The sequence below is a fragment of the Periplaneta americana genome, chromosome 1 (genome assembly GCF_040183065.1).
Source record: "Periplaneta americana isolate PAMFEO1 chromosome 1, P.americana_PAMFEO1_priV1, whole genome shotgun sequence".
Lineage (NCBI taxonomy): Eukaryota > Metazoa > Arthropoda > Insecta > Blattodea > Blattidae > Periplaneta > Periplaneta americana.
This window is the reverse complement of record NC_091117.1, coordinates 182,315,528-182,387,616: the sequence shown is the minus strand read 5'-3', so window position 1 is coordinate 182,387,616 and position 72,089 is coordinate 182,315,528. Positions and strand designations below refer to the sequence as shown.

The 72,089-nt window shown below is 36.5% G+C and overlaps 1 protein-coding gene across 1 annotated transcript; it reads left to right on the top strand.

Moving 5' to 3' along the window:
• The first annotated feature begins 19,218 nt into the window (after positions 1-19,218).
• On the top strand, positions 19,219-58,845 carry RecQ4 (RecQ4 helicase). Its single transcript, XM_069833505.1, has 12 exons — positions 19,219-19,424; positions 23,983-25,585; positions 28,113-28,355; positions 32,626-32,855; positions 37,756-38,025; positions 39,336-39,635; positions 44,233-44,350; positions 46,665-47,284; positions 48,863-49,022; positions 53,172-53,358; positions 55,355-55,481; positions 58,337-58,845. Exons 1-12 carry the CDS (start codon positions 19,314-19,316, stop codon positions 58,565-58,567), a joined length of 4,200 nt encoding a protein of 1,399 aa, XP_069689606.1. The 5' UTR covers positions 19,219-19,313; the 3' UTR covers positions 58,568-58,845.
• The last annotated feature ends 13,244 nt before the right edge of the window (positions 58,846-72,089 follow it).

Genomic DNA, 72,089 nt, shown 5'->3' with positions numbered 1-72,089 from the left:
AATGGGCACAATTTAACTGAGACATGGACAACTACTAGCGTGTAACACATACGAAGGATTTCAAACAACTGCTAACAGCCAAGCGATGAATCAACAATGCACAGAATTTGTTATAAGTTACTTGTGATTGGCTACAAGAAATATAATTACAAAAGTATTATAATTAATTAATTCTATTTTAAAATATAAGTATACTGATATTAAAATATTCTACAAAAACGATAAATTTGCTTTCGAAGGAAACAAAAGTAAGGTGGTCCGCGGAACTTTCCTGACTTAAAAAAGGGGTCCCCATTTCAAAAAAGTTCGAGAAACGCTGCCTTAGACTGAACAAAATAGCATGCTCGTTGCCGATTAAAGTGTTTTTACCACTCAATCAAGTACTTCTTCTGCAGTTCTTATATGAAGTTAATTCATATTTATAACTCCAATGCACTATCAACGGGAGCAGTGTTCATAAATGATGACGAAGATACGGACGGCTCAGCATTCCATACCTCCTCTTTATTGATTTCCTGACTATGGAATGCAATCGTTAGCAATAATGGATCTAATATGGGTGAAGAAATTCAATAATATGCAAGGTGTATCAAAGGCAACTAACTACACATACTCATGGTGGCTTGACTTCTAGCTCTAGTGAAAAAAGAAGTAAAATTACAAACTTTTCTTTCGATGATTTTCTCAAATTAAGCCATGATTCTCCACACTACATGATTACCATGTAAATATATGCTAAACCTACCTCCAAATTTATAAAACCAAAAAAACTGAAAATCTTGTATTTAAAAACCATTCTCCTCCGCTCTGTCTCAGCCTACAAAACCAAAGAATTTGGTTGAAGATTTTTCTTCCCCGTCCGAGACTATAGGCTGTCTTAACCGGTGGTCTTGCGCCATATTGGATATACGAGTATAATAAGGGCGTCTGCCTCCTTGTTTAAGTTCATTGTAGGTTCATAATCCTCACAATAAATGTGTCAATTACTCTTTATTAACAGTTTTTTTCTGTTAAACTTCTAATGAAAAGGAAAGTTTGACTTAGGGTCTTTTTAATCGGTTCCTTAACATTGCTGTATCAACTGTGAGGATACCTAGCATCGATGGAATTGCGTTAACTAGATGGTTTCTGGCTAGATCAGTCCAAAGATTCGCCACTAGACTACCTGATGCTCGCCTTACAGTTGGGGAAAACCTCGAAAAATACCGAACCAGATAATCAGCCAAAGAGGGATTCGAACCCACGTACGATCACAGCATCGAATCTGTACGCAAATGTGCTACCGATTGGGTTTTGCCGGTGTCTACGTAAGATATTAGGTGATGCCAAATTCAGATGACCAGTCAGATAAAAACGTTTCTGAGCAATGCTCTGTATCACGTACCAGTGCTTCCTTATAACACGGGAAACATTTTCAAGACCAGTCGCAGATGCCCAAATGACGAGATGAGCTGGTACACGGGAATAGTCACTTAAATCTGGTAACTGTTCCGAGGCCCGTCAGCCAAGAACGTAGTATATTAGAGCAAAGTTCACTAGATTGATCGCAGTTCAAAGCATTTCCGCCCGCCACCTCCGTAGATAAATAAAATTATGCTCCGTCCCAGGAAACTGTGGAGTAACTTCACGCATATGGGGGCGGAGTCTATCTGTGCCGGAGTGTATTGCGGGCAGCATCAGCTCGAGGCTGCTAACAAGCAAACATTCTGATGGGGCAGATAAAGAGTTAAATTTCTTTCTTTCACCATGTTAATAATGTCAAAAGAAGTGCTTATACAAATTTTAACCACTCGACCGCAATTACGAGGGCCGTAAAATATTAAATTCACCAGAGACCGTAAACAGAAAAAAAAAAACACAATTTCATTGGAAAAATTTATTGGAACAGACACAGCAATTGTTGAGCTATTTTTCAACATATTTTCTATCGGAATTGAGACATTTCTCACATCATGGGATCGACAGAGAGTGGTGTAAACGCTGTCAAACGCTGGTTCCGATTTCAGGCGGCTGACTTCTACGACACAAAAATTGATCCCATGGTATGACAAATGTCTCAATTCCAGTGGGGGATATGTTGACAAATACAGCAACAAGTGCGGTATTTGTTTCAACAAATATTTCCCTGCAATTACGCTTTGTTTCTGTAAACGGCCCCAAGGAAAATCACTTTCTGGACGGCCTCGTAATTACGGTCGAGTGGCCAAAATTTGTATAAGCTCTTCTTTTGACATTATTAACATGGTGGAAGAAGAAAATTTAACTTTTTAACGTTTGTTTGTAAGGGGTAAGATCTCGTGGTAGAAGGTAGAGTAGAATTCAGATAGAAATGATTCAATCCCTGCTAGCTTCGTTCAACCAACACCTCGCCCCAGAGCGATCATTGGCCCCACATACCACTTGCGCAGAGGTCTTGTTTCTTCTTTCTACTCTACAGATTCCAAGGACGGGCCATAGTGTCACGAAGATGACACATACTTTCTCATTATTATGCGTTTCATGTACAGTGAGGGACATAATTGTTGAGCGAGCGATATGTTTCAAGATCTGTAGCACATTTCATAAGAGCCTATAGCTTCAATTCCTTCCCAAAGTAGGCATGTAATATTTAAACAGAAAAGCGAAGCGAATATCCCACATAATATGAACCAAAACTTTCGGCTCGAAGCATGAGCAATGTAGCATTCTTTGTCATAGAAAGTACTCGAATCCCTCAACTTTTACGTCTCTCATTGTAAAACTTTAGACAAAAAATGACCGAACTCTTTTAGCGTGAATTATTTCAAGCTCTTTTTGGGTTACTACTGGTATGAAAAATAATTTCGTTACCATAGTTTATACTGAACTAAAAGGCGAAGGACTGTTTCATTTGAAATGCGTATTTGCTCCTTAAAATTTACAAAAATTCTCACTAGTTTGAAATATAGCCTAACTCAACTGAAATAAAATATGAAAAAGGAAACAGAAGAAACGCTGGGATTTGAACACCGAACGCTGTCACTTTAAACCACGATCTTACCCCTAGATTATCAACACGAACCAACAGCGTAGCTTAAATCAAAACATCCCCACTTATAAAGTTGAATATTTTACAAGTATTTCGTCTGCAGACGCCATCAAGCCAAAAGTTTCACAAACCAAGATAGCATACCTGATAAAAGACAAGACAGTGTAGCTAAAATTTTAGCTCAAATAGTGAAACTGTTTATTTACATGCTTCAGAACTATACAAATAAGGTTGGTGAAGATAAAAAAAAGACTGTTAATAAGCGTACCTGTACAAAATATGTCTAAAAATTTTTAGTCTTAACTTCTCGAAGAACTCCAACTAGTTGAACGAGTCAACTGCAGTCATAGGAATAGCGCAAGTTGACAGCTTTTGTTAATATATCAGTATTAATAGGAGCACTACAACACAGTTTTTATTTGTAAACAGTTCCCCCAAACAGGACATGTTAATTCTGTTGTAGTCATCCTATAAGATATAAAGAAGAGGAATAGAATTAATTAATGCACTCAACTCCATGTATAAATGATAAAACATGGCGTGAACGAAGAGGTGATGGAAACATGTAAAAGTCTCCTGGTCTGTTCGTGTGTTCGAGGAGGAAATCCACGTAGAAATTAAATGGAATTATACACCACTGAGACTGCATGACGATATACCAGAGCTTATGTGAGTCAGAACAAACGTACGTACATCGACTGCACTCGCCACACCTTCCAGTTCAAGCCACAACAGGAAGTTCTCATAATTCATAAAACATCCTAAAAGCCGCTGTACCTCAAAACTGTTACAAGAACTAAGCTCATAGTAAAAAATATATAGATATCTCCTTCAAAACTGATCTCTGAATAACAGGATTTAGGAAAATAATATTCTAACTTAACAATAACTATAAAATTAGAAAATATGAGTTCGAAATGAGGCAGTACAGCAAGTGGACAGCTTCAAATACACGGGGTGTACTAAGTAACATGAACTGCTGCCAAGAAGTCAAAAAGATAGCAATAGCAAAGACAGCTTTTAATAGAAAAAGGAGCATCTTCTGTTAACCTCTGAAAGAGACTAGTGAAGTGATTTTGTATGGAATGTGGCATTGCATGGGACAGGAACATGGACATTACGACGAAGTGAAGAGAAACGACTGGAAGCTTTTTAAATGTGGATATGGAGAAGGATGGAGCGTGTGAAATGGACAAAGCAAGGAATGAAGCTACTCTACAAAGAATAAGCGAAGAAAGAATAATGCTAAAACTGATCAGAAAGATAAGAAGGAATTGGCGGGTCACTGGCTGAGAAGAAACTACCTACTGAAGGATGCACTGGAAAGAATGGTGAACGGGAGAAAAGTTCGGTGCAGAAGAAGATGTCAGACGATAGACGATAATAAGATATATGGATCATATACGGAGACTAAAAGGAAGACAGAAAATAGGAAAGATTGGAGGATGCTAGGTTTGCAGTGAAAAACCTGCCCTTGAGCAGAAAACTGTGAATTAATTAATTGCTACTGAACACAGTCAAGAATTCTAAACCACTTGACGGTATATTATTCAGAATTTCTAGGCACTTAAATATTCAAACAGGAAGGCAAAAGTGTGTTAAAATATCTAAAAAAAAAAAAAATAATAATAATAATAATAAAGTCAATGTAACACGAAACACTTGCTTTGAAAAACGTTTTTCATAATAAATTAAAGGTTGTATTCCAGCTCATGCGTTCTAAAGAAATTACATAACACGCAAATTATAACTGGTATAGTTCTTAAAACGCAGGTATATCTAAAAGAATAGGCCTATAGCCTATAGGCTATACTGGTATAAGATAAAGGAAGGAAATATCAACTTAGGTGTCAACAGTACTTCAAAGCCAGGCATTTAACCATTAGGATCGGTAATTTCTTTTCGGAAGTGTAGACCTATACTGAACGATATTCACAGAAACTTCCTAACAAGAGAATATTATTAACTCATGCCAAAACCTCTCCTGAAACTGCCCATACGTCATCATCGTGCGATGCTGTGCAGTTCGCCTCCCATAATGCACGAGGGTAACGACTACGGCGGCAAATAAACTACAGCTTCGGTGCGTCCCTCTCGTAGGTTGAGGACGCTTGAGTGAATAGACGCAAAGTCAAATACTTACCATTGGATTAAAAAAAACTTATTTCAAGATTGTGAAAATTTACTTGGAATGTTGCATTACGAAAATACGTTTGTTGATCAGTGTGCTGCACAGTGCACTGAACTCTGATGTTATGTCGTCAGCAGTGATGCTCCACAATAGTCTTCAGCAATACGTGACTCATCTACATACACACAAACTGATGAGACTCGCCCATATCTTCACCGCTCTAGCATAAGACGCAACACGGTGACGACGGAATATTAGTACTGGTTAATGTTTTGCCAGTTAGAAAACGGAAAGAGTTACCAGTCGTTTTTGTGACCATAGAAATTATTTTTGGACTTTGAAACACGTTCCCATTTTTTTCATTTTTGCACGCCGCAATGATTCTCCTGGTGTTGATATATTTTACTTTTAGGCCTATCTGTATTTGTGTTTAATGTTTTTAGTAGGTTATTTTACGACGCTTTATCAACATCTTAGGTTATTTAGCGTCTGAATGAGATGAAGCTAATAATGCCGGTGAAATGAGTCCGGGATCCAGCACCGAATGTTACTCAACATTTGCTCACATTGGGTTGAGGGAAAACTCCAGAAAAAAACCTCAACCAGGTAACTTGCCCCAAACGAGAATCGAACCAGCCACCAGCGTGGCTCAGTCGGTTAAGGCGCTTGCCGGTCTGAAGTTGCGCTCGGGCGCGGGTTCGATCCCCGCTTGGACTGATTACCTGGTTGGGTTTTTTCCGAGGTTTTCCCCAACTGTAAGATGAATGCCAGGTAATCTATGGTGAATTATCGGCCTCATCTAGCCAAATACCATCTCGTTATCAGCAATTTCATGGACGCTAAATAACCTCGTAGTTGATACAGCGTCGTTAAATAACCAACAATAAAAAAAAAAGAATCGAACCCGGGCCACCTGGTTTCGCGGCCAGACGCGCTGTTACTCCACAGGTGTGCACTGTTTGATGTTCAGGAAGGCGTATGACTTCAATGTTGTCTGCATTGGAATGTCAGCCTTTCTTTGTCAAGTAATCTGCAGTATAATTGCCCACAATATCAACATGAGAGAGGTCCACCGCTGTGGAGTAACGGTTAGCATACCTGACCGTCAAACGAGTGGGTCCGGGTTCAAATCCAGGTTCGGACAAGTTCCCTGGTTGAGGTTTTTTTCTGGAACTTTCCCTCAACCCAATAAGAGCAAATGTTGGGTATCTTTCGGCTTTGGATCCCGGACTCATTTCGCTGGCATTATCACCATCTCATTCAGGCGCTATATAATCACAGCAGTTGAAAAGCGTCGTAAAATAACCAATTAAAAAACACGAGAGGGGATCCACTGGATGACAACCATTTTTTTAATAAAGCTCAGAAATAATTTCATAGCAGGTAAGAGTCTTCACATTTTCTGGCCAACAATTAGCGTAATATTTAGCAATGAAGATAAAATCTACCTTCAAGAATTTTAATGGGTCCTTTAACACTAAACTTGACTCATTCGACAGAGAAACAGAACATTGACATTATTTAGTTATGTTTTAACCGCAAATTTTTTTCAGTGTGGAAGAGATAGCAGTATCATGACGATTTGAGAGAAAATTGAATCGGGCAATATGGAAACATAACCGCAATATCGTTCTCTTTATGAATGCAAAATAAAATAATTACAAAGATACTTCAATAATTTATTATACATACGTTGATACGCAATCCTCAATGATTCCTTTTAGTGAGTAATAAAAGAGAAACGTAAGATATTCACTGAAGCCACTCAATTTATGAGCTACGTACGGTTATAATGATGTCGCCTGTGGTCAGCGATAAGCACGCTTAGGCCCGCATGAACCCTGGCTGCTACTGATTACGGCGTTATTCACTTTGCAAATCCCTCTGTGCTGTGGGTCATCTCAAACTCTATAGAGTTAGCACGCACGATATAAACTATAAAAGTATAAACCTTTGAATCCAACATGAATATTAGGAAAGTTTACAAATGCAATAGACTGTAAAAGTAATTAATTAATATTCAAAAAGATTAAAGACTGCACCTATTGAAATCCCTTTTCACTCAGGGGTGAAATTACTTTTTGCTTGGAGATGCATAGTATCGTGGTCAAAATAAATTAAAAAACGAGTTGATAGACAATATATAGGCCTATTACACGTAGGGGAGAAGTGGGTACAGTGAGACAGGGAGAACAGTGAGACATTTTTTATTAGATGGTAAATTTTGATGTTGAAATGTTTGTAACAGTGGAGTTGTATGTTTCATGAGTAAAGTAACAGTATTTTCATACTCGATTTTATTCTAGTTATAAAGGTGAGTGATGAAAAAATAATTCGTAATTTTTCACTCTAGAAGTAAAATTCTGGCTTGTGTTTAATGAAGGTTATATTGGATATACGAATGAAATAGAAATATGAATGTTTTGTTACCTAATACTATGGTATTTGACGTTATGTTTGGCAAAGTTTCGTCTTTCTTGTTCTGATTTTGAAGTGATGGCGCCATTTTTAAACGAACTATGTCTAAAGGGAACAGTGAGATATTCCATTGAAGGGTACACTGAGACGTCTCCCTGTCCACATTTACCAATGATTTGCAAAAATTAACTGTAATTATATTACATTTAGCGGTAACTAACATTAAAAATGAACATACTAGTAACCAATTTAGGAACTATAGCTTAAAATAATGGATACATTACATTTTAGTGGTTTCTTCAATAAAAAAATTATTCACAAAATTTAAAAATATATTAAAAAATAATAAAGAATTAAATTAAATTCTTATAATTATAAGATTTGTTGTCACAAAAATTCATTTTATCTTTTCGCAAAAGTTTGAAAAGTCATGGAAAATTCACTTTTCCAAATGTTCCAGATGTTTCAATGGTTTCGAAGTCAGACATCAAAATGATTCTAAATAAGGCTACAGAACTTGGCAAGATAAAGAGACAGCAAGCTTTCTTTTCTTTTGAAATAAATGTAAATCATTTCAATGTCCGTTAATAGACACTGTGATGTCTCACTGTACCCTCCTGGATGGGAATAGTGAGACATTTGCATTTTTTTGACAAACACGCATTGTATATTACGTCCTTTATCTATTAACATTTCTGTTTATGTATTATTGTACTCCATGTTTTAATGTATATTTCTATTGCACTTGATTTTAAAAATACTTGAAATTTCACTTGCATACATATGTCTTAATATTTTGTGTCTCACTGTACCCCACTACTCCCCTAATGTTCAGCACTTTAATGTAACTAAATGTACGTGCGTGCGTGATATACGAGTTTTATAAGAGACAATGAGTTTAAGTTTCTATGTTTTAATAAGAGGATATGTGGATCTTGAAGCTATTCCGAAGTATTTCTTCTTCTTCTTCTTCTTCTTCTTCTTCTTCTTCTACTATGGCGTTACATCCCGCATTGTGTCTTCACCTCCTTCATGCTTCACTTCTAGAAATCTCTGTCCTTTGCTTTGGTTTTCAATGCCCTGACTTTTAGTAGGCTTTCAGCATCCTCTCTCACAGCGTCTTCCCATATGGCTTTCGGTTTTCCTATTCTCCTTTTGCCATACACTATACAATGTTTGCTGAAAAGCCTTCTTTGAGATACAATTCTCGTCCATTCTAATCACATGACGCCCATTGCAACCTTTGTTGTAAAAATTATGGTTTATTTAACAACGCTCGCAACTGGCGAGGTTATATCAGCGTCGCCAGTGTGCCGGAATTTTGTCCCGCAGGAGTTCTTTTAATAATAATAATAATAATAATAATAATAATCCGTGGCGCTACAGCCCGTGAAGGGCCCAGACCAACCAGCCGGCTGCTGGCCTCACGTCCACATGCCGAAGCAGAGGTGGACGATCATCCAACCAGAATGAAGGTATTGTGTGGTTAGCACGATGATCCTCCCAGCCGTTATAGCTGACTTTCGCAATCGAATTTCGCTACCTATCGTAGCTCCCCAAGTGCATCACGATGCCGGGTGGGCACCGGTCCCATACACTGGCCGAAATTTCATGAGAAAATTTCTTCTCCCATGAGGACTCGAACCAGCGCGCATTCCGTAACGCGAGTCCTAGGCAGGATGCCTTAGACCACGATGCCACGGCGCGGGACAGGAGTTCTTTTACATGCCACTAAATGTAGTGACATGAACCTGTCACATTTAAGCACACACTTAAATGCCATCGACCTGGGCCGGGATTCAACTCGCAACCTCGGACACAGAAGGCCAGCGCTATAGCAACTGCGCCACTCTTTATACATATAAATTTCATTATATCTGTTGCTTCATCTATCACCATCTAATTTTGTCCCAAAAACCCTACTTAAGATCTTTCTTTCAAACTTATCCAACATATCCATTTCTTTATTTGTCAGCTTCCATGTTTCCGAACCATAACAAAGAATTGGCCTCAGAATTATTTTACAAATCCTAATCTTATTTTATTCTATGAATGGCTCTGGCTTTAAAGATATGTATCATGGAATAATATAGTCTGTTAGCTAAGATTTATTTTATTGGGTTATTTTACGACGCTGTATCAACATCTAGGTTATTTAGCGTCTGAATGATATGAAGGTGATAATGCCGGTGAAATGAGTCCGAGGTCCAGCACCGAAAGTTACCCAGCATTTGCTCGTATTGGGTTGAGGAAACCCCCAGAAAAAAAAACCTCAACCAGGTAACTTGCTCCGACCGGGATTCGAACCCGGGCCACCTGGTTTCGCGGCCAGACGCGCCGACCGTTACTCCACAGGTGTGGACGTTAGCTAAGAATATTCTTCTCATGACCTTCACCATTTCATCATTATCTTTATTTAATATGGATCCCAAAATGATAAAATTATCTACCTTCTCACTATCTGTATCACTGAATTGGAAAGTTGGTTCTTTGGTTTGTAATCTGTATCAAAACTTTTTTTTATCTATATTAATTTCTAACCCCATCAATTCAGCTTGCCTTTCCAATTCTATATATACTTCATTGATGACTTCATTTGTTCTACCTCCAATATATATACCTGCATAACCAATACGCTGACATCATTTATAAAACAGCGTAGAATTAGTATTTACTGGCAATTTTCTAACAACATATTCCAGTACCAGGTTAAAGAGAGTTGGGACCAGCCCGTCTCCTTGTTTCCAACCACATTTTACCTAAAAGATTTCCGACTGAATTCCAAGCTGTGCTTTTGTATTGGTCATTGTGGTCTTTATAAGTCTTATCAATATACGAAATAGTACATATAAATGGCTAGCCGCAAAGACTACAATGCGAAACTTTAGTTCTGCCGGAAGGCAATGTCGTGGGTTCGAATCTTGCGTTAAGGCACGTAATGTCCTTGGTTGTTTTTAGTGGAAGGCTGGTATCGTGCTGACCTCCAGTCACGTGTCTCGTCATGTGTATGTCTGGGCAGGTACACTGTAAACATGGGCATGAAAGGCTCTAGTTTATATAAAAATAAATCTAAATAATCCAATTTTAAATATTTTATTCACAGATCAGCAAGCAATTTTTGTGAATCTGTAGCCAAGTCTCCAACAGTTTACAAATTTGAGAAAGCAAAAGAAAGCAAGCAACATGTATTAAAACATTTCGCTCTATCATAGTGTTCTGTCCAAGTGCAGGTCTTTTACTGTAAACAAAGCATTCTTCAGTCTTTCATGTCTCCAAATATGATCCATATATCTTATTGTTGTCTATTATCTGATGTCTTCTTCTGCTCCAAACTTTTCTTCAGTTTACCATTCCTTCCAGTGCATCTTTCAGTAGGCAGTTTCTTTTTAGCCAGTAGCCTAGCCGATTCCTTTTTCTCTTCCTGATCAGTTTCAGCATTATTCTTTCCCCATCCACTCTTTCCAACACAGCTTCATTTCTTATTCTGTTTGTTAATTTCACATGCTCCATTCTTCTCCATATCCACATTTCAAATGCTTCTAATCGCTTCTCTTCGCCGTAATGTCCATATTTCTGCTTCATACAATTCCACACTCCACACAAAGGACTTCAACGTGATTGAGAAATGATCGAGAAATGTTGCTTGAAGTCCTCTTTTTGAGGGATATGATTATTTTACGTGCAGTAAATATCCTCTCAGTTTTACTTTCCTCCCAGAGAACGATCGTTCAGATATTACTTGCCTATAAGATCCATCGCTCACGGTCGGGTTTGAACCAGTGTAACTCAGATCCAATTGCTAGTAAGATTGGCCTAACCACTAGGCAATCGAAAACAACGTGATGATGAAGTTGGCTGCGATTATTATTATTATTATTATTATTATTATTATTATTATTATTATATCCGTTGTTTAATGTACGATAGTTTATTATAAACAGATACTGTTCAGAAAAAATTGAACATGGCGATAATGGAGTAATAAGTTACTCGTAGTTGAATGTACTCAGAGAAAAAACATTTTTTACAACAGACTTGTCCATCACATATCTATCAGGATATCAACAACCTGCCTTGTTTTCTAAGTGATTCTCACCAGTTATTAAGAATAATACAGAATGGAATTACGGTAAGCATCGTACAAAGCTCTTTTATTGTTAGAACGCAAAACAACCTTAAATGTCAATGCTGTACAACACCACACTTGCGGATACATGTCAAGATTATTAATTACATGTCATCTTACAGCATGTTCCACAGTAAAGTCTATATTCTTACAATGAAGGCTATATGCCAGCGATGTCATCCCATTCTATTATGTGCTGCGCTCCAATTTCGTTCCAGCAACAGCACGCGTTCAAACCTTACTTCTCCTGCTGCCCCTCTCCTGACCTTCAGTCTTACGCTCGACGTGATAGGGGAGTACAGATGTAATATAGTCCATCACTCAACCCCATACTAAGAAGTAAACAGCACTTAAGTCATCAATATCTTCAATTACTTCAATTTTTACTTTTTTTTTTTTTAAATAACAGAATATAAATTTCTTCCAGAAATAATATCGATGTTCAGCACTACGTATAAATGTTAACAGCTTTCTTTTTCATGAAACTTAACAAATCTAGGTCGAGGAGTCGACTGATACACAATCATTTAACTTATGTTCAGTTTTAAGGATTATGCCCTCATAACGTGAGTTAAAGGTTAAACGACAACATACGACAACACGCGCAGAGGAAGAGAGCTTGTTGCGGGTAGTTGAACATTACATTAATGTTTACTATAGGTTTACTATTGTCAATTTTGAACCTTTAAGTTGCACACCTCAAAAGGAATAATGATAAGGGCCCATTCACAAAGAAAAATAAACGCAAAGGCGACGTGAACATTACGCAAGGGCACACTCGTTACAGTAACAGCAGCAGTTAAAAAGTTATTCACAATGAAAAGTTGACGTTACCACAAAGCCATAAAATCAGTATAACCGTAAAAAGAGGACTGCAAAGTGCAATCAACAATCACTGACGTTACCGCAAATGAAAAGCTTGAAGTTTGCAAGCTTCTGCGTTCACGTTTACGAAAATAATAAAATTGCGAATGGTTACGTTAAATATCCTGATCGCAAGTTTTGGCGTTCACGTCGCTCTTACGTTTACTTTTCATTCTAAATGACCTTAACACTTACCACATAAAACTGAACACATCTCTATATAACTATGCCTTATAGGAAACTGTAGTTTCTTAGTTTATTACGATACACGGCTGGGAAGTGATTTTACAAAATCGAGGAAAAGTTTCAAAAACGAGCAGAGTGAGTGTATCAATTTCCGAGATTTCCTAATGCACTTCACAAATGTGTATTGTACAACATTTTTCGCACGATCATATTTTTAAACTTGCATTCAAAATTTACAGCAACATTATTCCAGAGCTTTCGCAAAACTATACTGTAATGGTATCTATTAAGTAACAATAAGTGCACTGTACTCTCTAGGAATAGCTAGCCTAGTGAGTGCCGGCACCCGCTTTAGTGAGTGCTCGTAAAGCTACCCCACCTACCGGTGGGAGGCCTTAGCCCTCAAGGGATGTTATAGGCTAAATTCAAATTCAAATGGATCTATTTCTGTATAATTTTGTTATGAAGAATGGTTTCCCTAGCAACAAGATGCTGTGTAGGAATTCTAACTTTAGAAGCCTAACAACAATAGCCGTAAAAAAAAAAAAAAAAAAAAAAACACGATCGTGCAAAAAATTATTTTGTGCGAGATCGTGCGTATTTGCTTGTTTCCGCACAGAACCAATACGCGGTAAGTGTGAAATACCACATTCAGTATTCCCAACGCAACACACATAACAATTTCCCTCTTCTTACTGCTTATGCGCGACATTCATTTTACTGCTTTAGGCTTTTAACATATTATTTTTAGTGACGTTTAACATAGTAATAATTATAAACTGGAAACTTACCACTGCAATTTCACCTAAATTGCAATGTTAATTATTGTTTCTAAATATTTGAAAAAATTAAGTAAAGTCTACTACTCCACGAAACTTATTGCATTCCTGATACAAGTAACATTAAGGAAGCCGTGAAAAAATCAACAAGATTCCAGATGCCGATGTTATTACTGCAATATGTTATATAAATAATATTGTTAAAATATTAAAATTAAAAATAAATCATTACATAACCTTACCGTTTGTTTTAAGTTCGCATTTATAGACTGGGGGGAAAAAAAGACAGACGTATATCACGGCCTGCTGGAGTATAGTAAACACAGAAAACATTTTATAGCAACAATGTTGAAGAAAGATATTTTGGTTTACCGAAGTTGCCGTCATTAAACAGAAACCAACATGGAGATTTCATTGCAACTAATTAGAAATTCGTCTTTCAGGTATGTAATAAACGATCTTCGCACAAAATAATGTACGATACACGAGCGGTATGTTTGTTTTCATGTTCTCGGAAATTAAAAAAGCTCAACTATGTTTCGCTTTTTCAATCTTTTCCTCGACCATGAAAACGTCAACATACCGCTCTTGTAACGTAGGCCTATATTACTATTACTTATTCTGCATAGCCTAATGAGAAAGTATGTGTCAATCAGTAACAATTTTTATCCTAGTATTCCTCATGACTGGTCCACACTGGCGTGTTTTTGTAAACCCAGTTCATCAACATTGTTCATCAACTTCAATGTGGACTCACCTTTCCGTGGTCCCCGATTTACAATACATTTTACTAACAAGAATCTTTGCTTTAATGCCTAATAGTTTTGTGTGTCTGTAAATACGTCATCACTCATCATTGTTCTAAAGTATTTATGACATAGATTTATCGCACCAGATTTCTGCCTTATTCAGCTACATACAACAGTATCCCGCAGAAGCACGAAACCTTTTACAACCACATGAAGCAGTGAATCACGTAGCCTAGAGGAGTTTCCCAAGTTCCTCCTCCTACTCTCAGTTATCAGCGCGAAGTTAGACAGCTCGTAAGCTTACCGCTTACCGCAACCTGATAAAACGTGGCAGCTGATTTTGGTATACTTTTTTTTTAAAACCTGACAAACAGCACACCCAGAAGAAAACTGACATGCCTCGAAAGCAGCGCCTTTATTATACAGCACTGCACACAAGGCCAATCCTGATTTCCAAGGTTTCATACATTACGGTTGCAGTATAATCACAGTCTACTATATACAGTCGCGAAGCTTGAGGTGATTTTTTGCAAATCTCGTGATAAAGCGCTCCAAGCGGTTAGCAACTAGAAACAATAGACTGTCCACGGTCGACTTTGGACTGTGTCGTATTTCCATCGAGTGCTAGCTCGTTACGTATTTCACATTGATGCTTTTGAAATGTTCGTTATTGGTTGTAATGAAAATGTTAATGGCTAAAATACAATAATTGGAATAATAATATTTTACTAGAGGCGTAGAAAAATTAAGTTTGTTTTAACGAAATTTATTGATTACGTTTTATTTTCAATTCTGGTGGGATTATTATTGTTTAGCCCTACTTTTTTTTTTTCAAAGGATATGTTTTTAATTATAGCTGTTACTTTTGTTGTTATTTTTATTTGTTACTTTACTAGAGACGTAGAAAAAGTCTGTTACAATAAAATTTATTGATCACGTTTTATTTCCAATTCTGGTGTGATTATTATTGCTTAACCTCATCCCACTTTGTTAACTACGTAAGCCTACACTACAAGTACCGGTACACGTAAGTTACTCCATTAATTCATATTTCCATTATTATTGTTGTAAAGGGAAATGCAAATTAATATTTATTGGTTTCATAGTTAATTATCGCTATAATCTTGAATGAGTGAAGCGATTATACTAAATTTCAGTTCGTTTTGCACAAACAAAAATAATATTAACCTATTTCTTGCAGGTATCTTCGAGTTTATGATGGAATTTAATGTACTTCATTAAAATAATAAATTAACTTTATGCATTTAATATTTCAATAATGGAAGGAAGGTGTTAATTTTTCCAAAAGAACACAACGAAAGTGTAACATATTTTGTCGTCTACTAGGAGAGAGAGATCTGCGATGATGAGGCGATAGTAGCGATCCTAGTGGTGGGCAACTACCCATGTTTGCATTTTTAGTACATATTGAGCTTCGCGACTGTATATAGTAGACTGTGGTATAATGTTCTACAATAAGCCTGTTACGTACTTTCTGCGTTACGTGCCATGATATTTCAGCTATTAACTCAATTACAATTATTGACACAACAGCCGGATTTTATCATTTCACGTTTGCTGAAAATAACTTCAACATCTATTCGGTAAATATTACGCAATGCCGTGTTCAATTCAAACAATTACAAATATAATTTTTCTCTATGATAAAGTTTCAAAAATTTTAAAGACTACTTTGAATTCATCTTTAATTCTGCGGATCAATATATCGATGGCCCAGAACCAGGCTGTTCCAAGTCCATTTTACTATTTTTTTTTTCAGGAGAGCTATTTTAAGCTCCTAACATTCAAAGTTTCATGAAACAATTTGGAAAAGCTTCATAGTAACCTTATGGAAAGAAATACAATTTGTTCGATTCATATAGGCCTATGCAGACAAAAACTGGAATAAAATGAAACACATATTTCTTTCTTATAAAAAAAGTCTGGTTCTCAGCCATCGATATAATGAAACTGATGTACCAAGCTTCTGTAAATCAGTTTTCCATACACTAAATGCTTTCTATTATTTTATTAACAAATGACATATAAGCTTATTAGAACCTTATTTTTAAAATGTATTGTATGACCTGCGAAGATATTAAAAAAAATGTTACATTACTGAGAGAAAACCCTTACCGGATTTCGTAACTGACAATGTTTTCATATTTTAATACAAATATCTGCACTGTAACGTACTGTTATTAAATTTTGCTAGCACGTTGATCTGAATTACTGTACCATTGGTATTAACAGTAGAATGAGCAGTACGATCATCTCATTTTTGTCAATATTCCGGTTATTAACAGAAGACAGTCTCAATGTATTTCCAAATCCAACAATAGTAGGCTACAAAACGTCCTAATGAAAAGTTTTCTCACAAGAAATTAGATTATTTATCGTAAATAATTAGCCTATTAATAACAGGCAGTGTCGTAAAATCTCAGCAGTGAGTAAAATGTTTTTACTAAGTACCGGTTAAGGTTTTATAATTATTCAGAGTTCCATTTGCATGTAGAGGACCACTAACAGACTGCACTTTGATTAATGCTTTAGACATATATGGAGAAGCGCACATGCAATATTTTCAAGGTCTGATTCTATTTTTCAAATACAACTGTTTTTCGGTAATTGCTGTCTTATTTCTTTTAATTTAAGTATAAGTTCAATTTCGCTATGGTACAAAACAGAAATACTAGTGTTTACTGTGTAGAATCTCACGGTATTTCGAAATTATTTTGCATTTTTTTTCATTGTATAACTTGTTAACCAACACTTCGTTTAAGTTTAAAATGTCTCACGAAATGTATAATTTTGTTTTTATTTTCCATTTTTATCTCTCTCTCTTTGTGAACTAAGCATTATAAAAGACACTTTATAAATCCATATAAAACGTACGTTAATACGCAATAATAATAATAATAATAATAATAATAATAATAATAATAATAATAATAATAATAATAATATTTTTCTGGCGGAACGCGGCACCTTTTTATTATTTTTTCATCATGGAACCGAGAAATGTGCTAATAATTAGGTTTTAACATAATTATTCTTTGAACTTCGCTTAGGCCTTGAAAGACATTAAAATTGAACAAAAAGAAAAGTTAAAAACGACAAAATTCCCGTGCACTGAATAGTAATCATCTCCCCGTAGGCTATAGGCTATAGCTTATGTTCTACACAGAGTTCCACCACCTTTTTCTCCAGGAGAAAAACACTAATAATGATGATGATGATAATAATAATATTAATAATATTTAAGTTTAACAGGCTATATTCACAAAAAAAAAAAAAACTATTTTAACCTAACTTAAATGATCTCGCTACCGCTTTAATTTAAAATTTTTATCTATAATTTAAGAACTTGAAAACATTCCTTGCAATACACTTCGCAATTCATACACAGTCCAAGTAATCATCCTTCATTATCCAACTGCAACATATTATGATCATGTAGGCTGTATCCCTCATATTAGTCAATCCGAATAATGTTGAAATACTACATAAACACCGAGCTTAACCACGCATTCACTGTTTTAGGTGCAACTCAAATTTTTTACGAGACATGGCAAAATGGAGCATGCATGCATTCTGTGGGGGAGTGGCAAATATAGCATACAAGTGAACCACGCATGCACCTAGCATTGAACGAAGTTCGTGTTTAAATTAATATGTACAATAGATATTTGGACTCTGCTATGAAATGACCCTAACCGGCCTGTTATTTTTCTTCACATTGTATAATGTGGCGGGTGGCAAGCACCGTTGACGTTTAGTTTAAGGCCTTGAAGATATTCTTGACAATTGATCTCATCAACAACTTAACATAATATTTTCCCCTGTAGGCCGTGAATCGAACGATATGCCATTGAAAGCATTATGTTTTTCGAATCTGCACTTGACAGAAGGCCATTTTAATAGGAAACAACTATACATTCTTCATCAATTAGTTTGTGCCAAATCAATCTACAGAAACGATGTAATATGAATAAAATATATACCTTAAATTGTAATAAAATATAGAAAATATACCTAATTTCTTAATTACTTAAATAGTATCTTCTTTACAGCACAATGTCGATAAATTATTGATTAATAATGCAGATGATTATCGTTATTCACTATGATGAATTCGTCAAGACAGAAACACTGTTGCTTACCTTCTGATAATTCCAAATCCAATTCTGCTAATTTGTCCCTCACGTCCTCCGGAAGCTTAGATATGTCGATGTTAAATTCAGCCATGGTCAATCCATTCAATAACACACATAAATTAAACAGATAATCACTTCACACACACAGAACATCAACATCGTTGGCCGATGGCCATCTTGAATTTACCAAGTATGACTACACAGGTTGTCTTCAGATGTCACTACAAGTCAGCAATGACGCATAACATCGACCTTCCTTCGGTTTATTGCAATCGACTGTCTCGTCTGCGAGTAATTGCGAGTTCAATTACGATTTCAGCTTTGTACCGCTTAGTCCGCTTATGCTTAAAATTTACGTAAATTTTTAGGATCTTCATGATCACCTGTTCTGATGTTCTTCAATTTTGAAATAAAAATATATGCGTAGCAGCACTCTTGTAGAATAGTGTTTGACATATATAAAACTTCGACATCATTAAATAATAACAAAATATAAACAAAGTTTAGTTTTGTTATAAATCAAACCAAATAAGTTATGAATATTACGATAGCATTTTATAATAACATCGGGTGAAAGATAAGTCGTACAAAATTAAAACGCATATATTTAGAAATAGCTACCGGTTTAGTAAACATTTCTGACTGTTATATCTGTAAATGGATTTTTTTTATCACTTTATCGGTATACTATACTTTTCACGTAAGATCTCCTACAGGATTTTAAAATGGGACAGGCCACAACAAAAGTGGCCTAAAGAAAATAAACTCTCATTCTCAACCGTTCAGTCCGTTCTATAAGCGCGGGAACTCCATAACCTCAATCCTGTATTGTGTTTGGTGATGTGCTGTAGTGATAGTGTTTTTAAGAAAAGAGCTTATTAATAATAAAATTGACTATGGATTTATTGGAGGATCCTTCTTTTAAACTGAAATATCAGAAATCAAAGCTGAGAGTTAAGCTATGGGAAAGTGAATTTACGAAAATTAACGGACGAAATCCTTCTAAGGTAACACTAGTTGTATGCATGAAAATAATTGGGAGTTAAATCCAGTATACATTCTTACGAATTTATATTGTATTTATTTTGTGAACAGCTCCAGATTGCAGCGGTAGGGCATCATTGCACATTCCGAGAAAGCACCTAAGTTAATGTAATAAATCCACCCCAAAGAAAAAAAAAAAGTGGAATTCAATTTACAGAATAAATGTTCAGGGGTCATTGTGCGCCCATTTACATGTAGAATACAAAAACAAACCTAATCTAACACAATTGCCGTAGCAATTATAAACGATTTTTTTTTCTATCTTACATTAATATAGCCTATATAGGCCTACAAAGCCTACTGTAGGCTATAGGCTATGTTTATTGTGCTACTGGTACTTACTGATGGTAAGTAAGGCATTCTAGTTCTTCAGATGCTGAAGTAGACGTATATGATACAGATTTTTCCGATTACTCTTCTTTATAATAGTAAAGTGAAATCCGTATTTCGGATGGCCCATATTTCTCCAGAAGAACTACACCAGAGGAGGCATATTTCTCTTATCCCTTCCTATTAATCATCAACATAACACGTGAGAGGTCCAGAACAAATTACGGATAAAATGGTCCGTCTGCTTAGTATTGGGTCCTGGACATTTCGTGTGTTATGTTGCTAACAAGTATGAGGCGAAAAGAGATGCTCCTCCTTAGGTGTAGCTAATTTTTATCGACATTAAATGATTTTAGGGTTAAGAAGCGGAAGGTAAATAATACCATAATAAGAAACTATAGTAGAAATATTGGGAGAATCGCAAGTATGGATGTGACGAATGCACGTTACTGAGTTAGTCTTTAATTCATTTCATGATGTTCTCGAGAGGGTGGCCGGTCGCTACGCGTAAGTGGGTAACGAGTAGCAGTAGTGGCGAGAGTGGGGAAAGGGCTCGGTAGGGAAAGTAGCACCAGCAACAGCTATCGCGTATGTACCGAAATATTACTGAAAATAACCTACGAACTGGACTTCAAATGGAATCCATTCCTTGAACTAAATGGCTTACTAATAAAAAATGTGCAACCTTCATACATATTCTGAAACATCACACGGATATCTTTCTGCCTTCCTCTTAATCTCCGCGTATGATTCATATATCGTCTGTTAATGTCGTTTATCATCTGATACCTTCTTCTGCACCGAACTCTTCTCTCGTTCACCATTCCAATGCACCCTTCACTAGGCAGTTTCTTCTCAATCGGTGAGCCAATTCGTAATGTCTGAAAATTTGAAAAAGATAGGCCCTCAGCAGAAGGGACAGGTAACTTAAGACAACTGTCAAATGTGGTGAAAGACTTCGATTTTTTAATTCCCGTAGAAGACATTGAGGTGTGCCGAAATTGATTTTATCCCACTTATAAAAGATACAAAACTACATAGGCTATATTAATAGATTATAAAACAGGCCAAAAAAGCTAATTATACACCATTTGTTGTTCATGGGATTACGTATTTGATGATGACGTCATAGCTTGAGATGTATAGAGAAAATAGTTTTTGTACTTTTCTTTTTATATCTCTTCTACTTTCTCGTATTTGCTTTTATGCACTAAATTACTATTACCGCTCGTCATAATTTAATTTATATTACGCACCTTAAATTCTCTTGAAATTACCGGGATTCGATCTGTAAACCTTTAGCATACCACTTCACGACGCTATCCATTACGCCACGATTTTAAGTTGGAAAGTGGTAGTCTTAAAATGAAATGATAAAGTCAAAAAATCCACATACATACTCAAGTGTGGAGGGGGGGGGGGGAGTTACTTCTCCAGAAGAATTACACTAAAGGAAGCACTTCTTCCTTCCCCCATTATTGTCAACGTAATATGCGAGAGGTCCAGGACGAAGTAATAAGGAAATGCTCTGTTTCCATTGTACTGCAAAACATTTGATATGGTTTAAGATGAAATTAGCCTATATACAAAATTACAAAACTATGGAGTAACATGGTTTATTTGGAATTGATTTAAATCGTGTATGAATAATAGTCGGAAACAAATTGTTGAAATAGGAGAAAGAAGATCGGAAAAGGGATAGCTCTCCTATAACCAGGGTACCATTTGGTTACAGCCACGTAATTAACAACAGTAAGAATATTTTACAAGACTATTAGGCCTACTCGGAGACATAAAATCAAATATGGATTATCACAATATATACAGTAGTTTCTTTGGAAGGAATGTCCATACTTCAATACTTCCTCGCCTTATAATGTTCAACTGGCTTTTGTACTGCAAAGTAACCTACATGTTTTATTTTACTTTAGAAAAAGGTAAGATGTTTGGCGAAATACCCACATTGAAGGAAAGGTTTAGGAACTTTTAAATAAACCCGAATAGGATTAGAATTCCATTGACTTTACAAAGATGACAGTAATTATTCCTTCTTATTAGCTACCAGTACTGGTCAGAAACAAATATTTTCTCTTCATAAACCTAGTAACTTACCATGTATTGTTTGAAGAAAATAATTTTAGCAGGTAATAGCCAACACAAAATGTCAACTAGAGAGAGGGACAAACTTGCAGCCCCTTTTAGATCCATCTTATGTTAACAATTTTGTAGATGATACAAATATTGTAATTAAAGACAACTGTATAAATTATGTAAGTGGTAAAATTGAGAAATTGTTTAGCCCAACGAAAGTAAATTGGCTTTAAATACAAATTAAATCTGCAGCGATTTTTGTTTTGTCATAAACGAAATGAGCAAGATAGAAATATTAATAGGCCTATAAAGTTGTAGGAATTAGAAATTCTTCTCGTATTCCAGCCATTCCAGTTCTCGTGGATGTTACATTTTTATTATTTTCGAACTGTATATTTTGAAAATAAAATGACTTTTGTCAACTTTTATTATTAGAAACAGTTTAGAAGATCAGTAGGGCCTATCATTTTACAGAAAAAAGTTGTTTGAATAAAATATTACTATTGCAGAAAATAAAAGGTTATGCCACGTATGTTACAAGATTTGTGAACCCACTTCACACCTTATTAACAAAAAGTGTAAAACACAGGTCTCTGCCTCAAGCGAAAAGAGATTCATTCCCATAATGTCCATGTGAAAGCTATACAAATCTCAAAGCCTCCAATTAGTTCACAAAAACATAATCGGTAAATATTTTATAGCTGTTTTTTCCATGTCATGGATATTGCACACATTTTGTCACAGAAGAGTTAATATCTTTCATTTTTCCAGTTTCGAAACAACTGTAACATTTCTAATTCAAAATATTCACTTGAACTGTAAGATTGCTAATTGTTATTAACCCAAACTACTTAAAATAAATGGCAGAAACAATATAGTGTACCGTAAACTGGGGTAAAGAGGATCACATGTGGTAAAGTGGATCATATGTGTATTGTTAGATAAATCAGTGCCACATAGTTCACACATGCAAAGAAAACTATTTTTAGTGGCACTTATAGAAGAAAGGTTTTCTTTTCATGTGTGATCCATGTGGCACTGCCTTATCTAGGCAATACACATATGATCCACTTTACCACATGTGATCCTCTTTACCCCAGTTTACGGTACAGAATAAAAAGTTCCTTGATCCTGGAGTTCTGGAATTGACAGTGCAGGTTCTCAAAATATTTCTTCAACAATAGCTCCTTAAAAAGAACATACATTAACAGCTGATCTCTCTATGAGTAAGTACTGTGTGGCCTCCATGGTCCCATAACCTTGCACACACTAACTATTATCTCTGGTGCATACTGAAGGAAAGAATATCATTGCTGCACCTTCAAAATCCGCTATGTGTTTTTTAAAAGATTTTGCAGGAGAAGTAAGAAAACATTGTCACTTTTAATTTCCTTGATTTTCAATGCTAGTTTCGCTATAATTTCAATTATTACAAGAAAAATGACGAAATTATACCGAAAATAGCTTTGAAAATCAAGGTAATTAAAATTGGTAATGTTTTTTCTCTCAATTGCACAATCTTTTTAAAAACACACAGCGAATTTTGGAGGCACAATGATGATATGCAAAACACACAACTTAGATGAACTGAAAAACAATATCTAATGGTAAATAGCCTCAATAAGAAAATGAATTGCAATGAGTGATGGAGAATTTCTTAAGCCAGTGTCAAAAATGTATAGGAGAACAAGAAAGACAATTTTGAACATCTTCTTGGATAAATTAAGTGAATTAAACACTTTATAACACTCTATCACCATGAATAGCTGAGATGGATGGTATTTATGTATTTGACCAGTGGCGAGTAATGGAGAAATGTTGAAATTATGGCATAGGAAACGAGAGTACTACGCAAAAACCTGCAAAAAAAAAAATACCTGCTTTGTCCTTTATAAATTCCACCACTTGTCTTGCCAAAATTAAAAGCCAGATCTCTAATATGATAAACCAATATTCTAGCTATTCAACTAAGAGTATGCCAAACTTCAAAGAGATATAAAAAAATTCCCTGTGTATTTGACTTGATGTGAATTAAACTACATTAAAACAACAAACAACAGCCTTATTTCTTATTATTTATGGCATTATTTTTTATTTCAGGTGGATATCCGAGCCGCACCTCACAAAGTGAGAGAAGCATACAAAATGTATTACCATTTGAAAACTCTTGTTCTTCAGGATTCTCTGATGGACATTGCTTTCACAGATGATAGAGAGAATAATGCATCTGTGGAGAATGTAGAAAGTAAATTTAATTTTGTACCAGCAGATTCCGATAAACTTGCAGATGAGAGTGATAAAACTAAACAACACAGGATAGCTCTTGCAGATATACAAAATGGACATGAAATAGATAATGATACACATGAGAGGAAGATAATGCATTTGGAAGAGAATAGCAAGGATCAGACACAAGAAAATTGTTCTAATAACCTGAAGGAAGTTTGGGGCTCACATTTAAATAAAAGCATTAACAATGATGATAAAGTGTCAAAAGAAGAAGTGAAAAGTCTTAATCGACGCTCCACTTCATTTCATTTTTCTGAAAAACTTTTCGTAGGATCAAAATTTAGTAAGAAGAATCCAAGACGATCACGTTCCTTTTCAAAACCAAGCAAGACTAATGACTGTGATGGTTTCCCCATTCCGCTTTCCTCTGAAGACATTGCATCAGCGAATCCTGAGTCACAAGATCTACAACAGCAGGTTTTGTTACCATCTGTTGATGACAAAATGAGTTTGCAACCTATCATAAGCACATACTCTGAATTTCCTAGCAAAGGTGCTCTGGAAGAAACCTTCAAAGTCATTACAAACTCTACTCCGGTAACCAATCAAGCTGTCAGTGCTATTCACAAAGTTTTGATGACAAGTTTTGAGTCAACTGAGAAGAAATTTACTCCATCTAGGAAGATCAACAGGGGTTGGCTTGATAGATGTACCAGATCAAACAGTTTGGAATATCAAACAACATCCTTGAACGATTCAGGTATTGAATCAATGGAATCTAGTGAAGTTACTGGTCAATCTCCCACCATAGACGACACACCAAAATTACCACTTTCTAAACTGGAGACAGCATCAAAGCAGCTGCAATCAAATCTGAATATTTCAAATGTTACTGAGAGTGAGAACAGAATGTCAAGAATTGATCAGTCTGATGAAAGTGATGAAGATATCATCTGTAACAGCGAGGAGTCAGAAAATGAAGATGTAAGTACAGGAAAAAGGAAGAGATTAATATGCACTAACAAACGAAAGCTTTGTCCTAGTAGCACAGTCTCACCAGAAGTGGCAGCCAAAAAACTGAAGTCTGAATCAAACACTGTGCCACAAGAAAGACTCATAGAGATCCCATCAATGGCGGAAATTAACAAGATAGCTGAAGCTATTGTAGCTGATAAAGTTGTTCCAACGAAGAAACAGACTGCCCCAAGTAAGTTATCTAAAAAAGAAATACTAGAGAAAAAAGTGGCTTCTGGAGAAGCAAACAACAATTTTGTTCGTATTAATATAAAGAAGAAGGTATATGTAAGAGGAAAGAAACACAACAATTACTCAAAATATAAGAAAGCTGAATGGAAGAAAAAGAAAAAGATGGGAAGATCATCTGTTGGTGATGAAGCTGGCGACAGCGGATTGTTGAAGTGTTTTAAGTGTGGTGATGTGGGTCATTTTGCTCGCAATTGCTTAAGATTACAAGGTTAGTACTTTTTGAAGAAAGCTAATAGAAGTAGTTTAGAATTTCTGACTTTCTTTTTTATTTATTTCTTACTTATTACTTTTATTTGTTAACTCGTACCCTTCTGAACTCTGCTAGCCTGGTGATGTTAATTCAGTTTCTAATATGGGTCACCTTGAATCATATAATTCTTTATCACTCTCATAGGACAACATACAAGGTGGTGATTACCATAGTTTAGTTTGATATGTATGTGTATGATTTATTCACACTGCAAATGGGTATATACCCGGTGGCAGTGGTAACTAATTACACTCAATAATGATAATTAATAATAAACACAACTAATAAAAAAAAACAATAATTAATAATAATAAAAAGGAGCATCCTAAATTAAATGAAGCATGGTCACTTAAAATAACATTTAAAGTAAATCTAATTTGTAACTTAACCCAAAGTTCGAACTAAGACCCACGAGTGTGACTGGTTCATACCTGCACAAGTACCTTTCAGCACTACACTTATTTCGCTGTCAACTCACTCACTGCACTGATTCTATCCTGATTTCAGTAACACTCCTAACCATTTCACTGTTCAAATACTTTGCACAGCCACTTCACTGACACCAACACACTTCACTTACACAATAGACTTCACTGACACAACACACTTCCTCACTGATAGAACACTTCAAATAACAAGATATCAATTACACCCTTTAAATAGTGTGTATAATATACTACCGTCTATTAGTAAACTCCTTAAGCCTATTTTTAAATACATTTTTGGTTATTGGTATATGGGTTAAAAACTTCTGAGAAACTTTGAAAAATGTTCTATTTTCCATAAATTTATTGCATGAGACCCCCAGCTTTTCTTTTCTTTCAGAGTAATAGTGCAAGAAGTTTTATTGGTTAGGTTTGAACCCGCAAACATTAAGGACAAAGCTGTTTTATTTATTGTAATCTAAATGAGGTCGAAAGCAATGAGGAGGAGTAAACTGGACTTTTTCCTTTCCTGGTGCTGTTTGTAATGATAGCAATGAATAGGAAGTCCTCACTCCATTTTCTTTGATCATCTCAAGACAAATATGGAGTCAATCTTTGAAACCTTGTGATTTCCTTTTTCATCATCATCACCAATGGAGAAACCCCAACCTACACATCGTTCTTATTACATACAAAATTATTGAATTCAAAATAATTTCATATGCAACAGTATTATATTATTTCAGTTTCAAATTTAATTATTTAGTGAAGTTGAATATGTAACATAATAATCCACATGTCTATTTATTTTTATTACGTGATGAATTGATACTGACTGGTACATAGCTGCGTGTATTTAGAACTGTTTTACAATTACAACTTCAGTCTATTATGTTTTCCCTATTCAATACTTAACTTTTTAAAAACTATCTTTTATTGTGAGGGAATTGATTATTTTTATGTTCTGTATATTTGAACTTCAAAAGAGCAAGCTTACCCTACTTCGATATAAATTATACCTCTGAGTTTCAAAGTGGTAGGCTGTGGCAATGAATGGCGCGAAGTTCATGTTTGCTGTACCATATAATTGACCAAGTTCGCACTGCTATCTTGCTAAGGCTTACCACTGGCTGTTACATACAATCCAACCATTTTCGTCTACTTCATATATTCCTAAATTATACTCTGCTGATCTTTCTACATTTGAAAAAAAAGTTCTCCGTGCTCTTTTGAAAAAAAAATTATGGTTTATTTAACGACACTCGCAACTGCAGAGGTTATATCAGCGTCGCTGTGTGCCAGAATTTTGTCCCGCAGGAGTTCTTTTACATGCCAGTAAATCTATTGACATGAGCCTGTCACATTTAAACACACTTAAATGCCATCGACCTCGGCTGGGATCGAACCCGCAACCTCGGGCATAGAAGGCCAGTGCTATACCAACTATGCTACCGAGGGCGACAATACTCTTTTGAGAACCATTGCTTGTTTCCATTTTAATATAGTACTGGGTAATGTTCGGTACCGAATTTTGTGTTGTATGCTCATTAGTGATGTCATGTAGTATTGAAAAGATAGTGAAGAGTTGTATTGATTGATAAAGAAATAAATAGGGCTCTAAAATTTACGAATACTATTAATGTGAAAACAATATTGTTTTCCCTATTGGCATTCTTTCAGTGAAGTTTCAGAATTGCAATTTTCCAAGCAATCACTGCCACTACCTGTTACAAATAACTGTGCTGTATATTACATTTGAAACAACCCTGTTCCTCCTCCAGTATTCATTTTCTAGCATATTCACCTCAGCAAAATCTAGTAAATCTTTTCTTGCAAGCACTAGAAAATCAGTATTTTATATTGTTTACTGCAATCTATCCAAAAACCAGTAATTGAAAGATATGTAATAAAAATTATAAATTGAAAATGATAAGCAATCTATTTTCCCGCCAATTACACTGAATACCCTTGCCTCACTCAGAAATATACACTTCCCCCCCTCCCAATCTCAGACGTCTTTGCTATACATATGTAAAATCAGTGTTCATTTCATCATACAGGAGATAAATTGCTTCCACAAGATGAATTGGAAGAAGATGATAGTCCATTTCCAACTCTGGAAGAAGTGGAAGCAATGGCTGCAGAGCCAGTTTATGCCAGTAAGAGAAAAGTGACGCTTTCACAGCTGATCGCACCTGATGGAGAGAATAATCAAAACACAGATACTTTTGATAGCTTAGATCCATTTGTTGGTAATTCAATACAGCCGTTGTATATGCTGAAAGAAGATGGAAGTGTAATTGGTAAGTCTTTATAAGCTACATCTTATTTTAGAATTGAATTTTTCATGCAGTATTCATTCAAATGATTCGCAAGATACATTGAAACTGCTGATTATTCTGTAACAAATTATTCTTGCAAAGTAGTTTAATCTTTAATTTACTGAATTGTTGATTTAGCAGATATTTGAGAATTACTAAATGCGTTATTTAAATTAACAATATAGTGTACAGTACTGTAAATTGCATCATCCGAAGAATGTGTGTCTCAGCATAGATGTGAGATTAATTTATGCATGTTCTTGGTTAAATTGGGTTACTCAATGTGCCACATGATTGATTGGTGTACTGTTGCTGTGCGTACAAAAGCCGCTGTGTGGGCAAACCACATTAGACTGAGCCCTTCTTATATGACTTGCATCATATTGGATACCTGTTTTCCTTTAAACATCACAGTTTTTAATTGTGTATTACTTTAAAATTAATTTCTCACATATTTTATTTAGTTAGTGTTTTGATTGCTGTAATTCCTCTCCATTTTATACATACTGTATGTTTTTCTTGGTATTGCCATAAGAAATCTATATATAAAAACAATGAAGAAATAACTTAATCAAAATATGAACTGTTCCTCGTGCCTCATGAGTGGGACCTGATGGAATCCCATCTATGACGCAGTCTGAAAGGTCCCATTCTCTAATGAGATTTGGAAAAATCAGCATTTAGTTTTATTACTCTGATTATTCAGAGTGTCTGGGATTAATACTACCGTTAAGAAAGATTTATAATTCAACAACCAACAAATTTATCCAAATGTCGTTTGCTGCAAAAGAAAGAGAAACTCGCCAAGTTTTTATGGTGATCAATAAATTTCCACATGTGCACCTCGTGTGGTTCAGCAGATGCATCAACGCAGAAAAGTCAGCAACAATAAATGAAATAATAGTGTCACTAACATAAAACTTAACAACAATTGAAGCCACTAGCGTAGCTCAGTCAGCTGAGGTGCTTACCTGCCAATCCGGAGTTGTGCTCAGAGCAGGAGCTTGAGCTGATTGGGTTTTTTCCGAAGTTTTCTCCAACTGTAAGGGAATGTCTCGCCCTTATCTCGCCAAATACCATCTCACTATTACCAATTCCATCAATGCTAAATAACCTAGTATAGTGGGACCATCGGATCTGTGCCCCAGTAAGATATGCGAACTGAACCCTAATTCCTCCTCAGCCTCTGTAATTCATTTCCCTCCTTGCATTCCTATCTCTCTCTTTTCTATCTCCCTCCCTTTCTCTCCCCCACTATTCACAATTTTGAACCTTCTTCAGTTTATTTGCACTTGCAGTCCAGTGTTGTCAACTCAACATCTATACTGTAGCACGGAGTGGTGAAAAAAATATTATTAAGCAAGTAATAGCATTTTTCGAGCATTTTTCGATGAAGAGAAACAAACAGGTCACTATCTGTTTCCTCTAAATCAGGCAACGAAAAGAGCAGCTGCGATCACAGATGAGGCTTATTTTATTTCAATTGATTACGTATTAAAATTACTTACTTAACTAATACTGATATAATACAACATTTTTATGTAATTTATAAAGGCGGGTCAGAGCGCCTAATAAAGAAAATCAGGTGAGAGGGAGTCTGTGCAGGAGATGAAAAGCTAGAATCACCAGGGAGGAAAAGACCAAGGGAATCTTTAATTCTTGTAGATGATATGGAGCAATGTATTTTAAGAAGAAAGATACAAGAATTTTATACCATGCAGAAAGAAGTTCCGACTTTGAAGAAATTATTGAAGGTTGCGAGGAAAGCAATAAATTTCTAAGGTGGGAAAGAAACGTTACAGATTAATAGAAGAGGAAGTAGCTAGATTTGTTATCAACTTGGGTGAAGACAGCAGCAGCAGCAATAGTAGTGACTCAGATTCAGATATGTCCGGGATATGCCCTCTGTAATTTCATGCATAATACAAGTCTTGGTCTTTTGTAAATATGTAAATTATTTTCATAAGAATAAATTAGAACTCCTGCACATTATCAGTATGTTATGTTTTATAAGATCGTAGTATGTATTAACTTAGCCCGGATGAGAAAGAAAGAGGGTACATGACTGTGTGTTCATTCATTCCTACAATTTTATAATTTTATTAGGCCTTCAAGATCACGTTCCAAACCTAACAAAATAAGATAATAAGGTGAAGAAAAAGTATTTATGACGAAAACATTTCTTTTTAGAAACGAAATAGATTCCCTTCACGTAAATTCCATTTAACCAACAAATATCCACTGTAATCATATAATTATCTCCAATTAATCGCAGAAGTCAGTCAGTGTCATTAGACCTACTTAAATTAAATTATGAATAAGTAATAATTAACCTCACATTACTAATAAGCAATATTCAAGAGACATGACATTGGTTGGCAGACGTTTGATGTGGTGGGAGGAAAGCTGGTGGAATGGAGTGAGTAGAGGCGTTAACTTTTCCAAGAACGACGACAGCGCTGAAGGGGCAGAGATCCGATGATCCGACAATATTTGATACAGCATCATTAAATAACTAACTAAAAATACAACAATTGAACATCTAGTGGAAATCATGAGGAATGAAATTTTGGTATTGCCACCATCAAAAACTTGACAAGCTCCTCTGTCCTCTGCAGCAAACAGCATTTAGATAAATTTCTTAGTTACCGAGTTATAAAATTTCCTTATTGATAGTGTTCATCTCAGACACCGTGAATAATGGGTGTCGAAGATATGGGCAAAGAGAAAATGCGGTACTGCATGACTCATGCATAAAAACAAGATTTCATTCCCATACGCATTATTATGAATTAGTAACAAGTCAACAAGTTGACTTCTGCTACTTGTTAAAAGCAATATATTAATTATTCTTCTGTCACATGTGAATTTAGTATATTATGCATAAAAAAAATGAGACGTTATTACACTGTACAATCTATATACTATATGGCGAAGTGCATCAACATTGATTAAAAACGCAGTAATAATAGATTACGAAACGATGGTTAAACAGTAGCCGTGGTTAAAATGTAATTTATGTGCACCATTCATAATCACCGATTACTAAAACATGGCTAGCTGACACCTCATTTAACCAGAGTAAAGTCTATGATGGTACATTGTTTCTACAAAATGACTAAAGGAAAGCATCCATACCGCTGCAAAGATAATAGTCAACGTCTAAAAACGACTGCGCTCACTATGTTCTACATCGAAATGAACGTATCCTACATTTTCGCGTTGCATTTGTTTGCCTTTGGGTGCTGTTATATTTGTGAGTTCCATTTCTTTGTTTTTCAGTACTTTTAGGTTAAAATCGTACAAAATGGAAAATTGAATCCAAAAATGATTATATACCAATGTTAGGTTGAAGTATCGATAGACTTAATTACTAGATTTAAATGTAGGCCTATTATATAAAAAAGATGGAATATCCATAAAGGAAAAGGATGCAGAAAATTGGTAGGAATGTGTATACGATCTTGGACTACACCAGGGAATTGTGCATTATCCTAAGATCCATCCATAACCTCTCTTTGTTCAGCCAGTGACATAGAGAAAGAGATACTGGTATTCGAGTATTCCCTCTTAAAATACAGAAAATAATAGTTACATAGAATCGTAATATAAGCAGCCGATCCGTAGGAGAAATATGATTGTTCTTGTGTTATTTCAATTGATCCATTTGTAGATTTTGATAAACGAAATCCCTCCTGAAATTTTCTGTCACCTAATTGCTCGCAAGAATTCTCTCTTTCCACTAAATAACCTTCACGCTCATGCTCTATCCAAGTAATTCAAGTACTGCACAATAATAATCTTCTTCGAAATAATCACCTGTGGTTATGGCCGCCATTTTGCTTTACTTGCTCTACTAATCGCTGGTTATCTCCTTTAACCGCTCATATTTGGCCGGTTAGAGATTACTGTGGTTAACTTCCTATTTAAGTCGTAACCGAGGTCGATCCACCGTAAAAATGCTTAATCGGGGATTAGGTCACAATTTTAACCGATGGTTACACTAACCGACGTTGATGCACGTGGGCAATAATGTTTTATTACATTCTATGTTAATGATTTTATTAGGTTAAAATTATTTTATATTCCTTGCTGCCTTCCTCCTTACATTTTGTCTAAGGTCTTGCAAGGTTTAGAGCCATCCCTGATTGTAATGGAGTGACACAATAACATAATTATGCGTAGTTACTCAAATTATCTTGTCTAAAAGTTGTACAGAGTGTCTTTGTTAATGTGCATTTTTATTCTCAAGATACTCCTCCTGAAGTATATGAGGCTTTGAAGAATTTTGGCCATGAAGCATTCCGGCCAGGCCAGGAAGAGGCTGTAATGCGCATCCTATCAGGGCTATCGACTCTTGTTACCCTATCCACCGGGGCGGGCAAGAGTCTCTGTTATCAGCTTCCAGCTTACATGTTTGCTAAGCAGACCAACTGCATCACTCTCGTTGTCTCTCCTCTAGTGTCACTGATGGAAGATCAGGTTTGTTCATTTCGCGTTACACTTGATGAAAATTCTGTAGTCATTTTAAACATATTTTTACATTGTTTAGTTTTCAGTTAAATACTATTTTGTTTTTCAGATTTCTTTGTTACTTATCTAAACATTTCTTTCTCATGCATGTAATTAGAGGGATTTTTATTAGTACTGAATGTTACAAAAACTGTTCAAGCAGATTTATAGGCTTCCCATTTCTGAGTTTACTTGACTATTATTTTGTTTTATTCGTTACTTAAATCAATATCTCGTATAAAGTGGAGCTCTGATTAGCGTCAAAATTCTACTTGTATTTTGGCCTTTTAATAGGCCGGTTAATGTCCTTGTTTGAACTCTATTTAAAGATAGTTTATTCTGTTTGTTCATGACTGACCTATCTATCATATTGTGGATTTCTGTTATGTCTTTCCAGAGTTGCCTGTGTTCGGCAGTTAACCACTTCTTCCTTTCCATTTTGGCACTGTACAATGAATTCCAAAAAAAAAAAAAAAGGTTCTCTTACATTCTATTAGTAACCTAGATGTTTTAACTACTATGAGCTACAGGTATGTCTGGTTGTCGGAACAGATACAGATACTGTTTGATGCTGGCATAGGCTGAATTTCGTTTGCAGAGGTTAAGATTGCCTAGATTTCAACCCAAAAACTGTAGCATATTTGCCCAGGGAATCAATAGGATTCTTTCCTGAAGCTTATCCATAGAAATCAGCCCCTGTTCCCTCCCGTATTCTGGACTTGCTTGTGTACCAGATGAACAATAGGTCGACATCCTTGGCATACCCTCCACCGTCAAATGCAATGACAGAGAATATGTCAGTGCTTCAAGGACACTGAGAGGGATGATGCATATGATCCCAGTAATTCCTAGACAAAATAGTCTTTGAATTATTGAGAATCCTTTTGGTTTTCTATTTTAACTTGCTTATACTCTTGGCTCCATAAATAAAGAACCCTGACCCTTACCACTTCTACACAGATGACAGTGATTGACAGACCAGTTAGGGGAAGTTGTCGTGCTAAAACTTTCAGCTGTTGCCACGTTTGCTCCTGGCTGGACTCTTTCAGTGTATTTTCTTTTACAACCGATTGGCTGGTTGTGGCTGTGGAGGCACTTGACTATTATTATAGTTTATCCACAGCCAAAAGAAATTAAACATCGTAAATTCACTATCTTACTGCTGACAACCACAACACGCTGTTACTAAGACACACTGAAACCGTAATGCAGTGGCAGGAATATTCTTTCGAAAATGGAAAATTCACAACACAGCATTCTCAGTGGCATCCTGGCGGTATCTTTGTTCACAGTTTCACTAATTGGGGAAGCATGTCAGTCAGATTTATGGCTTTCTGAACCCAACCCTGCAACGAAGGTTCTTTACTTGTGAAACCAAAAGTACCAGCTCAGTCTATGATCCAGTTTAACTCCTAGATACTTAACCGAACTAGAACATGCTGTTTTTCCTATAAAGATTTGGCTTAAGAAAACCTGTCAGGATTGTACAAAAATGGAAACGTAATTCTTCGAATACACTTTCAAACTATCTGAAAATATAAAGGGCCTATAATGTATTTGATTGAAGAAATAATACTGAAAATGAACTTACAGAACATTCCCTTAGTTTTGTTGCTTCAAATTTTATTTTGTTGTTTTAAGCCGCCCATTAAACATCTTGTCCACCATTAATATCACTCCTGTCAATGCTTTAGATCAAACCTGAGTCCTCGGAATGATAAGGCCGAGTTCGTGGAATGACCTGGCAGAGGGGCAAAAAGACTAATTTTTCTTACTGCTAAGTAAATACAGTGTCACATACAAGAAAGGAGAGAGATTTCATCATAAATACTTTTCATTCCAAGTTTACTGGTAAGCACAGTTTCATTTAATGTTGTAAATTACATATACAGTACCTGCGGTGCCAACTTCAGTTGCTCCGTGTGCAGAATACAGCTTCAGCCAATTGCCACCAGTTGAGTTTCACAACAGTTGACCAACTCACATTACTAACTAGTTGAGCCGTGTGTGGATGGCCTAACTTGTGCCTGTTCACTAGAGGTCTGCTGGGCCGAAATTCATAGGCCCGCCCAGTCTGACTCAAGCTGAAACAGACTCAAACCCAACCTGCAACCTGAGATTAGCTTACAATTATCAACCTGAGCCCGACCCAAAACCTGAAAACTAGCAGATAAAGCAGAAGCCAGAGGCACAGGGGTCAGGAACAGCTGCGAGAGAGATCACTTCAGTAGGAGCATGAGAAAGAGTAATTGACCAGTCTCCAGGTAAAACAAATGAACAATGATCTGTGTCTAAGACACAGTAGATAGGAGACAAATACTGTTACAAAGTACAAAGTCGAACTAAACAATAACTTACGATACCGATAGTCTACTGTTCTGGATGGGTACTAGGTGGACATCTAATCGTGCACGCATTAAAATCTTCGTATTTTTTAAATCAATATATAATTCGCGGAAAGAAAAATAAAAAAAAAAATAATTTCTTTAAGACCCGAGCCCAGCCCAAAACCAACAAGCATAAGTGAATTTCAACCCACGGGCTTGACTCGAACTCATGCAGGCCTCTATACTGTTCATTCTTTAATTTAACTTAAAAGTTGCATCAGTCGCAGTATGGTTTTGTAAAAATTGACATCCCCTCATATCGTATTATGTACTGCTTACAGAATTCTGTATGCCTATAAGGATCATCTTCATTTAGGCATTGAAGTAAAGTAGGTTTTGCTGCATCCTTTGTAGGCTTGTTCGGAGTATGTAATACTCTGGGACGTTTTTTGTGTTGATGTTATAGGTGACGTGCTACAATGTCAAAATTATCTTGTATATTAACAGAATAGGCTTACCTGAATGAAGAAGATTCGCTACCAACCCATTCTGTTCAAACCTTCTGTTAAACTTATCAAGCCCCCATGTGGTGACCAGGTAGTAGAATAGTCCCACCGTGAATTCATATGCATTGCAAGAAGTGATCAAATGAACATCCAGTGCCTGGGGGTATATCTAGGCTACTCTGTCTGTGGGAGACACAAATACACAGACCTGGTCCCCCAGGTTGGGGTTTGAGCATGAGGCTAACGACCTCACCTCGTAAAAAACATATTGTTGCGAGATCTCAAGAAACTATAACCAGATTGCCTCAAGACGGAAAAGCAAATGATAAGACCAGTGGTGGCATATGCCTCTGAAACCTGGATTTTACTAGGTCTGATGAAGGAAGATTGGGTGTATTTCGGAGAAGAATTCTTAGATGCATTTTTGGGGCTGTGGAAAAAGGAGGTCAATGGAGAAGACAGTATAATTTTTAATTATATCAGTTGTACAAGGACTAATTACATTATAAATTAACACACACAAAGTCAAAATGGAGCCCTCACTTTTATATTTGTAATTAATAGAGCCTGGATGTTTAGGAATTTATTTTGGTAAAAATAGACAGGCACAGAGGCACTAAAAATAGGCAGTAAATAGGCATTTATTATTCATGGAAACAGACAATAGACAAATACTTAATAAACTATCCCATACACTGAGGGTTACACTGTTCAACATCTTTGTTAAGTGACATAAAAGATGGAATCGGTAGGGGAGAAAAGTTTACGACTTCCTGGAACCATATGTAGCCTATTGCTGGAGAATAAGATTCTCAGCAAATATTAGTGTGAGATGAATATATATTTTTAATGTGTACAACTGTTCTTTTTTGTTTTCTGATATAATCTATGTGCAGTTTATTTTAAATGCATTAAAAATATAGGAAATGTACAATAACGACGTAAAAAAAAAGGCATTTAACCTTGAAATAGGAAAAAAAAAAAAAGCTAAGTTCATCAGACTTAATAGTCACAAATGAGCAGATCACATAATACAAATGAATAATGACAGAATTACAAGAATTTTTAAAACAAAACCAGATGGCAAAACAGGAGTAGGAAGGCCTAAATTGAGATGGGAGGACAGTATCTGCCGAGACACTAAACTGCTTGGAGAAAGGAATAAGGAGAGGGTAAGGCTCTTATTAGGGAGGAATGAAAGAAGCTTCTGGGGAAGGCCATTCCTCCCTGGGCTATCGAGCCGATGATGATGATCATGATGGTATCTTGTCAAGTTAGGGGTATGACATTTGGAAAACATTTCACAAATAACTCATCATCATGACTGTATTATTGTGACTATGTTTCCATCAGTTGACAAATACAAAAACACGCTCTTCCATAGATACCATCCTATTCATTATACACTTGTTCACTAATCCAGCTTGACGAGTGCTTCTTATTACTACCACTCAGAATAACATAAACTCAAATAGCTATTGCTCTAATCAAGTAGCTACTATGCTGGTCAATGAAGAGGTGAATAACTGTTAGTGTCGACTGACTTATGGGCCACTCAGTAGATGCTAAGCACTGGCCCTCATGAGAAGAAAGGGTCCCTAAATTTCTGACATAAATCTTATGTAGTGCATTTTTCTTTTTCTCACTTTTTATTGCATTCTAAAACTGGTATACGTAAGTTTGCAAATATATGGAAGTGTCAGATTGAATATGTCTACTTATTAAAGGGCCCTCAAAAGATGAAATATGACAGTGGGAAGGCATATACTACTGGTTGTAACTATGAATTGATCAATGCAAAATAATGACCAACATCTCCCAACAATATTAGTCTACAAAAATGTATAATGCAATTTTTTAAGACCTTTAAAGTCTCACAAGGCATATGGATAATGAGATGAGATACTTTCCCACTGGGATATCTGTTCCTGAAATAGAAAACTTGAAGGGATAAAGAACATTTAACCTGTAATTTTGCATGGACTCTCTCAGCTATGGCTACTTGAAATGAAAAAATAAAGTTTCTTCTTTGTGTAGGTAACTGGAGTTGCATCATGTCTGCGAGCTGCATGCTTGCACACCAATCAGACACAACAGCAGCGCCAAACAGTGATGGACCTAGCCAAGTCCGGGAAATTGGATGTTTTACTTGTCTCCCCAGAGGCAGTTGTTTCTGGCGAAAGGACCACAGGATTTGGCAGTGTGTTGAAAGAGCTACCTGGCATTGCATTTGCTTGCATTGATGAAGCACACTGTGTTTCTCAGTGGTCACATAATTTCCGCCCTTCATATCTGGTGATATGTAAAGTAAGTATTTGTTGGCTACATACGTAAGTGTTCTGCCCATGAGCAGGTCTTTTGCTGCAAACGTAGCATTCTCCAATATTTCCTATTTTCTGATTTCCTCCTAGTTTCTGTATATGATCCACATATCTTAACGTCGTCTATCATCCAATATCTGCTTCTGCCCCGAACTCTGTTCCCGTTCACCATTCCTTCCATTGCATCCTTCAGTAGGCAGTTTCTTCTCAGCCAGTGACCCAACCAATTCCTTTTTCTTTTTCTGATTAGTTTATAAGGTCGAAATAGTAATAAGTTCTATTAAATATAATATTTGTGCCACAGATAGTTTAAGAGGTGTTTTACTTGGTATGTAAAGCCACCGGTGTGGCTCAGTTGGTTAAGGCGCTTACTTGCCAGTGTGAAGTTGCGCTCGGGCGCAGGTTCGATCCCCACTTGGGCTGATTACCTGGTTGAGTTTTTTCCGAGGTTTTCCCCAACCGTAAGGTGAATGCCAGGTAATCTATGGCAAATTCTCAGCCTCATCTCGCCAAATACCATCTTGCTATCACCAATCTCATTGACGCTAAATAACCTAGTAGTTGATACAGCGTTGTTAAATAACCAACTGAAAAAATTACTTGTTATGTAAAATTTGTTTAATCTTTTTCATATCTGTAATCCTCTAGCTTTCGTTGTGACATTCTTGATTACAGGTCTTGCTCTGAAAAGAATAATTTTTATTTGCAATTTTATTATTATTATTATTATTATTATTATTATTATTATTATTATTATAAATGTTACAGATTGCTGAAATTATTTGGTCTGGAATGTGCTTACTAACCAGAAGTTTTAACAAAATCAATGAAAACCAACTGGGATCTCGTTACAAAATTCTCTCTTCCCCCCTCGACCCTCCTGTTAAGCTTTGAGTGTAAAATATTTGTTGCAGTAGGAGTGATATTTTTTGGAAACTATTCTGTTCTTCAATAAGTATTCCCTGGTAATATCTGTAAAGTTCCTTTTTTTTTTTTTTTTTTTTTTTTTTTTTTTTTTTTTTTTTTTTTTTTTTTAAAGTTGCATATATTTCATATCTTTAGTTGGGTAGACTAATCCTTCTGTAATTATTAGAATTCTTTTCATCTCCCCTTCTTGCATATAAGCATAAGTATTGCTTTCAGCCAACTTTATGGTGGAGGTTTTCCTCTGGACTGAAAGGATCTAAAGGGTGGTATTAGATTTACCAGTTCAATTGATATAAAGTAATTAACATTTCTAATTGTCTGCTTTTGTCTTGGAAGGAATTGATATATCTTTATATCATATTTTTGCAGGTGCTACGGGAGAAACTGGGAGTGAGAACTGTGTTAGGCCTAACGGCTACAGCCACAAAGACAACGTGTAGCAGCATTGTGACTCACTTAAACATTCCAGATGGAGAGAAAGGTGTGATCAAAGATGTGCCATTACCTACCAACTTGGTGCTTTCAGCATCTCGTGATGAGCTAAAGGATCAAGCATTGATTTCATTATTGCAGAAAGAAAGGTTTAAGTCATGTGACTCTATCATTATCTACTGCACACGACGTGATGTGTGTGAGAAACTTGCCTCTCTTATCAGGACTTACCTTCAGGTATGGATATTATGTAGAATTTAAGATTAAATTATTGGAAACTAAGTGCCCAATTGTTAATTACTAGAGCCCGGATATTAGGCAAAATGCCTTTTTTAAACTGAGTGTATGTATGAAGGAACTATTAGAGATAAACACGTTTCCACACATTTAGTGACGATAGGCCCAATTTTTTTTTTTTTTTTTTCAAGGTTAAATGCCTTTTTTTACGTCGTTATTGTACATTTCCTATATTTTTAATGCATTTAAAATAAACTGCACATAGATTATATCAGAAAACAAAAAAGAACAGTTGTACACATTAAAAATATATATTCATCTCACACTAATATTTGCTGAGAATCTTATTCTCCAGCAATAGGCTACATATGGTTCCAAGAAGTCGTAAACTTTTCTCCCCTACCGATTCCATCTTTTATGTCACTTAACAAAGATGTTGAACAGTGTAACCCTCAGTGTATGGGATAGTTTATTAAGTATTTGTCTATTGTCTGTTTCCATGAATAATAAATGCCTATTTCACTGCCTATTTTTAGTGCCTCTGTGCCTGTCTATTTTTACCAAAATAAATTCCTAAACATCCAGGCTCTATTAATTACAAATATAAAAGTGAGGGCTCCATTTTGACTTTGTGTGTGTTAATTTATAATGTAATTAGTCTGTTGCATTGTAAATGTGTTTGAGTGGACTTTCAGCAACAGAGGCCAACCTTGAGATTCTCCAATCAATCTTCTTAATGTATCCAGCTGTTTACTGACAACATAAAGTCTACTATAGTCCACTGTAGTCTTTTCAGTTCTTGTTTTTCATGAGAAATAAAGAGTATTTTGATCAGTGTTCATTATAGATGCTGTTGCTAGTAGCCAGAGTTGGGGTGTAGTCAATATATACTGCAGGGCTGTGTCTTCTGCAACTGGTACTGATGATTTTAATTTACTCCTTTTGTGGTTTATGGATGGACAGTATAGAAGAATGTGTTCCAGATCTTCATCATGATTATTACATCACAGACAAGTAGGATTATCAGAAATGTGAAATCGGTGTAGGTACAATTGTGTGACAATGTGACCTGTTCTGGCTCTTGTTAAAAATGTTTGAACATGTCTGGGCAAGTTTTTGTACTTTTCTAGGTCATTTGGTTTCTTTTGAAATTTTTCCTTTGTCAGAAGAGAGCCAATTGTTGATTCATAGGTTTATAAAATGAGACTTTACTGAAGCAAAAGCACTGGATAGAGATATCTCTTGAAGAGGTCTTGGTTGAAAATATGTTGCCTGTTTTGCAATATTGTCGACTTTCTCGTTTCCAGGTATGCCACAGTGTCTAGGTATCCATTGAAATGTTATTTCCTTTTGGAGTTTTTTTAGTTTACTTAGTTAGGGTAGGTAGAAGAAAAGTACAAAAGCAAAGAATAACTTTCACGTGATGGGACAAATGTACATTTCCTGGCCACTACTGAACACAAAACAAGTATACTGAGGCTGTGGAAAACAGATTTGTGTACCTACTGCATTCCTTAAAGAGCACTTACAGGGTGATCCACGAGGATTTACCGTCCCTTATGGAGCTTATTTCCGAAGACATTTTGAGCAAAAAAGTCATATAAACATTTGTCCTAATCTCAATATTTTCAAAGTTACATTAATTTGTGTGTGGATAAGCTTCAGGGCTTCTACCGCGTTGTCTTGGTGTTATTGGCTGACGTTTCGACCGCTGTGTTGTGGTCATCTTCAGAGCAGTTGTTGGATAAGGAAATAGTCTGCCAGCTATTATATATATATATAGTAGTCTCGATGGGGGGAGTACTTGCTGTGATAGTGATAGTACTCTCCCCATCGAGACTACTATATATATAAGAGCTGGCAGACTATTTCCTTATCCAACAACTGCTCTGAAGATGACCACAACACAGCAGTCGAAATGTCAGCCAATAACACCAAGACAATGTGGTAGAAGCCCTGAAGCTTATCCACACACCATGTACACCAGCCGTGGAAGCCTACACGAACACTTACATTAATTTGTACTTGTTAGTAAAATACCTTTTTTCTTTAGTTTTAAGGGTAAAAAAAATATTACAAATAGATAATGAAGTATTCAGAAGTATCATTTCTTTAATTGGGTAGTGTTCTGAAGCTAAACATGTGTTGCTGATTGTTTTGCACAGATTTTTTTTCAATTTTTTAATTAAAAATGACATCATTCTTACGCACTTATCAAAAAATTGTTACAAATCATACGATTTTAAGAACATAATTCTTTACAGTTTAATTATGCATCCTAATGTACAGTCTTAAAGAATTTACAAAAGTGGCGTGATTTGTAACGATTGTTGTGATAAGTGCGTAAGAAAATGTAATTTTGTAGTTAAAAATGGAAAAAAAAATTCTGTACAAAGCAACTATTGAATTCACAACACATTTTTAGCTTCAGAATACTATACTAGACGGCAATTGGGAAGGCGGTTGTCTGCTTGCGTTTGCGTCGAGAGAGACAGATAGAGAGAGCAAGGCAGCGTACAACATTGCCACATCATACTTCACGTGCACGTGTAATACAAATAGCGCAGGAGAGAATTTAAATTATCAGAAGACAATAATGACCTTAGCCGTTGATTACTATAACCGTGGCATCAAACATAAACTCTTTCCTTGACTAATAATATTCTTTGCACGGTTTTCAATCCCACACCACATGCTTCTGCAGTCGTTTCTTGCGCATTGGCAATGTTGCAGTCAGTATCAAGATGGCCGGCAGCGTTCTGCTCGTCAACGTTTTTAAAATAATTATACACCTTAAAAACTATTTTCCGCGCCTGCCTTTGCAGTATTTGTCTTTTCACAGTCTCTTCTTCCATTTATTTATTTTACACACACAGTAAATGTTAGTTTTACTTATTTAGTGTATTGAAACACTCACACGTGAACAAACGAACTCTGGAAGTACTTGTTATAGACTGATTCCGATTGGTTCTACTGTACAAGCTTGTGACGTCACATGCCAAAAATGCTAAGGCCGTTTAGTTTAGCTAATTAAAGAAATGATATTCCTGAATAGTTCATTCTTCAGCTGTAATACTCTTTTGCCCTTAAAATTCAAGAATAATGGTATTTTACAAACAACTTCAAATTAGTGTAATTCTGAAAATATTGAGATTAGGACAAATGTTTATATGACTTTTTTGCTCAGAATGTCTTCGGAAATAAGCTCCGTAAGGGATGGTAAATCCTCTTGAATCAGCCTGTATGTCTCATTGGCTTGCATTGACAGACCTTCAGAACATAAGGCATAGTTAAGGCCCATTCACAATGAAAATTAAACATAAACATAACGTAAGCATAAAACCTTGTGTCTATGTTATTTAATGAAAGCATTCACAATGAATTACATAAGCATAAACTTAATCTTAATCATAAGACATTAACATGAAAGTTTGCAAACTCCAAACTTTCATGCTTATGTTTATGCGATTTGGAAACAGCACACAAGCGGAAAGCGTGTTTTCAGTTTTTGTTTAACATCTCATGGGCTTTGCCTACAGGCAATATTTGATCTATTGGCCGTGATGATAGCTAGGCGCGCAACATGGAATCATATGACGAAAAGTGGATTATTTTACATCTCCGTTTCTTTGATTTCAAGTATTGAAAGCCATATACTGATGTCATTGTAGTTATTAGAAACATAAATTGAATAGCTACATCGTCAGTCATTGTGCAATTCTCCATTTTTATGTAATAGATTTTGTAGTTTTGTTGATTCGGTATGTTTGTTTCCACACACGTGTTATGTTTACGTTATGTTTAATTTTCATTGTGAATGGGCCTTGGCTACTTAAGTTTGTGGCATATGTTTATGTACTTATGTTAATGTTTACGTTATGTTTAATTTTCATTGTGAATGGGCCTTTATATTTGAGACTAAAGGCCTATTCACAATGAAAATTAAACATAACGTAAACATAACACGTGTGTGGAAACAAACATACCGAATCAACAAAACTACAGAATCTATTACATAAAAATGGAGAATTGCACAATGACTGACGATGTAGCTATTCAATTTATGTTTCTAATAACTACAATGGCATCAGTATATGGCTTTCAATATTTGAAATCAAAGAAACGGAGATGTAAAAAATGATGGTGGATTCATCCATTGAATCAGAGAAGAATACAACAGAAGTTTATGCTTATGTAATTCATTGTGAATGCTTTCATTAAATAACATGGACACAAGGTTTTATGCCTACGTTATGTTTATGTTTAATTTTCATTGTGAATGGGCCTTAAGCATGAATGTAGAGAACTTAAAGAAATATATGGTGGTTATGTGCAACCAAGATAACAATGAAAAGTAGAGTGTTGAGCTTTGAGTGTTAATATCGTTATGATGATCAATAAAACTAAAACTCATATTTTTCAGTGTATAGAATGTTCATCTTATTTGCCTATTCTTTCATTTTTACTGCCTATTTCTCACATTTAAAATGCCTTTTTGCCTGCCATTTTTTGCCAAAATAAATGCCTGAACTTCTGGGCTCTAATAATAAGTTGTGTGTCATCTGAAAGACACTCACTTTTTATATTCACTTTTCAGGATCGCAGCAGACCTGAGGGCAATAGAAAATCTCGCAGGTTGTCATGGAATGCAGAGCCTTACCATGCTGGTCTCAGTGCAGCACGTAGGAAACAAGTTCAGAGAGCTTTCATGTCAGGTATGTATTATCTTTATCACTTCGATCGAAACTACTGCTTGACTTCGCCATTTGCACTCTTGATTTGAGCTTCAGGTAATATAGTAATAATTCATTTTTCTTGGTATTATTGTGTCTCCAACCATAATTTTATCAATTCTCCACTATTACCTTCCCCTGAGAAAATGGCTTGCCAGACAACATGGTGAAGGCGTAGACTCTTATGTCAGCCACTTCGGTAGAGAGCCGATTGGATATTTTTCTCTCACATTTAAGAATTACAGTTTAAAGACAATTTTCTGATAATTATATTACTGTTTGTATACTTCTGGAAAGAAGGCAGATCTTATAATTTTAAGACTCGTGAAAAATTGGAATGACTGGACTAGCTGTTCTTCTCTTTCAAAATATGTGTGTAGTGTGAATAGGTAAAAGAATGAATCTGCTTCTGATGTGAGGGGAAAGCTATTTTGTATTTCCTGCTTTCTCAACAAAAAAGTGATATCACATAAAGTCGAATCTATGTGCTACCATCATCATCTCCACCTTTCTAATGGGTAATAGTCCCAAAAAGAACTGTTGCAGTCTACAAAATGTTTCTTTATCCTGCTGGTCTGTATGTAATTCAAGACTACTCGAAGGATCCTTCACAGTCTAGCTGACAACCAGTCTGGCTGTGTGATTGGTGATTTTTGGTAAAACTAAACCTTTATGTAATTTCATGTAATGTTCACTTGCCTATACCTACTTTCTGTATCAGTTCACAGGAACCTAGAGCTGTACATAAACTTTAAGGTTTACCACAGTTATGACCCTATTGCAGCTGTGGCGAGAACGTGACTCACAGTGATAGCTGTGCATTTCGCTTGCTTCTAACCTCCGCCAACCCCCACCCTCTCACTCACTGGAGTCAAACTCTGTTCCATTTGTATTTGTCGCTGACCTGCGAGTGGCATATGTCTCTCTCGAAACCATGTACGAAAGTTCCAAGTAGGATGGGAGGACGCATTTTTTTGCTGTCAATATGATGAGAATATTAAATGTATGATTTGTTCACAAGTATTACGAGGAAAACGGTTGTATAACATAAAACGGCATTATACTACATGTTACTGATGAAACATTAAAAGGTTAAGTGTTATTGTTGTTATCATCATCATCATCATCATCATCTCTGTACGTCGACCCTTTTTCAGCAGATGTACGAATAATGCGGTTAGCTCTTCAATTTGAGCTCACTGATTTACTATGTGATGTCAAATGAAAGCTAGATGTAAGGACTTGACAAATGTTGAACTTTCAAATCTTTGCCAAAAAATAAATATCCGAAGCTTCGTTCTTTCACTTGCTCTGTTGAAGCCATGTTCACTACAACTTACGTTTGTGAAAAATTATTTTCAACATTTAAAATAGTAAAAACCAAATTTAGATCATGACTGACAGACAAATACCTTCGTGATCAACTACGACTGGCAGTAAGTGACATAATTCCTGATTTTGAAACTTTGTCACAGAGACATTCTGAAGACAGTTAATTTTAGGTTGTGATATTATTCATTTATTGTTCATTTCTTTCTTCGTTACACGTACTAAACATTAGTTTGTAGCCTTGTACTGTATAAAATTATATTTAAGTGCTTGACATAAGGAAAATGAAAATCCGTTAATAAGTCAGACATTTGCTTCACTTCCCCTTTGGGTGTCCGCCTCCCTCCATAGGTGCTATGCACGTTGCAGGTTACACAGTGGCTCAGCACACAATTACATTTTCGCCACCGCTGCCCTATTGGAATAGCTTTGATTCTCATCAAGTTATCTGATGTAGCCCTCTCTAAGACATATGTGTTTTCTTTATTATGTGTATCGTGTACTGTTTGAAGTAATGGTGGTGGTGGTGGTGGTAGATGCAGTGGCAGTGATGGCAGCGGTGGCATAGCTGAAGTGATGTGGTCAAAAATCATAATGATGACAATGATGATGGTAGTAATGGCTTGATGAAATTATAGCAGGTGAAATGATAGTATTCTAAGAAAACCTATTACAACGTAATCTTCATTCTACATATTCCATATGAACCCACTAATACTTGAACTCCAATATAGAAAGGCAATGCTTTAACGGTTTGGCCAGTAATATCATCCTTTCAAATCGTAGACCATATGTTCTGTTGTAAGTTCTCAGAGCAGCATTTTGATTGTTTCTATCTTTGTATGTATTTTAAGTTTCTTTAGGAATTGTACTCGAATTCATGCTAGCCATATGATCTTTCCCAGTTAATTTCACACCAGTAGCATAGTTTAGAATAGATTTAATTTTGTTTCTTATTTTGATGCAGGTCAACTTCGTATTGTGGTGGCTACCGTTGCGTTTGGGATGGGAATCAACAAGCAGAACATACGAGCTGTGATCCATTACAACATGCCTCGCAACTTTGAGAGCTATGTCCAGGAAGTTGGTCGTGCTGGCCGCGATGGACTTGAAGCACATTGCCACCTCTTTTTAGATTCAGAGGGCGGAGATCTGAATGAACTTCGTCGCCATATCTATGCCAACTCAGTAGACAGACACATAATTCGCAAACTCCTGCAGCGAGTATTTGTTCCTTGCAAATGTGTGCGGATTGCTGAGTTGCTTGAAGATGTAAATTTTAACGAGAATGTAGAAGAAAAGGAGACTGCACTGGGTGAAAGTGTTGCAGACAGAACACTAGATGTAGAAGGAAGCACAGAGGCGAAGTGTGTAAAGAACCGTGTGAGTTGTCCTGGCCATGAGGTTGCTTTTTCTGTGGATGAGACAGTGAAGGCACTGGACCTGCCAGAGGAGAATATATCTACAATGCTCTGTTACCTGGAGCTACACAAAAAGAGGTGGATCAAGGTCATGCCGCCAGTGTATACCATGTGCAAAATTGTAAGCTATAAGGGACCAAAGGCTCTCAAAGCAGCTGCCAAACTTGTAAGTTATGTTTTACAGAATACTTTCTTACTTTTAATGACATGATATTTTTCATTGATTTAAATAGGGGAAGTGAAAATTATGTCATTTACCAGTTATGTACTGACTGGAACTCATGTTGTAAAGTGCACAGCGATTAGCACTGTGAAAAAACCAAGGGTGCTATTCATAGACATTTTGCTAGCCCGCACTACGAGCATGCTAAACTAGCCCCGGCTATCGACTGGTTACTTGAACAGGATCCATATCATGTCATGTCGCTAACACTGGTTTATGAATGCGAAAAATGTTAGTTCGCTGATCATCCACCGGAAGCCCGTGCTAAGAATGTCTATGAATACGGCCCTAAAGCTTTAAATATTTCTAAATTTTTGCTGTTTTCTTTTTTACAAATCTTATAAACATATTTCTTGATATCCTAGCACTATAAACTATTGGCTATTCATGTAATAATTGTTACATAGTTAACATTATTTGAAGGGCTTTGCCATTGGACTAAAAAAATAGTTAATATTCCCTCTCAGCTCTTACAATCTTATTTTGCCAACGAATTTAAGTATGTTTATTATCAGGGAGCCAATAATATTTTATCACAGATACTTCAGTTTCGACAAACTAGTTTGTTACTTAAATCCCGATTGTAAGAATGTAGTTACATAGTCTGGCCTCGTTGAAAGGTATCAGTTTACCCAACCATGCTCTGTAGTCATCATGGGATCTCACAGATAGTTCGAGAAATTTAGTTTTTAGCTCTTATATAGTGGAAATCTATTTGTCATCAATAATTCAAGTCAGGTTGCAAGAGTATGTTATTATGGACAAACTGGTTAAGGGGTAGATTTTCTTGAAATATTTTTGGTCAAGTATTCACAAGTAAGAGAAAAAAAATTGTACTGTTTTTTTCCTTGCTCCTTATTCTCTTATATCAGAGAGTAATTTCACATAGAATAAAAATTAAAAATTAATTAACCGTGATGATGTTCGGGAAGAAGAAAATGATTACTAATCATGTTTATAATACAAACAGCATGTACATCAACAACACACATACATTTAAATAAATTACATTTTCACCAAATGAAATATGTTTCATGTCATCTATTTTTTTTTTTTTTTTTGCCATAGTGGACGAAATAGCCAGTGGACGAAAACATAATGGATGAAGCATGAAAATAGACAAATGTCAGTGGACGAAACATAGTGGACCAAAGGCCCTATAACTTTATAGTGTATTGAATGAAAATTTAGTGACACTACTGAGTATTATGAGTAAAACTATAAAATGAAGGAGGGAAGTAGGCTTAGTTTCATAATTGCATGTGTGTAGTTTTATTTTATGAAATAAAATCTACAGAAAATGAAATAAAAACAGTTCAAATGAATGTTTTTTTCTGCAACTTATATTACATATTTATAGCAAGACTGCATGCGTATTTATTGATTTAATACAGCATTATCTTCCAAGATCGTAATGTTAAGTAATTCGTGTCTTTTTATCATTGTTAAGATACATACTTTCACTCACTCAAAATGGAAAGAGTTTAAAATTGTGTTGACACTTTAATTTCCTCTGTACAGAGCCCACCATTAGCCATGGCTATTGCGTTAGACCAGAAGCGTGGAATATCACATGACTGCAGCAATAAAATTGAATTTCCAGTGGTGGATATTGCAGCAGCCATTGGCTGGGACAGTGGTATTGTCAAGAGACACCTCAAGAATCTTGAATGGAACAAAGGTTGGTGCATCACTAATTCATCTTTCAAGTTTACTGCATTAAGTTCCGAAAGAAAAACGAAGCTCTCTGCTGCATTAAATATACAGTACATTTACCTTTAATTTTTATATAACCATTTGTTAGTGAAATACCGTATTCACCTGCATAATGGACACCCCCTGCATAATGGATGCACCCCAATTTTTCGCGTTAAAATAAAAAAAAATTCCCCATATAATAGACGCATAGAGGAATATGAATCTGTGGCAAATGATAGCAATGATGCTGAACCTGACAGTGAATGAGGTAAGGTTAGTGTTAATAATAACAATGTTATTAGTTACGGTAATAATAACAATAAAGTGTCTTGTCTTATTGTCGCTGTATTCTTTGTTACAAGTTAATCTGTTTATACAACCGCTGCTATCGATCATCCTAATTGCAACACAGTTGATATATAAATTATTCATGGCCCATATATCATTATGTATTCTATCGATTTCAGTATTCGAGCTGGTGCACCTTTAATACTTCCCCCCCTCCCCCCCCCCACTAAAATATTTTCCTCGCATAAAGGATGCACCCTAGTTTTTTGTTATAAAATCGGGGGGAAAAAAGTGTGTTTATTAGGCAGGTAAATACTATTCAAAACAAACAGTAATTTATATGAACTCTTCGGGGATATCCTGTTAGTATAATCATTCAGTTGTCTCAATCCTTTCTACCATAGGTGCTGTGTATCATAATAATTGAGGCATTGCAAATATTAGGGAAGAACTCTAAAAGACAAATTTCGAGATTCTTTGTCAAGTTCACTCCTAATATCTGCAGCACCTCAAATTGTCAATGATAAATGAGATGGTTTGGAATGACATGTGTTAGACTAATTTGTAGGAAAAGGAAACTACAATAATCAGATGTAATAGATCAATTATTGATCAGATATTTTGTATTCGATAGATAATGGAGAAAAAATGGGAGTATAAGGATACAGTGCATCGGTTATGCATAAATTTCAAAAAGGCATATGACTCGGTTAAGACAGAAGTTTTATATGATATTCTTATTGAATTTGGTATTCCCAAGAAACTAGTTCGATTAATTAAAATGTGTCTCAGTGAAACGTACAGCAGAGTCCGTATAGGTCAGTTTCTGTCAGATGCGTTTCCAATTCACTGTGGGCTAAAACAAGGAGATGCACTATCACTTTTACTTTTTAACTTTGCTCTAGAGTATGCCATTAGGAAAGTCCAGGGTAACAGAGAAGGTATGAAATTGAACAAGTTACATCAGCTGCTTGTCTATGCGGATGACGTGAATATGTTAGGAGAAAATCAACAAACGATTAGGGAAAGTACGGGAATTTTACTTAAACAAGTAAAGAGATAGGTTTGGAAGTAAATCCCGAAAACACAAAGTATATGATTATGTCTCGTGACGAGAATATTGTACGAAATGGAAATATAAAAATTGGAAATTTATCCTTTGAAGAGGTAGAAAAATTCAAATACCTGAGAGCAACAGTAACAAATATAAATGATACTTGGGAGGAAATTAAACACAATAAATATGGGAAATGCCTGTTATTATTGAGAAGCTTTTATCATCCAGTCTGTTGTCAAAAAATCTGAAAGTTAGAATTTATAAAACAGTTATATTACCAGTTGTTCTTTATGGTTGTGAAACTTGGACTCTCACTTTGAGAGACGAACATAGGTTAAGGGCGTTTGAGAATAAGGTGCTTAGGAAAATATTTGGGGCTAAGAGGGATGAAGTTACAGGAGAATGGAGAAAGTTACACAACACAGAACTGCACGCATTGTATTCTTCACCTGACATAATTAGGAACATTAAATCCAGATGTTTGAGATGGGCAGGGCATGTAGCACATATGGGCAAATCCAGAAATACATATAGAGTGTCAGTTGGGAGGCCGGAGGGAAAAATATCTTTGAGGAGGCCGAGACGTAGATGGGAAGATAATATTAAAATGGATTTGAGGGAGGTGGGATATGATGATGGAGGCTGGATTAATCTTGCTCAGGATAGGGACCGATGGCGGGCTTATGTGAGGGCAGCAATGAACCTTCGGGTTCCTTAAAAGCCAGTAAGTACAATAATCAGATATTGCCTTACATGAAAAATGCAAGTAGCAATCAGAATACAAGAAAATGACATACACGAAGGTCATTAACAGTTCGCCAATAGAAATTAATATGACAAAAGACAGAATGTTGATAATAATAGTAATGGGGAATGCTGCTATTTGCAATGTCATGCTCTGGCCCTATATGTTCCTTGTGCTTTACTAAAGATGTCAGAAGTGGAATCTTTCTCTGCGACCACCATATGTGCATTTGACTTTTAGCCCTGATAGGTTAAGATGAGATGATGCTTTTCAATTTGAAAATGAAAAGAGACATGCAAAAATGTGATTATAGTAGTAACTGTATTAGTTACAGCATTAAAATGTACAGTGAGAAAACTTAAACCTTTACTTAGCACATTTATAGATACAGTACATATTCAATTAGTAGCAATTTATTACACCCTCTGTCCCATAATAATTGTCCGGTACGCTTTTATTTCTTGTCCCATAAGAATTGTCCGATGTCCATAATTTTACACTGGCGTTTACATAGGAGCAAAATGAAACACACGAATGAGTAATACAACTGTATTACTCCAGAATCAGTACAAAATTGTCACTAATTTGGTATTCCGCTCAATTAGCAAAAGAAAAACATTATTAATCCGGGATCTGTATAAATTGGCCAATCATTCAACCAAAAAAAGAACATGAATACTACTTGTACAACTTTATGACTCCAGGATCAGTACAAATTGGCTAGTCATTGAGCCGAAAATGAATACTCCTAGGATTGCAACTTTATTAACTCCAGGAGTAGTACAAATTGACCAAGAAGTGAAACAAAGAAAAACAATCTCCTATGAGTAAAGACGATAAAACTGCCTGTTAGACCGGGAAGGTTGTCATTCCAACAGTTTGCCTAGAACCACAGACCTATTGCTGCAGTGCTACTGTAGCCTCGTCGTAAATGTTCCGAGGACACTCCAAGCGAGGTAGCAGGATGTTAAGGTGGTCCAGGTGCCTCTTTTGCATATGGGGAATCTTCTTGTTGTTCCCGTCATTGACTTTCATTATTTCAATGAGATTGGACTGCAAAGTGTTGAAGACGTTGTTGTGCTTGTTGTGTGTGAGTTGAGAGAAAGCTGTTTCAATGACGGCGATCAACTCCTGAATAGTTTGTGGAGCTGACTGATGCTGGAGGGACTGAATTGCCCGGAAGTACCCCAGATCTGAAACATTCATATCCAGACTGTTTGGCGGTTGGCACACGAGTTCCAAAGTAATTCCACTGGCTGCTGCAGCGTCCATCCAGGTGCGGTCATTGGGAGCGATATGCGGACGCGCATTGTCCTACTGAATTGACACTTGAATTCTCCCTGTGCGCAGTCCAGGAGGCCATTTTGCATTTATTGCTGGGATTAATTTGGTGATGAGGATGGATCCACTTTCCAAAGATTGCCGCCCCCATTGCCATATGCAGCGTGCTGATCTTTTACTGGCATGACATTTCTCGGCCGCACCTGTTATGGCACCTTTCTTCACTACGTCAGCCGTAGACTAGTGTTTTTCAACAAAAACTCCTATACCACCTGCCGTTCACTGTCTGTAAGGTTCTTGCTACCCCTGTCACTCACTACCGCCATTCGTGTTCCCAGGATGTCCATGTTTGTTCAAACGTACGTACTCACTGCAGGAGTATGCTCTACTAACGATTTCCAGCTTGCTTTGCTACTCTGGTTTGCATATAGTGCCATACCGGTGAGTTGAAAACCAATACCCACTTTCGGTAATCTTCTGGGTGGTGTGTGTTGCTTGTCTCAATAAGATCAGGTTATTGCTCTGCATAACCTTGTGCACTGATCTACTGCGCTTCTCCTCATGCGTGCACTTCTCGTTTGCTCCGTCGTCTGTAATTACTGTAATACCATTTTGGCGTACCGGACAATTATTATGGGACAGAGGGAGTAATAAGGGTTCGTAAGGATTTGTTGGTTTATGTCTAGCTCTTTATTGCATGTCTATTCTTATTTACCACTGAAGTGTTTTATCTATGATCTTTGGAAACTTTATTGTTACAGTGAATGAAAAATGGCGTCGCACTGGAATCACAGTGGAGTTATTTGACTTGGGATTCCGTGTATTGGCACCTGGCAACTTATCCCCATCAGAACTGGATGAGGCATTGGATACACTCCATGGCCACGTGGAGAGTCAAGAGAAATCTTGCCTGAACCAACTAAGAACTATGTTTAATGCTCTTACCAGGTCAGGGGATACACAAGAGATACTATAGGTTGCAGTAGTCATTAATAAACCTCCCTTTCTGTACCAATAAATTTTTCTTATATAGTAACATATAGGGGACACTGAAATATTTGAGAAAATTACACATATTCTTTGATTTATACTGAAACAAGGGAGTTCAACACAAAGTATCCGTCATACTCAATTTTGGAGACGAGTGTTTGGTTCTGACCATGTCAATCAAGATTTACCAGCATTTCCATCTCCAAAAAATACAGAATAAGCCTGAATTTTAATACGATGAAAGAGTAATGGAACGGAGAAAAATTCTCTCCGGCACCGGGATTTGAACCCTGGTTTTCAGCTCTACGTGCTGATGCTTTATCCACTAAGCCACACCGGATACCCATCCCGGTGTGGCTTAGTGGATAAAGCATCAGCACGTAGAGCTGAAAACCCGGGTTCAAATCCCGGTGCCGGAGAGAATTTTTCTCCATTTCATTACTCTTTCATCATATGATGACACAGAATATCTGCATGGAAATATCATATGTACTTCGGTACATTAAAATAATATAACTGAATTATAATGTTTGTTTTGCTAAGGAAAATGGTAATGCAAGGAGTGTTTAATGATGTAATGATGCATTTCCCAGTTAACTTACAGATATTTCATTTTATTTAGTGTTCTGCCCAAGGGCAGGTCTTTCACTGCAAACCCAGCTTTCTCCAGTCTTTCCTATTTTCTGCCTTCCTTTTTGTCTCATATGATCCATATAGTCCGCCAAGTTAGCTCTGTGATAGCATGTCTGCCTCCAGACTAGCCGGCCCTGGTTCAATTCCCAGCGGGGTCAGAAATTTTCATGTAAAATTTCTACCTCGGGACTAGGAGAGATGGCGGTGCACAACTTCTAATCATAGATTGTGCACCAATATGCCTGGGTTAAATCCCAAATCTCTCCGCAGTGCATATGAAGAGAAGGCATATGTCACTGTTGATAGTGATTCATCTGTCAGATGGGGACATTAAGCCTGGCGGCCACATTGGTGCTATTCAATAGGAGTAGGCTACGTGCCAGCACCAGGTTTCCCCTTCTCCCTTCCTCATCTTCATCATCATCACTCATTCCAGACACTCCACAGATACACATCATGTACAGTGTGACCTGCCGAAGTGGTGTACAACTAGAAAATGGGTCACAGTTCTGCCATCTATCCGCAGTGTGCAGAACCCGAATCACGCAAGTGAAGTGAATGGGCATTGGACACACACACACACACACACACATGATCCATATATCTTAATGTCGCCTATCATCTGATATCTTTTTTTGCCCCGAACTCTTCTCCCATTCACCATTCCTTCAATAGGCAGTTTCTTCTCAGCCAGTGTCCCAACCAATTCCTTTTCCTCTTCCTGATCAATTTCAGCATCATTCTTTCTTCATCCACTCTTTCCAGCACAGCTTCATTTCTTATTCTGTCTGTCCACTTCACACGCTCCATTTTTTTCCAAATCCACATTTCAAATGCTTCTATTCGCTTTGTCATAATGTCCATGTTTCTGCCCCATACAATGCCACACTCCATACAAAGCACTTCACTAGTTTCTTCCTTAGTTCGATAGTACAGATATGTGGACTTATTAATTTATGTTAGGCTCCTACTTTATGTTTTATTGATTTCAATTAAACACTACTCTCACGAGTCGTTCTCCCCTCCCCCACCTGCTTTCTCTCCTCTTTCTAACAATCATTTTCGTCTCCATCATCATTTTCTTCTTCTCCTCCTCCTCCTCATTGTCAACAATTTAATCAAATAAAGCTAATAAAACCTGATATACTATATATTATGTATTCAGTGTTATCTGAATATTCGTATATTTCATGTGTAAGGTGGTGTATAACTTAAAATTTATATTATCAGTTTTCCATAATACATTGTAAATCTACTTTCTTCTGTAATTTCAGTAGTGTTACTTGAAGTTTCAATAATTTAAATATTCTGCATTTTTCAGTGTATCATACTCAGACCATTTGGAATGTGCTGAAGACGTTGATATGGAACGCAGTGAGAAATTGAAGATTATGATACGAAAATATTTTGATCAGGAGCAGATCACTTTGGAAGAAGATGCAGAAGAGGTATTTTATAACTTTACTATGTTATATGTTCAAGCAGTGTTCTTTTTTCCTTTGTCATGCTATTCGTATGGGATTACCTAGACATTACACAGTGTGTGTATGCATGCATATGCTTGAATGAATGAGCATGCATTTAAATTTGCGTGTTTTTCCTTCCCCTCCCCCTCCCCATAACAACTTAATTACTCGTGTTGTTGATGAAACTTGAGGAGACCATATTAATTACCATTGATATATGCCCAAATGTTGTTCTATCAGGGGCAGTGCTGTAATTTGGCTGGTACAGGCTGTTATGCCATACTGCCTAAAAACTGAGCATCGGTGTACCAGCAAAGGTACAGGAATTTTCTTCACTTCATTATTTGGGCACTGTGCTAATCACAGGTTAAAAACTAGCAGTCGATGACACAAGAGACAAGGTTCAAGGTCTTACTCATTTTTATTTCTTTTTTTTTTCCGACAAAACTTATTCTGTCTATATTTTGTCTTCTAAAAATAAAGTATTTTAATTATGGTGTTATTTTACCTGATTAACTAGATATTATTTTCATCGTCATCTGAATTCTAGTCAATTCATCATTTTAATTATGGTGTTATTTTACCTAATTAACTAGATATTATTTTCATCGTCATCTGAATTCTAGTCAATTCATCATTTTAATTATGGTGTTAATTTACCTGATTAGCTAGATGTTATTTCCACCATCTGAGTTATGAATTCTAGTCAATTAAGCATTTTAATTATGCTGTTATTTTATCTGATTAACTAGATGATCGAAATAGTTTCGAAAGTAATCAGTCAAGTAAAATAACTTCATAATTAAAGTGTTAACACAGTGAAGTCGTTATTTATTTAATCTAAATAAGTTATTATATCATCAGTGAAGCTACAATTAGTGAAAGACCGTTAATTGCATTATACAGGGTGATTCACGAAGACTTACTGTTGCTGACAGAGCTTATTTCCGAAGATAGTTTGAGCAAAAAATGTCAAACATTTGTCCTAATCTCAATATTTTCAGAATTACATTAATTTGAAGTTATTTGTAAAATACCATTATTCCTTAGTTTTAAGGGTTAAAGAATATTACAGATAAAGAATTTACTATTCAGAAGTATTATTTCTTTAATTACCTAGTATTCTGAAGCTAAAAATATGTTGTGAATTCCAGAGTTGCTTCGTACAGAACTTTTTTTCGATTTTTAACAAAAAAAAATTAAATTTTCTTATGCATTTATCACAATTGTTACAAATCACGCCAATCTTGTAAATTATTTAAGACTGTACATTAGGATTCATGTCCCGTGCCATGGCATCATGGTCTAAGGCATCCTGCCTAGGACTCGCGTTACGGTATGCGCTCTGGTTCGAGTCCTCATGGGGGAAGAAATTTTCTCATGAAATTTTGGCCAGTGTATGGGACCGGTGCCCACCCAGCATCGTGATGCACTTGGGGAGCTACAGTACGTAGCGAAATCCAGTTGCGAATGCCAGCTGTAATGGCTGGGGGAATCATCGTGCTAACCACGCGATACCTCCATTCTGGTTGGATGATCGTCCACCTCTGCTTCGGCATGTGGGCGTGAGGCCAGCCAGCCGGCTGGTCAGCTAGGCCCTTCAAGGGCTGTAGCACCACGGATTATTATTGTTATTGTTATTATTATTATTATTATTATTATTATTATTCATAATTTAACTGTAAAGAATTAAGTTCTTAAAGTCATAAGACTTGTAACAGTGACAGTAGTGCCATTTTTTAATTTCTTTTGAGATGACTCTAGTGTATATTAGTGGTTTTAAACCAAACCCTTAACTCTATTAAATATAGAATATAATCTAAATTTAACAGAAGAAATACTGAAATCAGAAATAAACACTGAAATACTGAAACAGTTGTCTTTAGAGACAATTAATATTAGGTACCCTCCACAAAACTGGCTTCATTTATACACCGACGGATCCTTGATCTCCAGAGGAACAAGGTGCCGGTGCATGTGTTATGTGCTGTCTCTTCTTCCTTTATAGATCTCTTGGATATGGAACAACAAGTTTTGATGGTGAAATCATTGCAATAAGTGAAAGTCTCAGGAATCTTCTATGCCACATCAATAAATTTAAGAATGCAGTTATATTGTCAGACTCCAAAGCAGCTATTCTATCAATCGTCTCTAAACACACACCTTCATCTCAAACAGCAGAAATAACTAAAATGCTCTCTCAATTAATATCACTCAATAAAAGAATTGTATTCCAATGGATACCATCCCATTGTGGAATCCTGGGAAACGAGAATGCTGATGCTTTAGCAAAGAAGGGCAGCACTGCTACTTACAGACCTGTTACTAAATCTACGTATTACTTTGTGAAGAGATTTATTAAATCTACATACTTAGACTTTAAGAAACAAAATTTGATAACTCAATCCCAAGGGAAAAAATGGAACTCCCTTCATCAAAATCCACAGTTAATTCCCGATTTACCACGAAAATCGTCTGTAGCTGCATTTAGATTGGCAACAGGCCATGATTGTTTGGCCAAACACCTGCATAGAATTGGAATATATCAGTCCCCTAACTGCCCATTGTGCAACTCAAACCAAGAAATGGATTCGGAACACCTCAAAATCTGTGCTTCAGTGGCTGGTCATGATAATATCTTTGAAAAATATTGGAGTGCAAGAGGTCAAATGACTTTATTGTCAAACGCCTGGCATTAGAAAACAACATATTAGTGGTTTTGGCGTTTAAACATTCAAAATTAAATTAACACTATTTTCAATGAAGGCATATTATTATTACTAACTTTAAATTCAGGCAGTTACAACCAATTTTAAACTTTCTTTCGCTTCTTGCAGGGAACATTGACCAGTGAAGAGCAGGTGGCAGCAGATGTGCGTAACTTGGTGTGTATGTACCGTGATACAAACTTCACTGGGCGAGCAGTTGCTAGAATTTTTCATGGTATTGCTAGTCCATGCTACCCAGCCCAAATATGGGGGCGATGCCGCTTTTGGCGGGCACATCTTGATTCTGACTTCAAGTTGATATGTAAAGTAGCATCTAGAGAGATATTACATCTAAGATGAACTTGATTTTAGCTAATTATATTGAACTATTTGCATAGATGATGCACCATATGAATAATGATTACTAGTATTATACCAATACAGATCAAAGTACCGTAATACCAATTTATACAGAATTTTAAAACCTATTTAATTTTTGTGTGTACAGGTAATGTGTCAATTTCTCTCATCTCTAACATCATTTTGATTTTCATGCGACTCATTTTCTTCTGCAGAGCATTCCAGCGATAAGTACAGGTTTATTCTTCAGCTGTAGCACAGTGCTTGAGCGACCACCGGCAACTGACCCTTAAACTCATGGCGCTTCACTGAATTAAAACTTACATGCATACATACTAACCATAATATGTTGTATTTAACATTAATTATTATGTCATATTTTGTACTCACCCTCATCACAGTAGCTGCTGGAAGTGCTGACTATTTTGCACTATACAGAATTCACATTTCTGTAAAAAACCATCGTTCACATTTATGAGCTCCACTGCACTAATTTATCTAATTGCATCTCGAATATTATCTTTCAGTTGTTCAATTGTACGAGGATTACTTGCATACATTCTGTTTTTAGTGATTCCCATACTTCTTGGAGTAGACTATTCTGATTTGTATACTGTCATGAGGGTTAGTACAAAATTCTGTAATTAATATAACATAAATAATGTTAAATACAACATATTATGGTAAGTAAGTATGCATGAAAGTTTTAATTCACTGAAGCGCTGTTTAACAGCTCGGTTGCCAACGGTCGCTCAAGCACCGTGCCACCCAGTGGCTGACAAATAAACTGATACTTATTGCTGGAATGCTCTGTAGTTTTCTTTTCACACAGTGTTATTCACATCTCCATTTCAGTTTCTCTTTTCTTTGTCTTCTTTTTCTACCCTTTGATCTGTATTTTTGTATTCTTTTTATGTATCCGTGTGATTTTAATCTCAATAATGTCCTGCTTTATGTTTCGCATACGATTTACTGTATTTCATTGTAGGTTTTATTCTTCTTCCCTCATTACTTATTCTTTTCATTCTAGACACATTATGGGATGTGTACAATGTGTCCAGTCTGACAGCAAAGTATTCTGTCTTAATTTTTTTTAATCATTTCCATACTTTAGGTCTGTAAAACAGAATATTCGTGACTATGATGATGTACAGTTTTATTTTATGAGTGATAACTGATAATATTGTTTTCAAATGTATGTGGGCTATTCCATATGAATCGATCAGTAAAAAACCTCGCATTTTTTTAATACTCTAATTTTTTCCCTATTTATACAAGGTGCTGAGGAGAGTGCATTTTCAAAAATATACTACCGAAAGACAAACGGTTTTCGTATTATTGAGCGACAAATTTAGCGTATTTTATAAAAACAAGCCTCTTTCAGCGCTCAGAACTTTGGAACCATTTACTGCAGAACATTGAACGGGAGCACATTTTGAAGCTGACATTTGGTAGGTTATGATAAGAAGTAATACTTATTTTTATTGTTTACAGAGAGACAGATAATCTGATTTTGCTTACTTTTAGGGTTTTTGCCCATTTGTAAAAATGTAAAAAATATTGAGAAAAAACCTTGCATTATTAAGAGGGATTAGGCATTGTTTGCTTAGTGGCTCGGCAATAAGTTTCGAGGGTATTAAATAAATTATTTTCACACGCCTAGACTTGAACGGTGCAGTACCCCACACACTGGCCGAGAGTTGAAGATAAGCGAGCATTGGGCGCCATTTTATTCCTGTGTTTATGAAAACTTGTGATAAAGCTAGCCCAGCCATGACTGCTAGACGACACATCATGTGTTTGTCTCCTGGCCTTGCTTGTCTCGACTACCTACAGTCAGCTGGTTAGTTGACGCACGTACTATTTATTTTCTTTATTTGATATTTTCAATACTTTCTTATCAACGGTGCACCAGTAAAAAATATGTGTTTATTGTACTTTCAATGCGGAATCTAACCATATGTTTTAAAAATATTTTTTTCGTGGGCAAAGGCGTCTTAATGAAGAAAAATCTAAATTTCTCCATTTCCATAAAAAGTATGAAAAACTGTTTACATGTCAATATAAACTTTAATTTCTCAGCATCAAAATAAACCATGATTTTGATCATTGGGTGAAAGGGTTTCAGAGCCAGAACAGTTTAAAGTTGCTAATTTTATGAAAATACGATAAATTTAAATATTTTTAATTTAAACACTATCAAGTTCTGATGCCTCAAACTTTGCACAAAGCATTGTATCACAGTTGTCAACGGACAGAAAAAGTTTCATTGTATTTAAAAATTGCAAGGTCCATTTTCTCTAGTACATTTCGGTCGATTTGAGATGGAATAGCCCATATATACATTGTGTCTGGGATGAAGACTACTAATAAGGAAGTTTTATAACTCAACAACCAACAAATTTATCAAAATTCCGTTTGCTGCAAAAGACAGAAAAACTGGCGTAATTTTTATGGTGGTAATACTGTAATTCCATTCCACGTGATTTCCACTATGCTCAATTTTGTTAAGCTTTATGTTAGCGACGCTGTTATTCCATTCATTGTTGCTGACATTTCCACGTTGATACATCTGCTGAGCCACACTAGGTGCACATATGGAGATTTATTGATTAATGATTTTTACCATACAAACTTGGCGAGTTGCTCTGTCTTTTACAGCATACGCATTTAGATAAATTTGCTGGTTGCCGAGTTATAAAACTTTATTTTCGGCAGTGTTCATCCTGGACACTATTTACGTTGTTGTGACATTCAAATGTGGGTAAGGATTTGAAATTAAGACTGTACAGAAAATATTTGTTTTGTATTTATTGAAGACTATAACTGAAGCTCTAAATGCGTGCTTGTATGATAGTCTGAATATGTCGTTTTTGCACAGGATCACATTTATAAGTCAGTCTGTGCTCTTGAGATTGTTTGACAATCGATCTGCTTGTGGATGTGATTCTTGAGTTGTAAGGTAATGAAGAAGCCAGCTAACCATATGCCAATTTCGCTGAGTGGACCAGTTCCACAATTGAGAATGAAGTAAACTAAGCTAGGGTTGTGATTCTGTATTATATGAATGTATATTTCTTGTATCGAACGGTTTAAACGGTTTATAATAACGACTTTTAGTAATTCATGTGTAAAAGTAGATTTTTATTAAATGTGAGTTCATGAATGTGTATATGAGTAAGTGTACATCATCCTTAAAATTACTTTAAGAAAGGTATTTGGTGTAGATTCTGTAAGGGAAGTATTGCCAAGTTTTACTTTTTTTACAATATTTTGGTCTCTGTGGGGATTATATATTGCATTACACAGTTGCAGACTATTAGGCCTGTGACACACTTGAGTTTTCGCTAGCGAGAAATGTGTTGCGAGAAAGAGGCGAAGAGCCTTCCACCACACACTTGGCGAGTTCTCGCTATCACAGATCACACCTCGCTATGATCATCTATGCACTGCCTTCATGTAGAAAGCATTATTCTCATTACAGTAATCACTCGTTGGGGGAAATATTATACGTTATGTATTTACGTATATTGTCGTACTTAAATATATAACCTGTAAGTATATTGTCGTACTTTACAAATTAAGTACGAACGCTGTGTTGAATATGAGTATTCAGATGATGAGGAAATGGAGTTACATGAACATATTTTATTAATGAAAAGAAAATGTAGGCCTAAAATTAAAGCCGGAAACATCTGAAAATCACATTGTATCTTACGAAAATAAGGGCGAATTTTGGACACTGGTTTCGATTTGAATGATGATACGTTTAGGCATTATTTCAGATTGAATGGACCACAATTTTTTGCCATTCATGATATGATAGAGGATTCTTTGCTATGTTCTGATTAAAATTTTGTAAACTGTTAAGACATATAGATACATTATTTCAAATGTTTAATTAATACTATTAAATCTCATCAAAATAAAATATAGTACTATTTATTTTCAGATAATCTGATATTTATCTCCAGATTTCTTCTTTAAGTTTCGTGTTTTTTAATTTTTCATCCCGTGTAGATATCATATAAATAGGCCTACGGGTGACATTGTACAAGTTCGATAAGTTTCTGACTGCAATTGTCAGCAATCTTTCCTCATTTTCAAATAAAAACAATACAAATCATCGCCACCTGTGATATCTTTTTCTACATTCAAACGTTATAAAGAGTATAAATGTCAAACATCTTCGATAAATGTGTCAAGAAAATTCGCTGAGCTACCAATTCCAGCAAGAAACTCGCGCGAGGTTTTTGCCTTGAACGAGAATTTCTTCCAGTGTGTGGACGTCCATTTGAATCCATGTTATCAATTTTTTAATTTTCTCGCAACACATTTCTCGCTGGCGAAAACTCTGCAAGTGTGTTACGGGCCTTAAGAGAAGGTTAGTAACATTTTAATAGTGATTGTGGATGATCGTCTTGTGATTGGAGTACTTGAATGATTGTTTCAGTCTTTACCCTTTCACGGATTAGCAACAACTGTCATTCCTAAAGTAATTTTATTTAAGAATTATCCTACAAAAATTGTACAGAAATTCCTAATTTAGGGACATGTTTGTAAGTTAAACGAAGTTAATAAAATAAGTAGATTCCTGTGCCAAGGATATCAATTTTTTTAATGTCATGACATTTTCATTCATTTTTAATTACAGTGCAAATGGTAATTTATCAGTGATACAAACAGTATTTATATGACAAAGAAAATATGCATAGGACAAACACACTGTGACCACAGTGTAGTATATACAGACACGAAGCTCAATATGTAGTAAATGTGCATCCATAGATAGTTGCTAACCACTAGGATTGCTACTATCTCCTCATTACAGACAATGCAAAATAGCACTGGCACAGTCTATTGTTCCTAGTACCCTCAACAACTCAAGTTTCGTGACTATATACTAGACTGTGCTATGACTGTGAAAGGTGTCCAAGCATAACACACTGTTTATATGATTTCGAAAGTTTTCTAATACAAATACACAATTACACGAAAATAAAACATCCTATAGCAACAACACTGTGATTCTATGATAGTGAAATTATCAAAAAGTTTCGAAAAGTGACTTTTTGTCTAATTAAAAAAAAAATATATATTGTTATAGATACACAAGAGCAATTAATTATCAGTCCAGTTTTTAACATTTAACCCTTTGCAGCATAGTGGTTGTTCAGAAGAACCACCGTTTTCTTCCTTTCTAAATTTTATGGCACAGATATTCCACCAAGGAACTATCTCTTGAGCATACATAGGGGTGCCAACTACGTTTTAAAATTGTGTGCAGAGTTAAAATGTTGAAAAAAAATTTATGGAAGCTTTGTTATGATCCATTAAATGAAAACCATAACAAATTAATTTGTGCGGCAAAGGGAACAGGTATATTATATTATTCTCGTTCTTGAAAAGTATTAATGCCTTTAACACCATGTCACAGGAAGGTGTTCAGTAGACATTTGTGGGTTAAGAGTTCTTTCAATTACAGTTCCTGTAGTTTCGTTCCATGTACAGTAGTGGCAAAAAAAACCGGACCGATGGAATAATCAGAGTCCACACAAAATGAGCCACTGCACATGCCACGCCTGCATTCACAAGATAGCGAGTAATCTATTGAAATTGTTGTAGTTTCGACTGCTGACCTAGACCATCTCGAAATCCATTAGAAAATAAGCTGGTAAAATTCATGTTCTGGGAATAATAATTAAGTAGTAAAATATTGCTGCAATGGAAAAGTATTCGGAATAAATTTGAATAAGGAACAAAAAAAAAAAAAAAAAAAAAAAAAATAGTTTCCTTCCCAGGCAGGATTCGAACCACGAAAGTCTTAGTTACCAGTCTATCGTGCTCTGAGTGAACAAGGCTCTGAAATCAGCTACAAGGGTCGGTCCGGTTTTTTTGCCACTACTGTACATACTGAAAAGTCATGGAGATAACATAGTCACGAAAAAGAGAGAGATAATTATTATATACCAGTACTCGCCTGTCTGTAGTCTTTGAGTGAATTATACTGTAAGAATTCTGTCAGCATTCGTATTAGATTGATTTTTACGAAAAGTATGAACAAATACTGGCTGATGTGAGAAAATTTTTAGAGATTTGTGTTTTCTGCTTCTAAGTTGCATGGTTTTTTGGGACAGATTATTGACAGAAAGGAATTGAAAAACTGTGGAATGCTATCAAGGAGAAATGTCATGACAAGTTGAGGCAAAAGGTTCTTTTCCACCAAAACATTGCTCCAAGTCACAAGTCCATAGTTGCAATGGCTCAAATTTCAACAACAGGTTTTGAATTGCTGAACAATCCACCCTATTCACTAGATCTGGCACCCAGCAACTTCAGGTTATTCCCGAAACTCAAAGAACGCCTGCGTGGGAAGAAATTTTCATCCAATAATGAAGTCATGCAGTCCACAAACCCGTGATTTTCAGAGGTTGGACAACCCTTCTTCTAGGAAGCTGTGGAAATGTTGGAGTATTGCTGAATCTATAGACCTACAACTGGCAAAACTCCGTTGTAGGAGGTTACTAAACCTTACTGCTGTGCTGGAGGCGGAGTCTGGAGTTTCCCTCCATTAATCTGAACCATTGTAGCTACAGATTGACAAGTTATTTGACGCATCATTGCTGTTAGTACGCGCTACTATTGGCTGACAGTGAAGGAAGAGATGAATAGTATATTGTGTCACTCTTTAAGATTGACGCATGTCCAGACCAATTGAGTTTTGTAAGTTGTTCCCCTATACTAGGGGACTATGTGGAAAAATGTGGTAAGAATAATTTTTTTTTTCAACTACAAGTGCGTAAGAGCTACTACAGCAAAGCAATCAATCCTCTTATAATGTTTCCTGCTTTCCCTGCATTTTCTGGTTAGTGGATAAATGTCTGTGCATGAAAATCCACTTTTTAGCAATCTCCATTCTACACAATTTGTTCATTGCTTCAATCACCAACTCGGCAATGTCATAATTGGAGTCGACGGCAATTCAGAAGATGGTAGTCTGCTAGCATTTGCGTCGAGAGAGACAGAGAAAGCAAGGCAGCGTACAACATTGCCACATCGTGCTTCACGCGCACGTGCAATACAAATAGCGCAGGAGAGAATTTAAATTATCAAAAGACAATAATGACCTTAGCCATTATTTACTGTAAGCATGACACCAAACAAACCCTCTTTCCTTCACTAACAATATTCTTTGTACGGTTCTCAATCCCACACCACATGCTTCTGCAGTCGTTTCTTACACGTTGGCAACGTTGCAGCTATCATCAAGATGGCTGGCAGTGTTATGCTCGTCAACGTTTTTAAAATAATTATACACCTTAAACGCTATTTTCCGCACAGGCTTGTTTTTGTACAATCTCTTCCATTTATTTATCATACACAGTAAATGTTAATTTTACTTATTCAATGTATTGAAACACTCACACGTGAAGAAACGAACTCGGGAAGTACTTGTTGTAGACTGATTCCGATTGGTTCTACTGTACAAGCTTGTGACGTCACATACCAGAAATGCTACGGTGCATATAGCAGCTGACCGCCTTCCGAAATGCCGTCTAGTCTAGTGATTCTTAAGCGTGGATTCCTCCTCATCCATGCTGAACATGCCTCGTTATATGCTCTGTCAAGAGGCATTAGCTTGTATGAGGAGGAGTGTTCAAAATATGCACGTGATTTACAGATTCTGTTCCCTGCGAGTAGGATTTCTTGCAGATCTTTATGACTGCAGTGCCCATCCTATTAGAAGAACAGAACTTTCTTGAGGTGGATGCACATGCTAGACAAATTCTTTCATCCAAATTAAGAAGATCTCTGCATTCATCCATCTGTTTTCCTGAGCCACTGCAATACACTCAGCTGGTGAATTTATCATAAGCTTATCATTCAGTTTTTTCTGGGAAATACAATTAGGGAAGAGAAGAACTGTCCATATGCACTCATACAAAACAAGACAGTAACATTTTGACCTCGTTTGCCTGAAGTGATTTTCCCCAACTTGTTTTTTCCCTTGAATGTAGCCATGCCCAAGAAGTAGAATGCAGGGAAGAGAGCAAGTTGCAGCTATCAGTGTACTCTCCGAGCAGAAGCTGATGTAGATACTGGAGTTTAAGTATCCGACTGGTAACTAATTAGTCACGCCCTACAGATCTATGCACATCTAACAACAGTTTAAACTACATAGTTTAATCCGAGCATAATTATTGTTCTCTAATCTTCATCGATTCGAGGAAAAACAACTTCAAAATCTGGCGTTATATCTGATAAGGTTACACGTAATTGTGCCATAGGTTTGTTATTCAATATACGTATCCTGTACTGTGATTTCACAATGTTCGACTGTGAAAAATTGCTCACACTTATAAGTTATATACGAGTATATTCTGTAGTGCTCGGGAAAAGAGGCACAAGTCAAAAATGTTAATTTTACAAAAGAAGGAAAAAAAACTGTCTTCACACTGGTTTATGTCGATTTGATTTTCTTCTGTATGAATTATTGTAATAGGAGAAATACTTATGTCTCTTTTCCAAAGCGAGCAAATGTTCTGTAAGTTGTCAATAAATTAATAAAAAAATGTTTGTGGAAACTGACTTGCAGATATACTAGTATAGTCAGAAAGTACCGGAACTTCGGGTGGCAACGCCATGCTCTATAGGCAACTTCTCTGCCTTGTCCGTGTGGTATGTGACCTACTCTCCAGGCGTATAGATTCAGTACTAACGTGCGTAGATACCTTTGTTGCAGATGGCATATAACCATTTACACAACACCGCCTTCAAAGTACGCCCCCTAGGCAGTGACACACTTCTGCCAGCGTCCATACCACTTCTCGAAACATTCCTGCAGCCCATCTTTGATCACTTCCGCAGGGCGCGCGTCGCATGAATTTTCACCTCTTCGGCTGACGCAAACGCCTTGAGTAGGAATTTGACCTTTGGAAATATGCAGAAATCTGTTGAAGCAAGATCTGGAGAATATGGTGGCTGTGGAAGGACAGGTATTTTGTGTTGTGTGAGGAATTGGCTCACCAAGAGCGACTGGTGCATTGTCATGATGGCGAATCCAATTCTGTTCTTGCCACAAGTTGGGTTTTCTTCGTCGAACTGCATCACGAAGACGACGAAGAATTGTAACATACGCCTCTTTACTGACAGTTCGACCCCCAGGAATAAACTCGAAATGGACGAAGAGCACTTCAAGCATTACTTTCCCCTTTGATCGGTCGGCATGGAATTTCTTTTGCCGTGTGAGTCGGGAGATTTCCACGTTGAAGACTGCCGCTTTGGCTGCGGGTCGTAAAGGAAACACCATGCCTCGTCACCTGTGATCACTCTGTGCAAGAGAGTTGGATCCTGGTCCACGCTGTCAATCGTCGAGTTGGTATAGCTCTGGCCTTCTATGCCCAAGGTTGCAGGTTCGATCCCGGGCCAGGTCGATGGCATTTAAGTGTGCTTAAATGCGACAGGCTCACGTCAGTAGATTTACTGGCATGTAAAAACTCCTGCGGGACAAAATTCCGGCACATCCGGCGACGCTGATATAACCTCTGCAGTTGCGAGCGTCGTTAAATAAAACATAACATTTAACGCTGTCAATCAGGTCTCCACTAACCAGTTGCCGCTCTTCCCCTGCTCATCTGCTAGGCTTCTTGGAACAACGTGCTCACACACACGTTGCATTTTCAAATCATTGTTGAGAATGGACTGCACGAACCATGCGAAATGCCTATCAAAGTAGCTACATCATCTATTGACCGTCTGCGGTCTCGTCTGAATTCTTGTGCAACTCTCGCTATCATTTCTTCCGTTCTTGCCGATCTGAGTCTTCCTGAACGTGAATCATAATCCGTTGAAAGACGGCCACTTGTGAAGCGGTTGCACCAATCATCATACACTCGGATCAGAGACATTGTTTCTTCTCCTTATGCTTGGCGCATGAGTGTCAAAATCTCAGTAAGTGTTTTACAGAGTTTAACACAAAATTTAATATTACCTTTCTGCTCTTTCAAGCTCATTTTACCACATAGACCTACATGTCTTCACTAAACGAAGCGGAAATCTGCACTGTATTACACGTCTTCACTAAACGAAGCGAGAGGTGCACTGTATTACACGTCTTCACTAAACGAAGCGGAAATCTGCACTGTATTACACGTCTTCACTAAACGAAGCGAGAGCTGCACTGTATTACACGTCTTCACTAAACGAAGCGAGAGCTGCACTGTATTACACGTCTTCACTAAACGAAGCGAGAGCTGCACTGTATTACACGTCTTCACTAAACGAAGCGGAAATGTGCACGTATTACACGTCTTCACTAAAGGAAGCGAGAGCTGCACTGTATTACACGTCTTCACTAAACGAAGCGGAAATCTGCACTGTATTACACGTCTTCACTAAACGAAGCGAGAGCTGTACTGTATTACACGTCTTCACTAAACGAAGCGAGAGCTGCACTGTATTACACGTCTTCACTAAACGAAGCGAGAGCTGCACTATATTACACGTCTTCACTAAACGAAGCGAGAGCTGCACTGTATTACACGTCTTAACTAAACGAAGCGAGAGCTGCACTGTATTACACGTCTTCACTAAACGAAGCGAGAGCTGCACTATATTACACGTCTTCTCTAAACGAAGCGAGAGCTGCACTGTATTACACGTCTTCACTAAACGAAGCGAGAGCTGCACTGTATTACAAGTCTTCACTAAATGAAGCGGAAATCTGCACTGTATTACACGTCTTCACTAAACGAAGCGAAAGCTGCACTGTATTACACGTCTTCACTAAACGAAGCGGAAATGTGCACTGTATTACACGTCTTCACTAAATGAAGCGAGAGCTGCACTGTATTACACGTCTTCACTAAACGAAGCGGAAATGTGCACGTATTACACGTCTTCACTAAAGGAAGCGAGAGCTGTACTGTATTACACGTCTTCACTAAACGAAGCGGAAATCTGCACTGTATTACACGTCTTCACTAAACGAAGCGAGAGCTGTACTGTATTACACGTCTTCACTAAACGAAGCGAGAGCTGCACTGTATTACACGTCTTCACTAAACGAAGCGAGAGCTGCACTATATTACACGTCTTCACTAAACGAAGCGAGAGCTGCACTGTATTACACGTCTTAACTAAACGAAGCGAGAGCTGCACTGTATTACACGTCTTCACTAAACGAAGCGAGAGCTGCACTATATTACACGTCTTCACTAAACGAAGCGAGAGCTGCACTGTATTACACGTCTTCACTAAACGAAGCGAGAGCTGCACTGTATTACAAGTCTTCACTAAATGAAGCGGAAATCTGCACTGTATTACACGTCTTCACTAAACGAAGCGAAAGCTGCACTGTATTACACGTCTTCACTAAACGAAGCGGAAATGTGCACGTATTACACGTCTTCACTAAAGGAAGCGAGAGCCGCACTGTATTACACGTCTTCACTAAACGAAGCGGAAATCTGCACTGTATTACACGTCTTCACTAAACGAAGCGAGAGCTGCACTGTATTACACGTCTTCACTAAACGAAGCGGAAATGTGCACGTATTACACGTCTTCACTAAACGAAGCGAGAGCTGCACTGTATTACACGTCTTCACTAAACGAAGCGGAAATCTGCACGTATTACACGTCTTCACTAAAGGAAGCGAGAGCTGCACTGTATTACACGTCTTCACTAAACGAAGCGGAAATCTGCACGTATTACACGTCTTCACTAAACGAAGAGAGAGCTGCACTGTATTATACTTCTTCACTAAACGAAGCGGAAATCTGCACTGTATTACACGTCTTCACTAAAGGAAGCGAGAGCTGCACTGTATTACACGTCTTCACTAAACGAAGCGGAAATCTGCACGTATTACACGTCTTCACTAAAGGAAGCGAGAGCTGCACTGTATTACACGTCTTCACTAAACGAAGCGGAAATCTGCACGTATTACACGTCTTCACTAAACGAAGAGAGAGCTGCACTGTATTATACTTCTTCACTAAACGAAGCGGAAATCTGCACTGTATTACACGTCTTCACTAAAGGAAGCGAGAGCTGCACTGTATTACACGTCTTCAATAAATGAAGCGAGAGCTGCACTGTATTTCGATTGGTTTCCGGCTACGTTAGTCTTCCCCATTCTCATACACAGCCGTACTGATCCTATACGCCTGGAGAGTAGGTTACATACCACACGAACATCGCAGAGACGTTGCCTATATAGCATGGCGTTGCCGCCCGAAGTTCCGGTACTTTCTGACTACTAGTATATTACATTCAAAAGCAAAGGAACTCTAATACTAGCCCTAATAATAATTTTATAGACATCGTAAATCTCCGGGTTTGGCGATAGTTAAACCTGGCAACCCTAGGGAAACATAGGAGTGTTTGTTCTTGAACTCTGTGTCCAAATGGAGCTCTTCAGTTTTTCAAAAATATAGTAATGTCATATATTAGGGTTGTATGATAAGGTGAATAAGAACTTTCCACCCCAATTTTCAAATTTAGCGCGCTGACGACGTAAGGCCTGGCAAAGTAGTATAGCAGATCATCTTACATCCGGCGATCTGACCGAACACAATCAGGTCGGTATTGTAATATGACTGAAAATAAGTTATTTATTGTGACTTTATCCTACAATTTTTAACTCACTTCTAAACGAATTGACGAAATCCATTTTTTTACAGCGGTAGATGAGGACGTAGCCTACCGTTAATATGAAATATCACAAGCTAAGGGGTGCTATTTCAGATTACGAAGTGTAGGTGGCCGGTGGACAGGGGGTGAAACCTTGTATGTAATCAATTTTTATTTTTGAAATTCCTCCATATTTAAATCTAAGTGTTTCTTTTTTGTTTAAATTAAATTTACTTAAGTAAATAGTTGCTGAGACTAGAGAGTTTTGAAATGAAAGCTCTCTATACTACTGTACCCAATTTGTGCAATAGTCTAAACACATACGACCAATGCTGTCCATTCTATTCGGTAATATCTTGCATACATATCACAATATTTTGCTATAATTTGTCCACTGCTAAGTTGCACGTATAACTGATGTGGTAACAGATGAATGTCGACGCTGCTAAAGTCTAACTTTGAATAAATTACTACTGCTACTAATATAAGAAATCTTTCTATAGATATTGCATTATCACATAATATATCGATTTATGTAAAAAGGAGGAAAACTTCATTATATCATCTCTATTTTTCAATGTCACCATTTTGGGGAAAGCCTAACAGCTAAATAAGAGACATAGGCAGAGAGAGAGAGAGAGAGAGAGAGAGAGAGAGAGAGAGAATTTCAAATAGAGTAGTCAGTGTCTTGAATCGGTCTGTTGATTTGCAATAATAATAATAATAACAATAATAATAATAATAATAATAATAATAATAATAATAATAATAACCATACTCATACTAACATTTACTTTATTGTTAATTTACAACAACGATAAATGTTGCTATGGTTTCAGTGTCCAAAATCTTGTATAATATCACAGTCTACTATATACAGTCGCG

What these genes read in the sequence shown, in the direction of transcription:
- RecQ4 (XM_069833505.1), top strand. Translation starts at nt 19,314, where the DNA reads ATGGATTTATTGGAGGATCCTTCTTTTAAACTGAAATATCAGAAATCA. An exon ending in TTATCAGGACTTACCTTCAG is followed by an intron (nt 39,636 to 44,232) that starts GTATGGATATTA and finishes TTCACTTTTCAG; the next exon opens with GATCGCAGCAGACCTGAGGG. An exon ending in TCAGAGAGCTTTCATGTCAG is followed by an intron (nt 44,351 to 46,664) that starts GTATGTATTATC and finishes ATTTTGATGCAG; the next exon opens with GTCAACTTCGTATTGTGGTG.